The 71,724-nt window shown below is 37.0% G+C and overlaps 2 protein-coding genes across 2 annotated transcripts; one reads left to right on the top strand and one right to left on the bottom strand.

The window, feature by feature from the left end:
- Positions 1–26,516: 26,516 nt before the first annotated feature.
- Positions 26,517–27,320, bottom strand: LOC140170836 (uncharacterized). The gene has a single exon (XM_072194051.1). It carries the CDS (start codon positions 27,318–27,320, stop codon positions 26,517–26,519), a length of 804 nt encoding a protein of 267 aa, XP_072050152.1.
- Positions 27,321–28,894: 1,574 nt separating this feature from the next.
- On the top strand, positions 28,895–46,614 carry LOC140172173 (MFS-type efflux pump MSMEG_3705-like). Its single transcript, XM_072195499.1, has 9 exons — positions 28,895–29,201; positions 30,276–30,433; positions 31,874–32,074; positions 33,297–33,396; positions 34,853–35,031; positions 36,733–36,950; positions 37,646–37,823; positions 44,931–45,020; positions 46,171–46,614. The coding sequence occupies exons 1-9, from the start codon at positions 29,042–29,044 to the stop codon at positions 46,456–46,458; spliced, it is 1,572 nt and encodes a 523-aa protein (XP_072051600.1). The 5' UTR covers positions 28,895–29,041; the 3' UTR covers positions 46,459–46,614.
- Positions 46,615–71,724: the final 25,110 nt, after the last annotated feature.

Below are 71,724 nucleotides of genomic sequence, written 5' to 3'. Positions count from 1 at the left end.
ATATCATGATAATTAAGATATTGTAGTTGAAAAATGATGATAAGACATTGCCAACCCACGGATCAACCAAAACTGATGACCTCCGTGTAGCCGTCACCCCGACTTATAAAATAAGAAGAGGAAAAGAAATCAAAATGAATAAAGGGACGGCCCAAAACGACATGGGGACGCATGTACATTATTCAACTACAAAGTAGGTTGCATAGGTATGCCTGATATATGAATAAAGGGGACGGCCCAAAACGACATGGGGACGCGCCCGGGGGGACGCGATACGCACCAAACATCATGCTGACAAATTGCTAGGTAGTAGGCCTATTAGGTAATAGGCATGATTAAAATAGGAATCCTATACAATACTAGTATAGAAGTCATTTAAAATGATAGTTTTAAATAACAGGACCGGTTTCGTCCCTCGGATAAACGGGGACTCATCAGCTGTAAATTATGTGGATGTGAACCAAGATATAAGTTCAGATTAATATGCGTGCATATTATATCAACAGCATAATTATTTAGTTAATTAAATAATTAATGCCAATAATATGTAGACCTTGATATTGGCCTCCGATATAAAATATAGGCTGGAGCAAACCAATGATATCTGGTTTGAAAGGGCGAGAGAATAAATTAATATAATAAACCAATTATTCATCCATTAGTTCATATAAACATTGTAACAATGCATGATCATTTGCATTGAAATCCACCGTGCTAAGCTGGCCACTTGATAATTGTTGGTCGATGAGCGGCATGGCCTCCTGGGGTGTGTCAGGAGGCGCGGTTTGATTGATCTCAGCCGGCTCATCGAGTTGTGGTAACTTAGACTTTACTAAGGTATCTGCCAAGTTTTTGGCACGTTTAAAAGCCAGTAGAGGTGGTTTCGGAAAAAGAGCATTTAATGTTGGATTTTGCTCAATTTTATGCCAATGATTTAATAGAACTTTCTTGAGTTCTTGGGTTTTGATATATGGTGTATACGTAGTTACTAACACAAGAGGGATGTTTTTCTTGTTCATGTCAGGCCTACTCTCCTTTGATTTGAGATATGTGTCCCGGTCTTCAAATTTAACTTTGCTGGTTATTTCATTAACTGTAGGCCGATCATAACCTCTTTCCACAAGTTTATCTGTGAAGAAGTTGACCTTGTTAACAAAATTGGTCTCGGATGTATGACCGCGGCAATAGCGGATTGTTTCACCAAGAACTAAGGCTGTAAAACAGATGGGCAGTGCGCCGATTCGGCATAGCCACTGATGAGTTTCTGTCTTTTTCATGTTGATCTTGTGATCAAGTAGGCCGTGTTCTAGGAATCTATTTCCTTTGTAAATTTGAAGATCTAGATATGTGACAAGGTTGTCAGACGTCTCAAAAGTAAATTTCAGAGTAGGATGAGCACTGTTCATGCGTGCCTGTAAGTTCTGTAACTCGTTGCAATTACCCCGATAAAAGAGTAAAATGTCATCCCGATATCTACGATAGAATACTATGTTTGGGTCAGTTAAGATGAACTCTTTCTCAATAACGTACATGACCAAATCCGATATTTCGGGGGATAGAATGTTCGCTGGAGCCGCACCTACCACCTGAAGATAGAATTCATCATTAAACTCAAAACAGTTACGTTTGAGGATAAGTTCAAGAATTCTACGTACTAGATGTGGTGGTGGTTTCGGAATTTGGTAGCGTTTGTTTGATTTTTCCAAACGATCAACAACAATCTCAAGACATTGATCCTGTGGTATATTGGTATACAAACTTGTAACGTCCGCTGTTACTAATGTTATATCTTGCGGGAGTTTTAAGTTTGCTAGGATTTTGATAAGTTCAGGAGAGTCTTTGAGATATGTTTCTTGTTCTTGCACCAGTGGTAATAGAAAATAGTCTAAATATTCTGATAATAGTTTGGTCGGTGAACGACATCCCGATATAATTGGTCTGCCACAAAAATCACTATCAGTGGGTTTAGGTTTATGGGCTTTGACCAGAAGGTATAGGCTTGGTACCTTGATGTCATTGTTATCAGATAATAGATATTCTCTTGCATGTTTGTCTATGCATTTCTCAGCAAACAAATCTTCAACTATTTCGTCCGCCATTTTGGCGGTATCCGCTGTCATGTCATGATCGATTTTCTGGTATTGAAACGCCGACAATTGTCTATGCGCTTCTTTGATGTATTGATCACGAGAGACCACGGCGCATGCCTTACCCTTATCAAGGGGTTTAATGACAATAGATTTGTTGTTTTTGAGTTGATTTAATGCAGCTTTTTCAGCTTTAGACATGTTGTCACTAGGATTTCTACGTTTTAATTTCGAGAGTTCAAGTTTAGTTTCATCGAGATATTCCTCTAACGTGATATTGTCAGAGGATCGTGGGTCCCAAGTAGATGGTAATTTGAATAAAGGTCGTTTTTTAGACTTTCCACGCATGATATATTTCATTCTCATTTTACGTGCAAGTTGATGAAAATCTTGCAAGATTTGAGTGCGTGGTGGTCTTTGGCCCAGAGGTATAAATTTGAAGCCTTTAGATAGTGCAATAATTTGCATATCGGATAGTTGATAATCTGAATAATTATAGATAAACCGCTTACACATGTCAGCCTTGGCTTTGATATTCGCCTTAGCTTGGGATATATGATTTGATGCTGATGTTTTCTTGACATCAACTCTGTTTTTAAGAAAAGCAAGTCTGGAATTATTCTTTCCCCTTCTAGAATTTTTTGCCATTATTGAGATGGGTGGCTTTGGTATATTTATATAATATAGGTTACACTTAAAAGATAATAAGTGATACAATCAAAAGGTTATTAGGATGATATTTTATTTATGATATGGGTAAGTAATAACCAATTGTTGACATACAAAGCAATATCTCTTTTTGGAAGTAGTGGTGGCTCTGAAAAGAGCCGTTTGGTTTATTTAGCTAAAAGGGTTTAGCACGATGATGGTGACGGTGATGAGAAGGACGGTGGTGAGGACGGCGTTGGGTATTATTCTTCTTCTTGACAGCTGTTGCCTTCTTACGGTGTTCTTCTAGACGACGGAGTAGACCTTTGTGCTTAATGCCGAAAAGCTCGATGGCCTTTCCTCGTTCTTCTTCGTCGGTGATGGCTGAGAGAGCGTCTTCGGCTTCGTGAACCTCAAGATCTATTTCTGAAGTTAGATTGTCGATGATACGGATGTATTCGGGCAAAAGGAGATGAGCAAGTTTCGCACTGTACTCCTTGACTTTGTCGTGGTATAATGACAAAAAGTCTGAGGGAAAGTCTGTACCCTGGGGTGGCGTAGGTTCTGTTCGGATGCGCGTTACATTAGGGACAGAACCACTGTTGATTTCAGTCACAGTCGTCTCGTGTGTCTTGATGATAGACTCACGGCGCCTGATCAAGGAATCAATGTTCGATATGGCTTTAGATACAATCTTGTAATTCCCGTTTGTTAAACGGAGGTTTCTCTCTTTTGGTTGTTCAGACTCTTTAGATGTTAAGAGGCTCTCTGCTACCGATGTACCAACGCTGTCGGGGGCCAAAATGATATTGACCTTAGATAGGACTACACCGCCCGCTGTAACTTCTTTCTTGCCGTCTTTATTACTGCCGTCTTCTGAGCTGCCGTCTATTTTCTTGCTTCAGTGGTAGCACTTTTAGTTGCGGAACACGGCACGGGAGAACATGATGACCCCTCCCCAGTTTACCCCCTCGTGAAAACAAGAAACCATAGGAAATCCCACTTTTTGGGCAAAAATGCCACATCGAGACCATTAGAAATTTACTGCGCACAAAACGTGTCTTTAAACTTCTAAAAGAGCCAATTGATTTAAAACGAAACAGTGATTGGTAAATTTACGTTTACAATAGATGCCATATCTTCTGCACATTTTAAGACCTCTTTGGATCTGCTGCAACTTCAACAAGCCAAATTGCAAGCATTGGAGCATAGATCGAATTTTCAAATGACAAACTTGCCTACAAGCGAACACAATCCAATAAAGCACCTCAAGACATGGTACAGTATAACACTTCAGTCAGTCTTCATCACTGTTCATTGACTGCCCCCTGACAAAAAATGAAAGAAAAAGTGCCCCTCTGACAAAAGGGCAAAGGAAAAGAAAAAGGGCAAGGACCTTCTTTTCCATCAAAATTCACCCCGATCATGGGCAAAAATAGTGCAAAATACAAAATTGTCACATTGTCACAATAAGGCCATTTTCATCTCGATCATGGGCAACAATAATGTCAAATTCAATTTTTTTGCTCGCTACGCGCGCACATCATCCCCCCAAAAAGCCTTTTTTTGGAAGCTCGAAGACATACAGTGACTCTAAAAACAAAAATTGCATGTTGCAACTGCAAATTTTATTTTGCCCCCCCTGACCAAGAAAGCTGGCTACGCCCCTGGTAAAAAGGGTAGGCCTATAGGCCTAAAACGTTTTTAAAAACTCGCTGCAAATATTCTAAAATATTGTTATTTAATTAAGTGTTTTGCAAATATGTTTGCCAAAACATATTCAACATTTTGACAACATTTTACAATGTTGCCGTAGTGGGTTTTTTTTTCGTTTAAAAACATTTTTATGTTTACTTGGATGTCGGTAGGCCCTATATGATAGACATGATAGAAGTGAATGAGTTTGACTGTGCTTGAGTCTGCACAACTTGAACTTAGGCTTGGGAATTCCCTCACGTTATAAACCAGGCTTCATCATAGACTATTTAGTGTTGTCATGGTTGTGCGTAAGTTCCTGTATTGAGTCTGTCATTGATTGGCATGATTGGAACGGAACTAATTGACAGGGCAAAATAGTGACCAATACTGACCATTGATTCTGTCATCACAAAAACACAAAAAGCCAGCCAGAGGAAACAGCCCCCTCAAATTGCTAAGAAAAACAAAAAACAAGAGTGATCAAAGGTGAAAGTCTTCAGTGTTTGTTCGTCTGTGATGACGGTCTGTCTCTTTTATATTAAAAACGTCAGTGGCGTAACCATGGGGATAGGGGGACTTGCAAATTGGCTTTCATTATACAGATAGGGCCTATTTTTCAGGGGTAAAAGCAAAGCCCGGGGGGCACTTCAATATGAAATGGATATATAATAGCTGTAGGGCTGAAACTTTTACAGTAATGGGCATTCGGTGAGAGCAAAATGTAAAAAATATGGGGTCATTGGGTGAGAGCATGATTTTTGGCATTCGGTGAAAGCAAAATGTAAAAAAAAAACCCATGGTCATTGGGTGGACTGAGAACATGACCTTTTTTCATAGGGAGCCTTTAGGTGAGAGTCGAAACAGTGCCACAGAAACCTCGAACATTGAATTTCTAGTTCTAAATGGCTTCAAATTATTTTGTTTTTTGTTTTCTTCAAAATAAATAACAGAATCTGTGAGGAATGAAAGTTGCTGTTCAAATTGTAGAAAAAAACTTCTTTGGGTGACGAATCAAATGGAAAATTAGGGGTCTTCGGGTGACAGAGCAGTGCCGTCGTATTAAAACAAATGGGTCTTTGGGTGATAACGACTTATCACCTCCAAAGTCAATGCTTGGTGCCGCGGCTAAACTTTGAAAAGTGGGCATTAGTGTATTCGATAATTGAATATTGATCATCATGATCATAGTGCCATCATAAGTGCAGTAAGCCATGATAACCATTCATCAAGTGAACGTTTTATATCCGTGCATCAATTGCTGCACTGGCTGAAGCGATGTTTTATTTGCGCGTTAAGGGATCTAAAATGAGCGTTTATTGCGTTTCGACAGTATTTTTTGTGGGACATGAGAGCACCTCAGTCCTATCGAATTGCATTCTGAATACGAAGCATGTCTTTCTGATATCAATTATTTTTCATTTTTTGAAAATCACAATATAATACAAATTTTATGACAAATTGTAAAAATTTGATATTTTTCAAATTTTTGATATATAACAGTCCTCGATGTAAATTACATAAATCTAATGACATATTCTTAAAGTGTATGTAGCAGGGAGGAAAAGCCGACGGTCAATTGAAAATTGTGACCTTTCATATTGAAGATATGGATTTTTTTCCCCAAAAGACCTAATTTTTGTTGGTGTTTTGGGAAAAAAAAATCCATATCTTCAATACGAAAGGTCAAAATTTTCAATTGATCGTCGGCTTTTCATCCCACCTACATACACTTTAAGTATAAATCATCAGATTTGTAAAGTTTACTTCAAGTACTGTTAAATATCAAAAATATCAATTTTGATAGTTGTGGAGCACCAAGTTCATGAAGTCATAAAAGAAACCAGGAACCACTTATTCCCATTTTACATATCAACTTTATTTCCCTAATGTGTTAGCAACACATATCCAAAATTTTAACGAAATCCGTTGATAGTAAGCTTTCCAAAATGAAGTGAATTTAAATTATCAGTGATGTACCACCTTTTGGCTTCTACTTTTAAAAGCATGTGAGCTACGTTGATACCGATGCCACCAATAAAACGAGAAGATTTGCCCCTTCATTTTGCATACCACAAAAAAAAAATCAATGGGTGTAGTACCCCCTTAAAGTAATATAATTATGATAGTGAATATATAATATTATAAAGGCCTATAGGGTAGGCCTACCAGGCAAAGGCTGCAAGGAGTATTTAGTGATCCTAGCATCCTCCTTTTATGACATTTTTCAGTAGATATCCACGAGAAAAGCGTTAAACGAATTAATCTGCAAGAATTTTTTGTACATAAACATTATGTAACAAGAGGTTTCCAGTGATATAAAAATCTCAATTTTTTTAAAAAGAAAAGTGGGGGATCGATGCTGTGGATCACGAAATGCCCTTTAAATTTTTTTCTTTAAAAATCGTTTTGGCCACTGTTTTGGACACCAGTACACTTTTTGGTCAAAACAATAACCATGATAACAATAATAGTGTGAAGCGGTGCCCAAAATAGGTTTAATGACCTTTAGGGGCTGTGCAATAATTATGAGCCGGGGGGGGTAACATTTCTCGGCCCGCCAAAATTTTTTTGCCCCCCCCCCTTTAGCCTTTACACATGCCAAATTTGGGATCCCAATTTGCAAACCTTTTAACCTATTTAAAAATAGTCTAGATAGGTGTTGCGAGTGCACCGAGCAGGAAAATTTGCATATTAAAGCGTTTCCGTACTATTTTCCTAAGCCTTTTTAGAGTTTTGAGTTTTGAGTTTGGCACTGTCCAACCTGTGGTCCAACACTCCAGAGTCCAGAATGGGGACAAACGGCCAGGATGTGTGATCTGCGCTGTGGTTTTGATAATTCTTGCTAGTCTTGGTTGCTTAGACACTTGGTTACTGCAGTGAAGGTTTCTGGTTTTGTGATGCTGATTAGGTGAGGTGGAATGGAGTTCCAATAACGTATCAAGTTGTCTTTGGTACAAATGAGTTTTTGTAGCAGTCTTTATTTGCTGATATAGTTGAGTAACTTTCTGGATGATGATGCCGCGACTGGCACTGGACGGGCTGTAGAGCATTTTATTTAAAAGGCACACCATGAATATGTGCTAAAATCGCTTGCCCCCCCCCCTTCTCGGCTGGCCAAAATTGCTCCCCCCGTCGGCTGGCCAAACATTTCTTGCCCCCCCAATTTTACCCTCCCCAGGGCTCATATAAATTATTGCACAGCCCCTAAGTGTTGAAAAAAGAAGGTGAAAAAAAACCATGTTTAAATGTCCTTGCAGGTAAAACAACCAAAATGTATCCCACTGGCACCGTAATGATGCAACCGGGGAATATGGGCCTCTGCCCATATTTCCACTGAAATCCGCCATACAATTCAAAGTTGTCAAATGTGCCAACTTGCAACCTTCTTCTACCCCCCCCCCCCCATCTGACCTCGGGAACTTCCGCTACCCTGATACTACTGCAAAAAGAATCAAAACAAAACAAAACAAAAAAAGGCCAAGGGACCGCTCATTATTAATGCGGAGGGGGGGGGGAGAATGTTGAGCTTTATGGGTGAAAAATACCTAACCCCCCCTATTGCGATGAATCAATTTCACGTAACCCCCCCTATTGAATCAAACGAAATCACATACCCCCCCTTCAAGCAAACTTAATATTAATTAATTCAGTCACAGAGATTGGAATTTTGACATTGGGGTGATGGGGTGGGAAACAATTTCTTGAAGTCATAGGGAATCCAGCTCTTTTTGGCGACAAAATAAGTGTATTGTACAAATGCGTGCGAAGCGCGAGGAAATTTTTGCCATTTTGAAGCTAAATTGATGAAATATGATGCAAAAGTGGAATAAATTCGCGCGAAGCGCACTAAAATTACCAAATATAAGGTTAATTTGGTCAGAAACCCACATTGTTTAAAATTGTGATCTAAAAATATGTTTCTCAACGACTTTCAAAATGGCGGCAGTAATTGCTTAAATTCACCAGTATACAAAATGCCTTCTCGTTTCCATTAATCATGAATTCTAACTTAGTATTGTTGATCAATAACACTTGGGATGCTTGCAAAACAGAAGTATCTCAAAATCATTGAAATTCAATAGATGACATAATTATGTATTCTTTATCAGTTTATATCACCATCACGGCTCATTACTTTTATTTCTGAAGGAATTTAGCTGTTTCTGCTGCCGGGTCGTTGGCCTTTTTCTTCTTTCAATCTGAGTAACTATTTGTTTAATCACTTATTACAAATATTTGTCAGCTAGTGTTCTTCATTGCATAGTTGGCATTTAAATTTTAGCCATTATTTTTTGTTGTTCTTTGTTTGTTTTTTATGCCTGTTAAAGATGTATGTGTAAAGTGCTCAAAAACTGTAAACCAATGTCACAAGGATATATCATGTAAATTATGTAACGGTTATGTTCATAAAAAGTGTACTCTATTAAAACCAAAACAATTGAAAGTTCTAAATCCCAAGGAATGGATTTGTCAGAACTGCAGTAGGCCTTCTGATAATTGTGACAATTCAAATTCTGACATTGAGGCTGAAGTATACGATTTAAACCAGTCCCCCCACGTTAAAAATATAAAAGATGTAGACCTAGAAAAATATGATAAGATGATTTTTAATCCCCTAACACTGGATTGCAATTTTAATAATAAAAATTATAATGATATTGTAAACAGTGCAAACTGTGATATGCACGAATGCTCATATGTTACCCCTGCACAGTTCTGTTCAGATCCTGATGCAAGTCGTGGAAAATTTAATATACTAAATGCCAATATCAGAAGCGTGTCAAAAAATTTCGAAAAACTCAAAAATTGTTTAAATACATTGGACCAAAATTTCAGTGTAATTGGTATTTCCGAGACTCATTTGAAAGATAAACCTCATGATTATTTTAATATTCCTGGATACAATTTGGAATATATGAACAGGACTGGTCGGGAAAAAGGTGGTGTCTGCATGTATGTTTCTGATAAAGTAAAGTATAAACTCAGAAAAGATCTTTGTCATGCCAATTCAAATTTTGAATCTTGTTTTATTGAAATTGAATGTAAATCTAATCAGAATGTCTTAGTGGGAGTATTATATAGAGCACACACTTCAATCGATAATTTCATTACAGACATTGACCCTATTTTAAAGAAGTTAACTTTGGATAAAAAACATATTTATATTATGGGTGATTTTAACATCGATTTACTTAAAGTAGACAGTGACAGACCTACTCATGATTACCTTGAACTTCTTTACTCCTATTCATTAATACCTACTATTTATAAACCAACAAGAATCACAGAATCAACTGCTACAATTATTGATAATATCCTTACAAATAATGACAATATTATCAAATCAACAATTATGATTACTGACATAAGTGACCACTTTCCAACTACTTTATCAACCAACCTCGAAGTAGAAAATCAAAAGTGTAAAACGAAAGACGTTATATATAAAAGAAATCATAATAATAAGAATATTGATAAATTTAAAACAAAACTATCCGACGTTAAATGGGGTGAAATTCTTGATAATGTTGATGCAAATGATGACTATAATAAATTCATTGACACCTTTAATACGCTTTACGACGAATGTATTCCGTTAAAGAAATGTACTGGTAATAGAAGAAAAGAACCAATATCGCCATGGATTACGAAGGGATTGTTAAAAAGTATTAACAAAAAGAATATGTTATATAAACAATACATTCAATCTCCAAACGACAAACAATTTCAAATATTCAAAACATATAAAAATAAGTTGCAAATGCTTATTCGAAAATCAAAACGCAAATACCTTTTTACCAAGTTTGAGCATGCTAAAAATAATATGAAGCAAACATGGAAAACAATTAATAATATTATTGGACGAGGAAAGAAACAATCTGCACAGAGCAAATTTAAAGCTGAAGATGGCAGTTCTATTACCAATCCTAAAGAAATATCAAATCAGTTCAATGACTTTTTCGTAAACGTAGGCCCTAAGCTTGCATCAAATATCCAAAACACAGGAAAGCAATATTTCGCTTATCTCAATGAAAACAAGACCAGTAATATGTATATGAAGCCTATTGTTGAATCCGATATTGTAAAAATAATTGATAAATTCGACATAAACAAAGGTGGAGGCCATGACAATATTGGCAATCTAATCATTAAAAAAGTGTGTAATGAAATTGCCAAACCTCTTAATATGATATTTAATTTGTCTATATCTACTGGGATTGTTCCTGAAAAATTAAAAATAGCAAAAGTCATACCATTATACAAAAAAGATGATGCCGAGGCATTCTCAAACTATCGTCCAGTTTCTCTCCTACCGTGTTTTTCAAAAATTCTTGAAAGGTTGGTTTTTAACAGATGTACGGATTACATTGACAATAAGCAAATCCTTAACCCCAAACAACTTGGCTTTCGGTCAAAACATTCCACCTTTATGGCTATAGAGCAAATGGTAGACAAAGTTACTGCAGCAGTTGAAAGAAACGAAACAACTATTGGAATATTTCTGGACTTATCAAAAGCCTTTGATACAATCGACCATAACATAATCTTACATAAATTAGAACACTATGGCTTTCGTGGTATTGTGTTAGAATGGTTCAGAAATTATCTAAGTAACAGAAAACAATATGTTTATTATAATTCTTATGAATCAGAATCACACGATATTATATGTGGTGTTCCACAAGGATCAATCCTGGGGCCACTTCTATTTATACTCTATGTTAATGATATAACTAATGCATCTAAAGTACTCGAATTCGTCCTTTTTGCAGACGATACCACCATTTTATACTCCCATAAAAACGTAGAACGCCAGACAAACCTTGTTAATGAAGAGTTAAAGGAAGTAAGCAATTGGTTTAAAGCTAATAAATTGTCAATTAATGCTACCAAAACAAATTACATGATACTTGGCACACCCAAAATGACATCGATGAATCAAGACCTGCAAATCACACTAGATCACACGGCTTTAGAAAGAGTGCATCAAACTAAATTCCTTGGTGTACTAATAGACGAATGTCTCACTTGGAAATGTCACATAGATTGCGTATCTAGAACAATTTCAAGAAATGTCGGTGTCATGAATAAATTGAAACATTTTGTTCCAAGTCGTATTTTATTTACACTTTATTGTACGATAATATTGCCTTATTTGAATTATGTAGTACTTTTATGGGGAAATACATGTAAAACTTACTTAAATAAAATTGTAAAAATTCAAAAATGGGCTATTAGAACGGTGGCAAACGTTCACTATAGAGACCACACAGTGCCATTGTTTGCTAATTATAACATATTAAAAGTTGAAGATATGTACACACTGGAATTAGGTACATTCATGTACAGGCACTCTATAAATGAGCTGCCCTGCTCATTTGATAATTATTTTACCAACCGTTCTGACATACATAACTACAAGACACGATATGTAAATGACCTAAATCTAACCAAAAATAAGAAAGTCTTTTCTGATCATGCTATACGTACAAGAGGTCCCATTCTTTGGAATTCTTTAGATAAAAATCTGAAAGCTTCAAAATCTGTTAAACATTTCCGTAATCAATTCAAAACAAAACTGATCTCTAAATATAATTAATCTTTTTCGTGAGCACCCCCTCTCCCCTTCCCTTGTCTTTTGGTTATGTTATGTAATGTTGATTTATTTTGTTAATTTCATTTGATTTCAGGGAAAGGCTAACTTTCAGACCTTTTTGGTCTTCCAGCCTTTTCCTCCATATGTACCGTGTTTTTATATATTTTTTGTAATGTCTTTGATTTTTATGGAAATAAAATATGAATGAATGAATGAATGAATAGGCCTACATGTGATTGTATGGACCATCCCCCTGTCAAAATAGGGGTGAATTTCCCCTGTCACCCATCCCCAGGGATCTACCCCTATACCAATAAATCTATATACTTTTGATGAGAAAATTTATAAGTGTGTGCTTGGAGGTGGGGTGGTCATGTGGTGAGGAGTGAGAGGTGTGTGTAGCATATGGCAGTGGCGTAGATTTTTTTTTTTACATTGGGGGATGGAGTAAGAAAAAGAAAATATTTCTTGAACTTGGTATAGTGAATCCAGCACATTTTTGGCCCAATTGAAGCTAAAATGGTGACATATGGTGCAAAATTTTGTGCGAATAAGTCAAGTTAGACAATTATATATGTATGGTATGATTTATATTGTTACTGTATGCAAGACCTTCCAGGATTCTTGGTATGACTATTAAATTTCACATGACCCCCCCCCCCCTATCAGGAAAAATAAAATCACATATCCCCCCTGTTAGTCAAAGTAGCTCAAAGTGACAATGACATAACCCCCTACATTTTCCCCACCCCCACATTAATAATGAGCGGTCCCTAAAAAACAAACAAAAAAACCTCAATACTAGTATATGCGCCCATTTCTTTTTAAAGGGAATTTTAATTGAACTTTTATTCCGACGGGCTCTCGTGACTTATCGATTGCCAAACTTTGCTGGATGATGGAGGTGTGTGTCAACTTTGTAAACTGTAAGTTACGTAATTTACACGTAATATAACTTAATGATGACAGGTTACTTTGATCAGGTTATAATTATATATTGTCTTTGGGTGTAACTGAAAAGACATGGTAATCATGATGATTTTAGTAAGCTTATCATCATCATGAATGATCATCATCATCATGATCATGTGTGTACACGTATAAAACTATCATACTATGCATACTATGCCATGGCTATGCGTACTGACATGGTTAAGCTTAAAACATGTAAAACCTTTTGCAAGGACAGGTCCCTTTCATGCTTTTTTGTTTTGCTGATTTGTTTTGCTGATATTTTACTGACAAATTCATGAATTATTAACCGGGGCCCAAACACAATGCATATTTACATAGAAATTTGAATTTTTTTCGAGAATAGGTCGGTGAAGGAAACCTACATAAATATGTTTTCTATACCGGTACTTCACTTGACCCAAATATATGATTTTTATGGTGATAATTAAGTCGCATTTATGGAATTTTAGAGGATTTTGATAGCAGTTCCATTAAAAAAGCTGCTATCGCCATGAGACTAAGATCTAGAAACACCCCGAAATGCCGTTTTGGGAATTTTGCTAGCTTAATCTTTTTGATGAAAGTCAGTCTTTGACAAGATGTAACTTTGCTACGGAAAGTGCTATGGAAAAAAGGGTTTCAGTTTTGGCTTTGTTTACTCAAGGGCTTTAATTTGATATATAAAATGATGCAGTTTGATGGCAAATTTGAATTCACCTAGTCCTAGCACAGGGGTGGAATTTCGCGGGAGTCTGAGAGTCGACTCTCGCAGAGACTCCTGTAAAATCCTATTGCGAGAGTCCATGTGGACTCTCGCTGGAAATGATCGGATCAGCGAACTTATGTTTAAGTTCAACACGCCTTAAAACTCAAAGCCTGCAAAATATAAAGGAAAAGTCGCCAAAGATGCAATGACATAATTATATGGAAGTGAGAGTATGATGACACATATATTAAAAACTTAACTTTGTTAGTTTATTTGTTAGTTTGTTTGTTTGAATGCATTTTACGTGAGGCCTACATATAATACCTTTGGACTCCCATAAGATTGTACAACAAGAATCCATTTACGGGAATCCATGGACTCTCGCAAAACTCTCTTGCGAGAATCCACTTGGACTCCTGTGGCACTTTACGAAATTCCACCCCTGCTAGCATACCTATTGTATGGCACCCAGCCGTAAATGTGACTTGTGAGTGTAGCGCTTAACCATGTTAACCTTAAAAAGTCAAAAGATGTTAACCCTCGACCTCGGCTCGGGCCTCACGACAACAATCGTAATGATCATTTGCATAGGATCTTGTGCAAAATAATATGCTGGACGATATAATAGCAGTTTGCTTAATTTGTAAAAGGAAATGCAATTTCAAATATTTATTTTAGTTTTTGGCAAGATTCAGACTCTGTCTGCTGATTTGTTTGGGGCGCTTGTTTACAGATTTAGCGTAAACGTACAGAGGGTATGTGTGGTTTTAATGGAACAAATATGGTAAAATGTATAAAACTTTATACACATGGGTTCAGAGAAGAACGGCTCTCCCACTGTTGGTACACTTATGTTGGTGAGACAAGCAGATCTCTCGGCACCCGTTTCAAAGAACATACTAGAACCACTGCCCCCCGAACAGCAGTCGGTGATCACAAAGCTGATCATAAACATGATATTAGTATTGAAGATGTGGAAGTCATCGGTAGAGAAGACCATTTTTGGAACAGAAAGATCAGGGAAGCCATAGAGATTAAGACCCAAACAGTGTTCGATGTACCTGGATTAGCGTAGCAAAATGCTACTCACAATTTTGTAATTGCTACTCAAATCTGAAAGTGAGTAGCATTTTTTGCTACACATAAAAATATGTGCGGTTTTTAATAGCTTGTCTATTCAAAAGCGTTTTTGTCACCATGGGGTCTTCCTGTTGGTTTTGTTTTGGCTGGGTTTTTCTCGATGTTCGGGGGAGTAAGGCAGGTTGTATTAATTGCCCCAGCTCAAGCCATATCAGTAACGTCACCCTTGTGAGGTAGTAACTGCGGCGGGGCTATTCCCCTTCTTGATTGGCTGCCTTACGACCTTGCCAGGCTCGGTCCAATCAGATCTCTTGTTAGTGAGCGTCTGGTACTTCGCGGTTTTTTCCCTTTCCATCTCATTCACTTTTTCAGCTGGAGCGGTCAGGTTCGTTTGAAAATAAAATTTGTCTGAAGTGATCAAGTTCGCCTTTTATAGATGAATCAGTCGAACTTCGACTGAATTATAAACGGTCAAGTTCGTTGGACTAGCGTTGTTCTGATGGGTTGAAAGAGGAAAGTTACTGCACCGGCGAAGCAGCCGGACTCGGCGAAAAAAGAAAATTCTACAAGAAATACGGAAGATGACACATCGTGAACTCAGTGTTGGAAATTCCGGGATGGCCTCGGATAGCAGTAGCATGCATGTCTAGTGCCGGTGCGGTGCCTGCAGCAGTGCGGGGGCAGAGCCGATGCCTGATGTCAGGGTCGGTGTCGATGCTGCAAATGCTATGCTGCTGCCTCCCACCTCAGGAGCCGCACCGGTCCTCCAGTATTAGGCGGAGTTTCAACCACTAGAGGCCAATATATTCACCCGGTGAGTTTAAACAGTTTCGTAGTTCATTAAGCCCTCCTGTAGTTATTGAAATGTGAATTCAAATTTGCCATCAAACCGCATCAACTTAAACCCTTTGAGTAAAGAATGCAACTCAAACTGGGACCATTTTGTCATAGCCCTTTCCGTAGCAAAGTTACATATTGTCGGGGATCGTCTTTTATCAAAACTATTCAGTCACTATTTGATAATGTATTATTTAAAAAACAAAACAAAAACAAAAAACAGCATAGTCTTATGATAGCGCGGATTTTTTCTCTACGTGTAGGCCTAATGGCTATCACAATCCACTAAAATTCCACATGCGATTGCTCATGAAAAATATTTGGGTCCAGTGAAGTATAGGCAACATATTTATGTAGCCTTTCCTTGACATGCTTGAGCAATCTTTTCTTTTTAAATTTCTTGTAAATATCAGGCTAAGATAAATCGCCTATCCGACTCGACTCCCGGGGCAATTAAAAATACTGCCGGGCAAGCTAATTCTTCAGGCCTCTGCCGATCGAAAAATGGGGGAATGATTGTTCAAAGACGGCATTTGGACCCGCTTGCTTTACTTTTGTAACGTGGACAAGCAAACAAAATTTATTTCCGCACTAATTTCCACTGAAATGTTATGGATCGCAGGCTATTCCCAAAAGCATACATGCTAGACATGAGTGGACATCACCTGTTCAGACCGTGGGGATCCACCATATCAAAATGTTTTTAAATATTAATGAGGTCAAATCGGTTTTTCCCTTTACCCCGAAACACGTACAGAGTATATCGCAGTGTTCATTATTGTTGGTACCGTACAAGCACATGTTTACTCTTTAATTATTAATGAGGTCGATCTGATGACGCTATGCTTTTTCCTTGACCCCGAAACACGTGCACGTAGTGTATATCGTATGTAGAATACGACCGCATGTGTACCAGTGTACGGCACTTATGAATTATCCAGCGCACGTGGGTTTTTCCGGGCGGCGCAAGCTCGCCCTGGGAGATGAGTGTCACCTAATTTGCATAGAACATTATAGCAAAAATTGCCTAAAAATAGCATTTAACGGAGCTGCCCGTCGAATTTTTCCCGCGCGGCCACCGCACTCGGAGGCTGCTTACAAAATTATTCATCACAAAAAACGAGATGATAATGAAATAATAATTTAGAGATAAACAGAGAAATAAATAAACAAGAGTAAAGTTATTAACAATTACATAATGAGAAAAAATATATATATATTTATATATTAATAAATAAAGACATGAAAGAAAGTCAAGAAATTTACAAAAAATGAAAATAAACAAGGAAAAAGAAAACATCTGCATGCAATAAGAAGGGGGTGCATTCCGCCGCGCTATGACAAGAAATGAACAATCTTTATGATAGAAAAACAAATGAAAATTGAAAAATAAAATAAAATAAAAAAATAGAAAAAAAAAAAAAAAAAAAAAAAAAAAAAAAATAAAAAAAAAAAAAAAAAAAAAAAAAAAATAAATAAAAATAAAAAAAAAAAAAAAAAAAAAAAAAATTATATCAACAACAACAAAATAGTTAAATAAAGTAAATAGAATTAACACAGTACATATATACATGTATAGTTAACAATAATAAAGGACAATAGATGGGTAAACAAATAGTTAATAGACAAAAGGAAGGAAAGGAAAAAATTAAATAAACAAATATTTAAAAAATAAATAAATAAATAAAAAATAAAAAATAAATTAATAAAAAATTAAAAAAAAAATTAATAATAATAATACAAAAAAAATAAATAAATAAATAAAAAAAAAATAAAATAAAATAAAATAAAATAAAATAAAATAAAATAAAATAAATACAAAATTAAAGTTTTTATTATAACAACCAAATAAAATAATAGTTAACTAAAGCAATAGAATGAACACAGTGCATATTATATATATATAACAATAATAAAGCAACATAAATAGATTTAACTAATAGTTAATATGCACAAATAAATAGACCACAATGGGAAGGGAATATACTAAAATAAAATATACCACAATAATAGAAAAAAAATTGATTAAAATAAATCAATCAATCAATAAAAGGGGATTAAAGACTGGAACAAACCAAAACTCGGCTAGGTCTCTCAAGACATAATTAACGACAGGTACAAACCAAAACCAGTTAAGTTTAACAAAACACGACAATAAAAATTAATAAGTTCAATATTAAGAACTAAATTAACAGGAGCAAAAACTCTAACTGGTTAGTTCAATAAATGCATAATAATAAAAAGTAGTACTGAGATCAATATTAAGATTCAAGTCAAATTAAAATTAAATACAGGAACAAACCAAAATTGGTTTAGTTCTTAAATAAAGACAGGACAATAAGAAGCAATAAGTTCAATATTAAGAATTTAAGTTATCAAAGGCAGGAACAAACCTTAAATGGTTTATTTCAAGCAGGACATTAAAGACTGGGACAAACAAAAATGGGTTTCGTTCAATCGGACATTAGTCAGTTAGCTCAATCAAGGCATAATTACAGGAACAAATCAAGACTAGTATACTTCTTAAATTAATACAGAATAATAAAAAGCAATAAGTTCAATATTAATTTTATTTATTTATGACAAAAAACAAAACAAAAAAAAAAAAACACTTGGTAGCTTAATCAGGACATTATCTAAAGACAGGAACACACAAAAACTTGGTTAGTTCAATCAAGACATGCTAATAAAAAGTAATATAGTTCAATCAAGGATACTCAAGACAATATTGAAAATTCATTTAATTAATGAAAGACACAAACAATTCAAAATTGGTTTAGTTCAATCAAATCATTTGATATGGTAATAAAAAGTCAAGTCAAATATTAAAAACCAAAAATTAGTTGAGTTCAAGCACAACATATTTAAAGACAGGGAAAAACCAAAACGGGGTTAGTCAATCAACCCACGGTATTAAAAAGTGTTAAGTTCAATATTAAAAACTAATTTAGAAAGGATGAAAAAAAAAAAAAAAAAATGGTTTAGGTCAATCAAGGCAGAGTGATAGATAGGGACAAACAAGAACTGGTTTAGTTCTTAAATCAAGACAAGTTAAGAAGATGTAATAAGTTCAGCGTTAGTATTAAATTATTTAATCAAATAGAGTTGCAATCGAGACAGAATTTAAAACCATGAACAAACCATAACTGGTTTAGTTGAATCCAAACATAATAGAAAGTAATAAGTGCAAAATGAAAAGAATCAATTTAACTAGGCAATTGAAGACAGGAAGAAGCAAAATTGGGAGTTAATATAGATGTAATTAAAGACAGGAACAAAACAAAACCTGGTTTAGTTCAATCAAGACACGATAACAGAAAGTAATAAGTTCAATAGTAAGAATCACTTTAATTACCGCAAGACAGTACTGAACAAGCCAAAATTTGTTTAGTTCAATCAAGGCATAATTTATGATAGGAACAAACCTAACCGGTTTCGTTCAATCAAGATGATAATAAAAAGTAATAAGTTAACATGCAGAATTAATTAAATTATTTAATCAAATAGAGTTTCAATCAAGACAGAAATTTAAAAGCATGAACAAACCATAACTGGTTTAGTTCAATCAAAACATAATAGAAAGTAATAAGTGCAAAATGAAAAGGTTCAAATTAACTAGACAATTAAAAACAGGAACAAACAAAATTAGTTGAGGTAATATAGACGCAATTAAAGACAGGAACAAAACAAAACCTGGTTTAGTTCAATCAAGACACGATAACAGAAAGTAATAAGTTCAATAGTAAGAATCACTTTAATTACCGTAGGTAAGACAGTACGGAACAAGCCAAATTTGTTTAGTTCAATCAAGGCATAAGTTATGACAGGAACAAACCTAACCGGTTTCGTTCAATCAAGATGATGATAAAAAGCAATAAGTTAACATGCAGAATTAATTTAGTTAATTAAAAACAGGACACAGGGTCGACACCCTATACTATTAACATAAACTTAATACTCTGGCGCTGCATTTTGCGAGCGGGCAAGTGGTATTCCACCGAACGCAAGAAAGGGAGTTCGGTCTGATTGGCTAGCAGTCGATCGCTAGACCCAAAATGGAGCGATGTATTCAATTCGATTGAAATTAATATTCTATTATTGACGCAGATAAAGAATGTGGCATAGCATGTATTGCTTAGACTTGTGATTTAATTTTCTAATACACGTGTTCCCTTATAGAATTGGGATTCCCAACAGTTGTATACATTAAATTTATATTTTTGACGATCAAATTTGTTACTTATAATCGCTGTAAAATATACCCGAAGCAAACAGCAGTCCCGCTAATTATTGTCTTACATTTCCAGTTAGTGTATTTAAAATAAACCTGGGATTTACCTGACAACAATTCAAATTTTCTTGTAATAGCAATATCATACTGTTTATCAGAGTTAAGAAGGAAAATAAGAAATAAATACATACCATAGCGTAAGTTAAGTTGCATTTGCTGCTGATATTTCTCTTTTTTCTGTTCTGTGTCCCACCTTTTATTACAACAGCTAGGTCACCAGACGTGGACGGTGGGTGATAGCCGAGTATATTAGGCAGGAGAGCGCAACCCTCCACTCCCTGGCGCTGGACAGGTTCTCATGGATGGGGCTTGGCGGCACAAGAGTCAATACATTTAGGAAAGAGTTGGCAAAAAGTGAATGGAAGGCCTGCTCCTCCTACGCTATAAGACACATTGGGGAAAATGACATTTTCACACCCCAAGAAACTATGTCAGGCGGTTGACCGTCAAAGGAACTTCGGCAGATTACCCCATGTGTAGGGTCGCATGACCGGTTTATTGTCACGCTATTCTGGTTCTGCAAAGTTCGTTTGACGATCAAAAGTGGTGACAACAGGGTCATTTCACAAGGCCATCACGCATCATGTCCGTTCCGGGTGAAAGGCGGTGTCCATCCTCAAGAAGGTTTCCGCCATTGTCGCGACCAGGTGAAAGTTTTGCCAGCTCTATACAAACTCTTAGTCTAGACTGGTAGTCTAGTGGCCGTTTCATTTCATAAATAAAATTTTTACATGAGTTGCACGGTAATTAAAAGGGCAGCACTTTTCGAGCCTCAGTTTGCATTTTCTCATCCCATTGTCAGGCCTGCAATTTTTTGGGCGTGGTCAAAAGGCCCGGTTTCGGGTTTCATGTAAATGCAAAATGGGTTCACGGTAGGAAAGGCCGGGCTGTGCTTCTGATATAGTTACCGTTCAATTGGATAAAGTATATCAGTAATTGGTTATAAGTAGTTGGTTAAACGGCGTGTTGGCATGCCTCGTTCAAATTCAATTCAAATGATGTGCAAAAGCGTTGTAGCAGAAGGCCAGGTCAAACATGTCAGCATTGTTGTGGGGCATTGGCTCACTTATGGAAAACTAAAGCAAATTTTAAACCAGTCAGCAATTTCAGGGGATATCGTTCAAAAACGTTAGTCTCATTGTGGCGGTGCATTTTTCATGTTAACATCAACTTGCAGAATGGATTGAGGTTGTTTTGCCCTGTTCTTAGTCCACTTACGTTCTGGTTGGATGGCAATGAAAAGCCAAGTGAAAATGAAAGAGTGTTCGGTAAGGCATTTTCATTGAATTCAATTTTAAAAAAAAAAAAATAGGCACATACGCTCCTGTGCGTAGGGTAACTAAGAGCAAATGACGGGAATCAACCAAAAAGTGGTTTTGTGTTGCATTTCGTTGGAAAAAAATAAGAAAGGGTTTTGGGAACAAGATTCCAAAAATGGTTTCCGTTCAGAGTTAAGCTATTGCGGTGAAGATGGTAATTAAAAGCAGGTAGCTTTTTAAAAACCAACCAAAAATGGGTTTCTGTTGTTGCGGTGACATAGTTCACTAAAATGTCACTTCAACATTAATCGTTGAGTGCAAAAAATGGTTAAGCTTATTATGTTATTATTCAGTGGAAATCAAAGCGAGGTTGGATAAAGAAAGTTTGTTTTGGAAGTAACTTTTCACAAAAGATCAGCTAATACATGCTTGCGTTATTGGCATGGTCAAGCATGTTTATTGTGTTGACGGCAATTTAAAAGCCAGACAGCTTGGTCACAAAAATCATTCCAAATGGTTGTTGTTTGGGTGACTGTGTTCACTCAATAAGTAATTCAAATGCCCACCCTCCGCCCCCACATGAGTTTTACAAAAGAAAAAAAAAAAAAGGCGGGGGTTGGCAAGGGTTCAGTATGGAACCCTTGGGTGGCATGTTTTTCAGGGGGATCAGGGTCTGGACCGTGTCTTTTTTGGTAGTTTCAATGGTCGTGTCCGGAAAATATTTGGAGGTGTGTTGCCCCAAGTGGGATCCACCATCCAAATCATCAAATAATATGTCCAGAATCCGTTCCCACCTTTTTGTTCCCTATCAATGGGTAATCTCTGTAGATAGTCCTACTTGTTCGTGCATCAGTGTGGTGCTTTGACCGTTTCAGCTAATTCCGCAAAAAATAAATGTTAATTGGGTGGTATCATAAATTGGCTGTGTGATGAGTTATTTTTCTCTCTGTGCATGTAGCCTAAGACCCTCTGAGGACAAGTGCGGTTTTTAATAGCTTGTCTATTCAAAAGCGTTTTTGTCACCATGGGGTCTTCCTGTTGGTTTTGTTTTGGCTGGGTTTTTTCTCGATGTTCGGGGGGAGTAAGGCAGGTTGTATTAATTGCCCCAGCTCAAGCCATATCAGTAACGTCACCCTTGTGAGGTAGTAACTGCGGCGGGGCTATTCCCTTTCTTGATTGGCTGCCTTACGACCTTGCCAGGCTCGGTCCAATCAGATCTCTTGTTAGTGAGCGTCTGGTACTTCGCGGTTTTTTCCCTTTCCATCTCATTCACTTTTTCAGCTGGAGCGGTCAGGTTCGTTTGAAAATCCCGCCCAACCCACCCAGTTTTGTAGCTGGGGGAGGGTTTGGTGGGTCGTGTCCCAGACCTGTGGTGTTTGGGGGTAGCTGGCCAGGTCTGTGCGCAGTCCCCGTTCCGGATGTGGGGGTGGGCTGGCAAGATATCTTGCAGCCGTGTGCTCAGCCGGGTATGGCATGTTTTTCAGGGGGATCAGGGTCTGGACCGTGTCTTTTTTGGTAGTTTCAATGGTCGTGTCCGGAAAATATTTGGAGGTGTGTTGCCCCAAGTGGGATCCACCATCCAAATCATCAAATAATATGTCCAGAATCCGTTCCCACCTTTTTGTTCCCTATCAATGGGTAATCTCTGTAGATAGTCCTACTTGTTCGTGCATCAGTGTGGTGCTTTGACCGTTTCAGCTAATTCCGCAAAAAATAAATGTTAATTGGGTGGTATCATAAATTGGCTGTGTGATGAGTTATTTTTCTCTCTGTGCATGTAGCCTAAGACCCTCTGAGGACAAATGAAAATCGATCACTGGCCACTGACTTGAACTGAAAATGGAACATTCAGGATTAGCATGTTGCAAAATGCTACTCACAAACAAAACATCACTACGCTGAATGAAGACGCCGTGATGATGTCGCAAGCTACGTCGCTGCTCAATGAAGACTCTGAAAAAGGTAACTTTTTAAGCAAATATCTACTAGTCTTATTACAAGACTGCCCCACCCCAACCCTAAACCCTAACCCTAAACTCCGTAAACGAGGACTGGACTCAAGTCTAGCAAGTTGCACCCTATTCGGTAATCGTACCTCAAATACAAAGCGTGGTCACTGATAAAAAGGGTGGGTTTAGAAGTCAACAATTGCAATCTCAAAGCTTACTGTAATTTCCGATTGAATGACACTAAATGAAACACAAAAAATATTGAAATCCCATTCTGTTTGGTCATCCGAAACTTCAATATGTAATTCTCTTTGATGCAAATCTGCACCTCCTGGACCACCGTAACTACTTATCTATGATCAGCTCAGTAACCACGCTTAGAAAGGGTGGGTTTCGGAGTTTTGGTATAAAGGGTATTAAAATGAAAAGGGTGGGTTTGAAATAAAAAGGGTGGGTTTGTATCACCACTGCCAACTATGTGAGACTCCCTTGCTCAGATTAACACGAGCGACATACGCGGAGCTTACACCCATCGAATGTGTGTCATCCGCCCGGTTATCGGCCCTCGGACACACACACACAGGCATTTACTCGGTCGGACATCCGGGAACATTGTCCCCTTCGTCCCCTTTGCACAAGCCCGCGCATAGCAACCAGCTCGAGAAAGGGGAACTGCACATGCGCTGCACATGCGCACACTGGTATTGTACAAGGCTATTTCCCCTTTGTGACGTCAGCCCGACCAAGAGAATAGAGTTCTGCTGTAGCATGTTTTGTTGACATTTTTTTTAATGTTTACATTCATGACAGTTCTAATACCATCTTCTCTGCATCAACTGACAAATCAAATACAAAGGATATCAGTTGGCAATCTTAATGTTATGCAATCAAGTTTATAACATAGTCAGTCCAGGAAACTTTCCTGGTCAGTCTTACAATGAGCAGAAAGTCACTGAGTCATGCCGTTCAAGTACCAATATTGATTACCTCAAGTGGCCTACTGCAGTAACCTGATATGACCCTGTGTGTTTTCCATGATATTTTGCAATAACAAAACTATGTTTTCCTTGATTTTGGTATGAAATTGAGCAAATAAAATTCAATGTCATGTCAATTTGGAGTTATTAAGGGAAACTAAAACTGATTTGAGGTAAGTTTTATCTGTTTGGAATCTGTATTGACTATTCTGAGGGAATTACTGCAATGTAAACAAACCAACTCATGGCCCATATGAAGATGCTGTACTGGTTTTCAGTACCCTGTTTTCCATCAAGAGATCAAGAGAATGGGTCAAATTAATTCCTGACATCCGCAACACAATTTCTTGAAGATTTTGTATCTTGTTGAACTTTTCAGGATACAACTTCAAGTTTCTTATGCGTACGCAGACATACAAGGGTGGTTTGTCAGCATTTTATATTGCGCCGCAATCGCTAATTCAAAAGTATGATTGATGTGTTAATACCGTACTTAAGGTACAGTAAACCAAAGTATAAATCAAATTATCCTGTTTGACATTTATTTATACGGTCCCAAAAATCCTCATTTATTTGGAGCCAAATCATGTCTTCATCATGATGCTCCTTCTTACCTCTCATGCCAATTTATTTTTACTTCTTCAATTCATTCAAAATGTACCAGAAGTCAATCTTGTAATACACTTGTCTTGCCATCTTGGAACAACAATTCTGGGAAACGAACTTTTTCTTACAGAGGTGCCTCAGTGTGGAACGAACTGTCTTCTGATGTTTGCAGTAATCTTACATCAATGAATGTGAATATGTTAAAATCATTGATAAGCACTTAATTCACACCTTTCCACCTCTGTTAGTACTAAATTATCACTACCTGTTTGTTAAAATTCATGTCTTATAAAATATATTTTATCATCTTGATTTGTAAATATTACCTACATGTGCATGTATGTAAACATTTTTAAATTTGGATTTTCTTTTGTATTACATGTATGTAATTTATCTCTTGATATGTAAAACTTGTTAAAATCTTGTATTATGTGATTATATTATCAGGGTTTCATGGGAGACCAGTTTTTGTAAACTGAATGAAATACCCTGAATAAAGATTGTTTTTTATATATCTATCACAAGCCTCAAAATAGTTACCTTTCAGGGGCTACTTTCATTTAATTTACTTTTTGAGGGCTATTTTGGCATGGGGGGGGGGGGGCCAAATTGCCCTTTGCCTTCATCTATTTGTACAGGTGGGTGGGACATGACAACCCCCACCCCACACTCTGTGCACGCTACTGGTAAAACCTGTTAGGCAAGTAAAATATCCAGGAAAGTTCATGACTGAATTACACAACACTCAGTCAACAGATGCTGTTTCACTTGACTATGGTTATGCAAGTTGAGTGTGATCCAAGCTTATGTGATTGATGTAGCAGAATAGTTCAGTATTAATTTTGGGTGACTTTTATTGTATACTTTTGCAGTTTTACAGCTTCAAAGGAGCTACACAATGAATCCAGAATCCTATCGGTGAAAAATTATTATTTCAGTAGTCTTTAATTGTGGTTCAAAATTTAAGCTTTGCAGAAGAAAAAATGAGTAAAAGTGCCTAAATAATAGCATTGTGATTTTGGATGCCTATTTTCTTCATGTGACTAGAAATTGGTATACTTCTTCATGTGACTAGAAATTGGTATACTTACTTATTGGTATACTTACTTTGAATACCAGTGCAGTGTGTAAAAACCAAGTAATCTGTAAGTATAAACTGGTATTTTTGTTAGCCAAATCCAAATAGAAATTACTCACGAATCTGAGCTTTCGCCATCATGGCTGATGGCTTGATCACAGATGAACTGGTCCACTGCTTTTCCCTTGAGACTTGGTTGCTAAGGGCGCATCCTCGTTACCCGGAAGTGATGTTGATTTTAGCAGTGGGTCATATACATGATCTAGAAAGTGTGCACCTTCGTCACGATTGAGTGAGTTTTGCCCTCCTTCTGATTTGGATGGCCTCCTGACTCTCCTCGTGAACGCATTAGAGTCTCTGTCGAGTAATTTGGCCCCCTCCCAGTCGATGACATGGTTATCTTGCGCTATGTGGTCGGTTATTGCCGATTTGTGCTGCTCTGTGGTGGATAGCTTTCTGTTGGCTCTTGTAAAGTTCTTAGTCGCAATCTTGTCGGCGTCTTTCTGGTGTTCTTTCTTTCTTACCCCAAACGGCCTTCCAGTCTCTCCTATATAGGATTTGTTGCAACCTTTGCATGGAATGTCATACACGACTTCGCTGGTTTGGTCAATGTCCTTTTGTCCTTGGGGTGGACAAGAATACTTTTGAGCGTGTTGGTTGGTTTCATGGCGTTGTAAACCCATGTTTACTGAAAGACTCTTTGGAGTTTCTCAGATGTACCCTCCACATAGGGTATTACAACCATGCCTTTAATTGGGTTCTCGTTTGTCTTTTTCTGTGGTTTTGATGCTGTTGCTTTGACCTTCATCTGTTGTTTCACCCTGTCCACTGCCCATCGGGGGGTATTCACAGACCGCCAGCGCCTTAATGATTCTTTGCTCCTCCTCTTTTTTGTCTTCTTCCTCTGTCACAATCTTGTCTTTTCTATCCATCAACGTCCTGATTACACCCAGTTTCTGGTGAAGTGGGTGCTGAGATTTGAAACTTAAATATTGGTCGGTGTGGGTTTTTTTGCGATACACCAGCAGTTTGACCGTACCATCTTGTTTACGAATGAGCAAAGTGTCCAGGAATGGTATTTGGCCCTCTTTCTCCTCTTCGTAGGTAAACTTTATGTTTCCTGATTGATCGGTAGTGTTGAGGTGGTCAGTGAGTTTTTGTGTAGAGTCTTTATTGATAATTTCCAATATGTCATCGACATATCTTCTCCATAGCTTAGGCTTGCAGTCTAGGGGCGCTGTTGTTATAGCCTCCTGCTCCAACCATTCCATGAAGAGGTTTGCTACAATTGGACTGACGGGACTGCCCATCGCTGCCACGAAAACCTGGCGATATATAGATCCACGGAAGCTGAAGTATGTCGTAGTTAAAACAAATTGGAGAAGCTGTAAGATGTCGTCAGGGGTGAGATTTGTTCTTGAATTGAGCTGAGTGTCTTTTTCTAGCCTGTCTTTGATCACATTGAGCGACTTTTCAATGGGCGTGTTCGTAAATAATGACACCACGTCATGGGAATTGAAGATGTCATTATCTTCAATCAGTACACCTGTCATCTCTTCAGCCAGCTGCTTAGAATTAACAACATGATGCTCTGTGTTACCAACTAAGGGGCCCAGAATTTCAGCGAGAGCTTTAGATGTTTGGTAGCCCAACGACCCGTATAATCCACAATGGGCCTGATGGGATTTCCTTCCTTGTGGATTTTAGTAGTACAGTATAGTCTCGGAACACTTTCTGCAGTAGGATACAACAATCTATATTGACCCTCATCTATCTTTTTCTCATCTTTCAACCTCTTTAACATCTCAAGCAATTTCCGTTTGTACACTTGGGTCGGGTCTTTCTTAAGCTTTTCATATGTGTGCTCATCACTTAACATAGCATGCACTTTATTTTCATACTCGGTTGTTGTTTGAACTACAGTGCAACGACCTTTATCTGCTCCCATGATGAGCAAATCTTTGGACTTTTTCAATTCTTTCAATGCCGATCTCTCTTCCTTAGTGATATTTGATTTGGGAACTTTAGCGGATTTTAGCATACCTGTCACTTCTGCCCGTAGACTTTGGGCCTCTTGCCATGGAAGCTTGGCGCACGCTGTTTCACATGCCACAATATACTCCGTGTGGGGATCTTATCCACAGACACATGAAATTCAACCCATGAGCGAAGCTTCTGCTGTGGGTCTGACAATTCCTTGTCCGTGATGTTTTTCACCCATTTCTCTCTCCATTTCTTGAGTTGAGTGCCGCTGAGGTCCAAATAGGTGTTTTCTTTACTACGTGTTTTGGTTTCTTTCTTTAAAACAAGACATTCTAGCTTCTGTTTCTGTCTTTCTTTGGTCTTGACTTCCTCTTGTTTACGTTTTCTTTCGAGGAACAAATCAACATGGCGGCGCGACTCATCGTCGATTTTCAGTGTTTCTAGATTTTGAACTTTAATTTCCTGATTTTGTTTTAGCGATTTGATTTTGTTATTGACCACACGAATTCTCTCACCGATCAATACTTTTTCCGCTTTATTGATTCTGTTTCTCGCCTTTTCCGTATTTATCGGGCAGCGTATTTTTAGACTGGAAGGTGTAACTCCATTATCCTTGCATCGGTGGGTAAACGTGAGGTGTTGACGGTGGCGAACAAGTTTCCTTTCTGTACTTTCTAGATCACGTATAGACTTTACTGCGTGTTGACCGTAACGATTTCTAACTTCAGTAAAGAGATTCATTTGGTAGGATTGTTGAAATCATAAACTGGTATTTTGTTAGCCAAATCCAAATAGAAATTACTCACGAATCTGAGCTTTAGCCATCTTGGCTGATGATCACAGATGAACTGGTCCTTGACCAGTTCATCTGTGATCAAGCCATCAGCCAAGATGGCGAAAGCTCAGATTCGTGAAGGCCCAGTTCATCTGTGATCAAGCCATCAGCCAAGATGGCGAAAGCTCAGATTCGTGAGTAATTTCTATTTGGATTTGGCTAACAAAAATACCAGTTTATGATTTCAACAATCCTACCAATGAATCTCTTTACTAATCTGTAAGTAGTTTCTGAGTTCTAATACTTACATATTATGCATGGCAGTAATCAACTTTATGTTCTTCTTTGTTTCTTTTCAGATTGATACTAAAACTATGCACTTAAAAATGTGAGCTTCTGGTAGCATCATACACAACTTGATTCTACTAGCCCCTGTTTCCCTCAGTACTATCCATGTCTCACCCCAGCCCATATTTTGACTCTTCCTCAATAAAACCATGACCATTGCATTCCATTATGGGACAGTCGATGGGTAATTTTCGTAAGATGTCTAACAGCGAAGTTGGAGTAGATCCGATATCAAAATGGAGGTCTGTGATATGTCTACTGGTTTTATTTGGTGTCTATGTGCTTAATCAAGCTAATCGACAGGTGTTGCCAGTTCTGATTCCAGCAGGTGAGATTCAAATTTGTATTTAGAGAATAAACAATAGGAATTTTTGTTTTTACTATCCTCTACCGTGTGATAGACGACAGACAGGTCCAATCCAATAATTCGAGCAGTGGATGGCTTCCACTAGGATAAAACATGGTCCATCACATGGTAGAGGATAGTAAAAACAAAAATTCCTATCGTTTATTCTCATTCATAGTCAGTTAATTATTATTTTGATAAATTAAACTAGTTAAAGAACTAGTTTTTAAAAAAAAGTTACTAAACTTATGGTCATGAAAATTCCCCTTATTCCAAAATGAACGAAACCTGTTTACAAATTCAGTTGCGCATACTGTGTGGCGTATTACGCACCATGCTTACAACACGCTACTTATGTGCAGCTAGTGCGCACCTCGATAAGCGTGTTGCGTATCGATGCAGACCATATCCTCTACCGTGTGATAGACGACATGCAGGAATTAATGAAATTCAGCGCTTACAAGCTAGACTGACTAAGAATTGACTATATCTATTGGTCTGTTGCATGGTCATGTCAAAATGAGGTTCAGGTCATGTTTGTTGTGATTCAAAATTTAAGCTTTGCATGTTTTTTTTTGGGGGGGGCTCTATTAAATCATTCTGGTGCCAAAATCTCAAGTTTGGTGGGGTAAAGTGGGACAATTTCAAATTTTTGCCTAAATTCAGGCTTTTCAAAATTCAAATTTCCTCTATTTATTTTCAGCCTATTTGGGGGGACTTTTTCACACATTTGTTTATCAGTTTCAAGCTTGATATTGTGGCATCCATGGTGGGGGTATGATGAGGCTGTCATTTTTTTGTAATTTTGGTGATCTAGTTGGCAGCCTCATCCCTCTTCCCCTTCCCCCTTTACTCCATTGAAATCACCCGGTTATCAAAATCAGCATAGACAAAGTAATTTTTATTGTTTTTAAGGAGTAGAAATTTGTTAAATAAAAGGTTTTGAGATGCTCATTTTATTGCCATTTTTCTGGTGATAAACAATAACAAAATACTGACAATATCCATGCCTAAAAATATGTGATACTGTTAACATTGTTTGCTTTGTTTTGTCAGGAGTGAGATGTTATTACAATGGCACCAATGAATGTGATTTACACACTAATCCAACACTCGTCACACCAAATAAGGAAATGGTATTCCCATATAAGGCAGAAATCCAGAATGATGGAATATGTGATCCAGAGGACTGTATTGAATTCACAAATGCACAGGTTTGTACAATATCCAATTTGTAATTTTGATTTTTGCAACCAAACAACTATAATCACATTGTTGAATAAGTAAAATGGAATTTTTGCTTCACAAACCCAAATGCAAGTGACGGTTTTACTCACTACAATATTTTGTCCTTTCATTGAAATGCCAAATATTAATAATGTGAAATTGTGAGTGAATAAATGTGAAAATCATGTGAGGTAAATTAGGTAAAGGTGTTATTAAGGGAAGGGGTATGAACGTTTGGACAGTATTTATTGTGGGACATTAAGAGCACATCAGACATATCGAATTGCATTCTGAATACGAAGAATATCCTTTTAATATCAAATAATTTTGATTTTTTGAAATTCGCAATGTAATACACATTTTATGGCAAATCATTAAAAATTGATATTTTGATATTTAACAGTACTTGAAGTAAACTTAATAAATCTGATGATTTATATTTGAAGTGTATGTAGGTGGGATGAAAAGCCGACGATCAGTTGAAAATTTTGACCTTTCATATTGAAGATATGGATTTTTTTCCCCAAAACACAAACAAAAAATAGGTCTTTTGGGGACAAAAATCCATAACTTCAATATGAAAGGTCAAAATTTTCAATTGATCGTCGGCTTCCTCCTACCTGCTATACACTTTAAAATATATCATTAAATTTATAAAATTTACTTCGAGGACTGTTATATCTCAAAATGTGAAAATATCAAATTTTATTAATTTGTCATAAAATTTGTGTTATCGTAAATTTCATAAAATGAAAATTATTTGATATCAGAGAGACATTCTTCGTATTCAGAATGCAATTCGATATGTCTGATGTGCTCTCATGTCCCACAAAAATACTGTCGAAACGCTCAAAATGCTCATTCCAGTTCCCTTAAATAAATCCCTAAATCATATGTCAAAATCAAAAAGAAAGAAAAAATTAAATTTCCATGCTATTTTGTCCAAATAAGCTTATCGTATTATGTTTTCATCGGAAATTAAAAAATGTCCTCCCGAAGTTGACCCGATCACGGAGGAAGAATGAACCAGGAAGTATGTTTACACCGGAAGTCGTGATCGTAACTCATATTGGCATGATTTAAGCTTATCTATCGACTGTTTTCAGCATTTAAGATCTCATTAGGAGTAATCGACAAATGTTTATTGTCATATTTTTCCCCCAACAAAGTGTTAAATTAGAAATCATGTGGCGATAACACCTCTAAAATCAGGATTATTTCAAATGACTAAATTCTAACAGGTATAAAAGACCCATAGGGGCACTTCAAAGTAATTTTCTAAAGTCATTTTACCAAAGAACTTCAGAAATGGATGCAGTTTGTTCCCCGGGTGCCTTCTCGATTACAAAAGTCTAGTGGTTCTTATTTCAATATTGATTATTTCAGAGACAAATACTCATTTTACTCCCACTTCCATTTTATTCCAGCAAGGTGTTCTTACAGGACCAGCAGTGACAATTGTCTACACAGTAGTAGGTATCCCAATATCCCGCTTTGCTGACACCAGATCCCGTGTCATACCTTTAGTTTTTGGTCTTGCAGTATGGATTGGCATGGTTTGTTTAACAGCTTTTGCAGAGACATACTGGATGCTGCTGCTAGCACAGCTGATCATAGGTATTGGAGAGGTGAGTAGTGTGGCCAAAACTTTTTAGTGCCAAGGTGTGGCAAATTGGCTTGACAGTCCGCAGTGAATGTCTCTCAAGCAGCCCAATATGTAAGACTCCAAAAAACACAACACCCAATAGCCAATACCAGATATCTGGGCAATTTTGCCTTAATTTAGAATGTAATTCACCCAATTGGGCAGAAAAGTACTTGATTGATAAAACTTCTGGGAAATTACAGATCGATCAATACATGTTGTAATGGTCACAAAACCTATTATTGTAATTTAGAGCTTCAGAAATTTCAAAGCTTTACAATTCAGGTAAATTTAAAGAAAAAGTCATCAAATTAGTGCCTCAGCAGAAGTAGCCCAATTTCAGGCAAGTAAGTAAGTAAATCTTTATTTATTCAGGGTTACTCAGTTCAGTAATACAATACTGGTCTCCCATGAGACCCTGATTAAAATTATACAAACAAAGTATTAAAAATTTAACATATTAATTATAATTCAACATAGCAATATTAAACAACATGTATGTATAGAAATATTAAACAAAATTAAAAGATTATTACTTGATTACATTGGCTTTAAAAGTATTGACACTCATATTTGACAGGTTGCATCTAACATCAGTTGGAAGGTTATTCCAAAAAGTACTACCTCTAAAAAGAAAAGTATGTTTCCCTTGTATGTTTTGCCAGGCTGGAATTACAAGTGAATTGGATGATTGGCTACGGGTATTTTTGTATTGAGTGAAGGAAGTGAAAATAAATTTAGATGACAAATAAGATGGCGCATCATGTTTAAGACATTTAAAAAGTAGCAGCATGATTTTCTTAGTAGCGGCAACAGATCGCTACAGTAGCCCAATTCGGCACCTATGGCATGATGTTGGCATCCACCAGCGGTGAATGAAATCTGAGAAGTAAAGGGTAAAGGTCACAGGCCAGAGTTCACCACTCTGGATAAGTGGGGTTACCTTCCCAGGATATGACATTAGCCATTTATATGCCTAGGTGGAGGCAGATAGACAATAAAGGTAAAGGGCCTTGTCTGCTTGCACAACATGAGTATTACTCATATTAGCATACTCAATACTCATAGTTATCCTATGGTATCATGACAGAGATGGAATAAGCTGTTCAATCCCTCAATCAAGTCTTGGCAATAGGCTATAAATGTTATGAGTTTCAATTGTTTCACCACTAATTAATGATATGCTTCGTATTTTCATTCATCAGGCAACTTGTAACCCTGCTGCTTTTGCACTCATAGCAGACTACTTCAAAACAACTAATAGAGCTAAAGCATTGTCACTTTATTATTTTGCTGTATATTTAGGTGAGTGCAATATGACAAGCATTTAATGGGCTAGTCCAGTTGAAATCCATACACCCTATGTAAGACATGACTTTAATCTCTCACACAGGGAATGTAAATTTCAAATGGGCTTACCTGAATGGATGATTCCATTTGAAATCCATGCCCCCTGTGTAGAAGATTAAGGTCATGTCTTCCATAGGATTTCAATTGGAATAGCCCAAGAATGTGTCATAATAATTTGCCATCTTGCTATCAGGGGTTGCTTAGTATGGGCAGTGAGTTCAATACTTGGGGTCACAGGTCTTGCAGAGATGCCAACTCTCCCAGATCCTGCAGGAGACTCCCGAATGTTGCGTTCATCTCCCGCATAACCTTGAAAAATTGCTGGATTACAGATTAAATGTTATTAAAAATAAATATATGAAGAGCTTAGTTTCAAAACCCTTTACATCCACTTGCCCATTTTTGAGAACACATCAAAAAATCATCAAAAAAATCACTGATATATGGGGGTTTGCAACAAAAGCAGTTTTTGGCGGGATGCTCATCCTACCCAAGCATCCGTCAAAAACTGCTTTTGTTGCAAACTCCATATATCAGTGATTTTTTGATGATTTTGATGTGTTCTCAAAATTGGGCAAGTGGATGTAAGGGGTTTTGAAACTAAGCTTTTCGTATATGTAACTGCTTAAATTATTAAAAAGAAATAAAAAAAAACAACCTTGATATATGTACAGCATTTCACCTGTAAGAAATACCCAGTTGCCCGAATGACCAAACATGTGTTGTATGCCTTTACTCTAGTCAGAAACACAAGCATGAGTACCTGAGTTGTGGCATGGCAGTGCCCAAACTGTGTTGTGACTTCATGACTATAGGAGCTGCAGGTAAAATAACGCTTTACAGTCATGGTTGCACCATTTACCAAAAAAATGTACTGAGAGTGAATTTGATACCCCGGTAATACATATTTGATCTGAAGATATATATATTGGTCAATATTGTTGATACAATCCTATATTTGATGTTCGACATTTCACCTGTAAGATTTACCCAGTTGCCGAATGACCACACATGTGCGATATATGTCGTTACACAAGTATGTGTCTGAATGCACAAGTTGTCTCAGTAGCATTGCATAAACTGTGTTGTGACTTCATGACTAGAACGGCAGTATAAAATAACAGTCTTACATCATGGTTCTACCATTTACCAAGAAAATGTACTGGGAGTGGATACAAATTTGATTTGATTTGATTTGATTTGATTTGGTTTGAAGAAGGTGCAACTTACTGGTAAATATTGTTGATGCAATCCTATACTTGATGTACAACATTTCACCTGTAAGAAATACCCAGTTGCCCGAATGAGCATGACCACACATGTTTTGTATTGATTGATTGATATTGATTGATTGATTGATTGATTGATTGATTGATTGATTGATTGATTGATTGATTGATTTGACCAACAGGTGGATCACTAGGTTATGCCTTGGGTGCTGTTAATGTGGTGCTATGTTGGAGATGGACATTCTTAATTATAGCAATAGCTGGAGGGGTCATGTTATTTCTTGTTATAGCAGTACTAAGAGAGCCGCATTCAGATGAGACAGGAGTGCCTTATAAAAGTGATAGCTATTATACAGTAAAGGTAAGTCAAAAAGCACATCAAATAAAGTTCTATAAACATTGGGCTTATCCAGTTAAAATCCATGCACCTGTTGTGGAAGATAATATGACCTTAATCTCCCACACACAGGGGGTGTAGATCTCAAATGGAGTCACTTGGTACATGGAACCGATGGCTTTACCGATTGGTACCCGTCAGTTTTGATGGTTATTGAAAAGCCTGCTTCTTCCAAATGCAACACAGAGTCTTCTTGAAATGACCATAATTTATAGTTATAGACTGTTTATGACATTAATCAAGAAATTATCATGATTATGTTAGAGTCTGAAGTTTTCCGTTTTACGGAAAACGGAAAAAAATCACGGAATCTGAGGTACAACACGGAAAATGACATTTTTATATGATGTGACAAAATTTGTTAAAAGATCAGAGAAATAAACGTTAAAAACAATCATGAGTTGTGTGTTTCAATTTTCATGATGAAAATACTGTTTAATAATACCGAAATAAAGGTATATTACCAAGCCATGAACCCACTATATCCCTCCGAACATCGTAACAGTGGGCCTATTATCGTGAGAATATGCCAATCAGAGCATTTTGATCGCAGTATTGAAGACTTTATTGTGACATTAATAACCTTTCTCATAATTAATATCATTGTTTATACATTTTAAGTTTTATTCATGAAAACGGATTTACAAATTTTACAACACGGATTACAACAGGGAAAATGGATTTTAGAAAACGGGAAACTTCGGACTCTAGATTATGTGGATCCTATGCTGCATTTTGATGTGGCAGTCATGTCCATATCACTTGAAATGGATGGGTACCAATCATGTTGATACATGCAGCCTGTACTTCCCCTCTGAAGGACAGATACATGTAGTACTCATGGTCCACATACTCACCATTGCGCATTAAATTCAGACTTTTTTCCGGCCAATACCATTGTCATTTCTAAGGCTATCAGTGCTATGTGCTAAGTTTCTAAGGCTAAGTTCTAAGGCTAAGTTTCTATGTGCTGCAGCTATCAGTGTTGCCACTCAGTTAAGGAACATCATGAGATAGAAGCAGAACTGATATCTAGGCTGTCTAGTGCACCTTTCCAATTTGTTTTAAGTACAGTTTCAAGATGAAGAATTGGATATAGCTGAAGTGGTCAACACCCAGGATAGGTTGTGTCACACAAACCCTCAAAGACTCCAAACAGGCCCGAGCACTCTGTCGTTAAGCCATTTTTGCCTGTCTCTGACACCAATATAAACCACTTTATTTGTGTTGCTAGGCTATATTCGGCAGAGACTGAATAAAGGGCACCACAAAATTTGAATAATCGTGATGCCACATTTTTGTATCATTGATAGAATTTAGCCTGTGCTGCAGCTATTAATCACCATGCACAATTGGATCTTCTCCTAACAGTCATCTTATAATTTGTGCTATAAGGTGATGAAAAAGATATCTAACACTAACATATCATAAATAAAATTGCAAATTTTTAAGAATTCATGTTACAGGATAAGCAGTAGAATATTATTTTGACATTTGTGGCAATTTGTTTTTGCTTTATTATTTTACCATTATGGGATCACTAAATGACAGGGCTTTGTGATCGGAGTGTCATCTCTTGTATTCAGTACTTTTAGCTTCACCAAAGGAAATTTTTACCTTCATAAGTTTAACACACATTGTTAACTGTGTACTTTTTTCATCTAGGAAACTATACAAGAACTTGTCTCATGCAAACCTTATGTAATACTGTGTGTGGCAGCATCAATACGCAATATATCTGGCTATGCATTAGGAGCATGGCTGGCCACATTTTATGCTAAACATTTTGACCAATCATCGCAGGAATACGGGCTTAGAATAGCACTGATTGTACTGACTGGTGGAGGTTTGAGCTGTGTGATTGGTGGTTTCTGTGCTGACAGGTAAGGAAAGGTTAACATTATCTTTGGTAATGATATAGGAATATGGATTGAAAATGTGGATATTTGGGTCCCTTTATCTATGTTTGTGACTTGACATTAAATGAATTCTCAATTGTATAAAAATCAGAAGGATTTTTTCAATGGCAATACTTACAATCATTTTACACTGTCAATCTTGAGTACCCTGATTAAACACTTAAAAAAGATTTGTGGCACGGTGCATAATCCCTAAGGGGGGGGGGTATGGATTTCAACTAGAATAACCCTTTACAGGCTATAAGTCCTTTTGCAATTCCAGAATTATGATGCATCCTGGGTAATATTTGCTGACAGAATTGGAGATAAACAAGGTGGCAGTGCGTTTGCAATGGTGGCGAACTTTGCACTTACTTCAAAAACACATTTTTGTAAAACATTTTTAGTTCATTCCTACATATGTTAATATTTCCTGTGATACAGATATTGTGAAGGAATGAAGACCAAACTGTCAGCGAAATTCCAGTACAAAACGTTTTTATGCAAATATCAAAGTTCACCCCATTGAAAATGTACAGCAGCCTTATCGTGTCCATCTCCAAATATTACCCACAATTCAACATGATCTGGAATTGCAAAAGGGTTTATATGCTTGTAGACAAGGTTTTACGGTATTGTCAAATACTGCCATGTCAAAGTTTCGTGTTCTTTCTTTATAGATTTTCTGTCGATAGAAGAGCAGCCAAAGCATTAATCATCTCTATTAGTCAGTTCTTAGCAGCACCCTGTATAATAGCCACATTATTAGTGCCTACTACCCAAGTATCGTATGGTTTACTCTTTGTTGCATATCTTACTGCTGAGACTTGGCTTGGTCCAGCAGCTGCTATTATACAGGTGAGTTATACAATATCACATTGTCAATGCACATGCTCTAGTCATCTTAACCCTAACGCTGGCCATGGTTTTTTGCTATCGGGAGTTAGCTACCCCTCACATGCCAAGCACACAATCACCGACCAGTATCAATGGGAGTTCTGCTGGCCCTGCGATTCCGTGCATATATAGGACTTAGGTTGATTGCACCATGGCATCACATGGGATGCATGCATGCACAGTGGTTATCCTTGTGGTATTTTGTGGCATTTACTGGTGTTAGGGTTAACATAAGATGTACTTAAGGGCTGGGGTATGGACATTTGGACAGTATTTTTTGTGAGACGTGAGAGCACATTGGACATATCGAATTGCATTCTGAATGCGAAGAATGTCCTGACGATATCAAATAATTTAGATTTTTTGAAATTTGCGATATAAGACACATTTGATGGAAAATGGTTAAAAATTGATATTTTTGATATTTAACAGTCCTCGGAGTAAACTTTCTAAATCTAATGATATTTTCTTTAAGTGTGTGTAGCTGGGATGTAAAGCCGATGATCAATTGAAAATTTTGACCTTTCGTATTGGAGATATGGATTTTTCCTCCAAAGACCTTTTTTTTGTGATTTTTTGGGAAAAATCCATAGCTTCAAAGGTCAAAATTTTCGATTGATTGTCGGCTTTTTATCCCAGCTACATACACTTTAAGAACATATCATTAGATTAAAAAAGTTTACTTCAAGGACTGTTAAATATCAAAAATTTTAAAACTATAAAATTTCAATAATTTTTCATAAAATTTGTATTATGTCGTGAAGTTCAAAAAAGTATTTGATATCAGAAGGACATTCATTGTATTCTGAATTCAATTTGATATGTCTGATGTGCTGTCAAATTTGGTGGAATATCGGAGAGCAATTACCAACCTGTTGATGGTTGTATCAGTGACATGGACAGTAAAAAAATGAAGTCTGCACATATGGAGGTTAAATGGATGTGGAGTGCTTTCTTAAATTTCTCTGGTTTTTCATGATGTTAGGTGGCAATTTTGTAACTTAGATGGTTTGAGGAACGAATGAAAAGTTGTCTGTCTGGACCTGTGCTGTGATGAACATGTCTGGTCTTAGTGTAAGTCCTAAAGCAGCTTAACAAGCTCCCAATCCAGCATAATGCAGTGACTTTGTGTATTTCTTGCGAATGAAATACAAAAAAGCAAGGCGTAGTCAGATCTCCAAGTTCATTGTTGAGCAGCCACTGTTGGTCTCTGCATCAATGTCTACCAGGCCCTGGGCTCCATGTGGCGGGAGATAAAGCAGACACTCAGAGGTGACGTGGTTGGCTGTCTGCTACTCTGCTCTGCATGCACAGGCTGGGCTATGACAGAACCCCCATCCCCACATGTTGGCATAACAACAATTCCATTGTCCAGTCTGTTTTAAAAAGCTTCACCCATGCTTGTCAGAGAGGTTAGACCCTGGACAGCTTGTATCTGGTATTGAGAGGCACCTGTATATTATGAACATATCAAAAAAAGTAACTAACCCCCCTTAAATAATGGCCATTATTCAAAAAGGGAGTATTGTATTACAAATCTGTCAAATGCGTTGGAAGCAGAATTTATTTCTGCGCATCTTGACACCTCATTTGATATGATAGCCCTGAAAACAATAAAACACCGGTCAATTTAATGTAGTGAGGTCGCGATTTGAAAGTTGCACTTACATACAAATTTATACAATACAAAAACACCCAGATATCATAACACAGAATTCCTTCCATTATACTGAATACAAAATCAATACAATTTACTGCAACTTTCAAATCGTGGGTTACATTGATTTAAATGTACACTGTGACGTCAATATTTAGTTAATTGCTGCAAATGAGGTGTCAAAATGTGCAGAAATAAATCTGCTTCCAGCGCATTTTACAGATTTGTAATACAATCACCCGTTTTTGTCTCGCCTGAACTTTGTTCAGGATGGGACTTAGTAATCACTATTTCTGTCTGTCCGTCCGTGTGTGTGGAGGTGTGTGGGGGTGTGTGTGTTCACCAAGTCATTCAAAGCGAGGACAAGAGTGAGTTTCACACATTCAAAGTGAGGACATTTTGGCATAGCGAGGACAAAATCCCAGTCCTCACTTTGTGAACAGGTGCACAGGATGACACTCTTTCTGTAGGGGGTATAGGGGGGGTATGGGTGAATTCCTCTCTTTGAATGCTGGGACAGACACACTTTTATACCTATACACACGCTTTTACACACACGTCCTCTCTTTGAATGCCCGCGTACGTAGGGGTGTGTGTGTGGATGTATGTGTGTCCGTCCGGAGCTGTATCTGGGGAACCGTAAGACTTACGGCGACGCTACGTGGTGGGAGGAAGGGTATCCAAGTTTGCTCCGTAACCGTATGTTTTCGGTGAAAATATGCAAATTAACATAGCTAATTTGCATAATTTATCGAAAATCAGCGCAAATTAATAGCGGAGTTTGTGGACAGACTATCTCAAGATCGGTCGGGCGCATGGTAGCGAAACCTGGTGACAGGAATGATACACACCTGCTGATCACCTGATTAGTTTTTCGGCGAAAAGTATGCGCATTTAGTTGTTAATTTGCATAATTTATGCGGAATGATTCTACAAATATGGTTGGAAATCTGAAGAAATCCGCCTTATGGAGCTGTATCTGGGGATCCGTAAGATCCATAAGCCCTATGATGATGAAACGTGGTAGGAGGTAGTATAACCAGAAGATCTCAACCCGATTTGATTTTCAGCGCAAAATATGGTAATTAAGTACCTAATTTGCATAATTTATGCATAAAATGCAAAAACCTATTTTCTCGGAGACTAGGGGTCGTACGTTCTTCAAACTTGGTGGGTGGGTGCATCTTCACCCCAGACAGAACAAGTTTGTATTGGTTACTGCGTCAAGGTCACCCGAGGTCATCCAGGGTCATCTGAGGTCAAATGACTAAAAACTTCGTATGGGCACGAAACTTGGTGGGTACGGTCAACATAACGTGGTAGAGGTAGTATGACCAGAGGATCTCAACCCGATTTGATTTTCAGCGCAAAATATGGTAATTAAGTACCTAAGTTGCATAATTTATGCGTATTTGATGCGTATCAAGCAAAAACCCTTGTGAACAGCTTATCTGGAGATCCGTATGGGGTACAGTGGCGTAACTTGGTGAGGAGTAGTGGGGCCAGAGGTTCTTGACCTGATTAGATTTTGAGCGTAAAATATGGTAATTAAGTACCTAATTTGCATAATATATGCGTAATAAGCAAAATACCTTATGAACAGATTATCTGGAGATCCGTTATGGGGTACAGTGGCGTAACTTGGTGGGGAGTTGCGTGGCCAGTGGTACTCGACCTGATTAGATTTTCAGCGCAACATACTTTATCCAATTTCGTGAGGTCAAAGGTCACATACAAGGTCAAAGGTCAACTGAGGTCACCAAATCTTTTAATAACTAATTTTCAACTGTGCATCACATATCCAACTAACAGCTTGATCGATCATGTAATTAAGGAAATATGACGGCTCATTCTCCGATAAAGCGTCCAAGTTTGGTCTCGGTAATTGCAAAATTCCAACCACGAAGAATTCATGAAAATCATTCAGAATCGTAAACTTTAATAGTTTCAGAGCACAAAACAATGCATGGGTGATTTTTCAACAATACTTCATTTTTGAGCAATATTACTTATGCGCATTGGTGGTAACGTATCAGTGGTAACGTATCTGTGAAGCCCTTTCACACTTTTGTCTTAATCGTGCAAGTGTAAAAACTTACCGACTTAATACTCATACTTGATCAGTCATCACCCAATGTACTAAAGTCTGGTATGGTATTTGGCTTCATTTATCACAGCGTTTTTTCTGAGGAAGTAGAATTTAGGTAGCGATATCTGTGGCGACATGAACGTAACGTCAGGATTTTTTGCCATTAATAGACCTGATTTGTTTTACTTTGAAACCATTGTGTTATGTACCACATATCTATACTAATAAAATCGTGAGCTCTGTCTGTCCGTCTGTCCGGCTATGCGTTTCGCCGCACAAAATCGTGAGCTCTGTCTGTCCGTCTGTCCGGCTATGCGTTTCGCCGCACTTCGACGCATCGTTCCAATATTTCGGATATAGATAGGTATCGGGCATTCCACGTTTATGGGGTAGTTTGAAAGGTCATCGGAGGTCAAGGTCAAAGGTCAAAATTTCAAACTTTGTCCGATCGGGCCCAAACTTGGTGGGTGGGATCCTTGATACGAGGCGAATATATGCCCGAAATAAAATTGAGGTCAACCGAGGTCAAAGGTCATTACGGAGGGGTCAAATTTCAAACTTTGTCCGATCGGGCTCAAATTTGGTGGGTGGAATCCTTGATACGAGGGAATATATGCCCAAAATAAAATTGAGGTCAACCAAGGTCAAAGGTCATTACGGAGGGGTCAAATTTCAAATTTTGTCTGATCGGGCTCAAACTTGGTAAGTGGAATCCTTGATACGTGGGGAATATATGCCCGAAATAAAATCGAGGTCAACCGAGGTCAAAGGTCATTACGGAGGGGTCAAATTGTAAACTTTGTCCGATCGGGCTCAAACTTGGTGGGTGGAATCCTTGCTACGAGGGGAATATATCATAAAATACCATTGAGGTCAACCAAGGTCAAAGGTCATTACGGAGGGGGTCAAATTTCAAACTTTGTCCGATCGGGCACAGACTTGGTGGGTGGAATCCTTCGTATGAGGGGAGCATGAAAAACACTATATGGAGGTCACCCGAGGTCAAAGGTCAAACTTGGTGGGTGGAATCCTTGATACGAGGGGAATATATTCGCAAAACAAAATTGAGGTCAAAGGTCATGTAGGGGCTAAATTAAAACTTTGCCCTATTGGGCTTAAACTTGATAGGTGGAATCCTTCGTATGAGGGGAGCATGAAAAAAATTACACAGAGGTCTTAGGTCATCAAACAGTATCGCTATCATGCCAGTGCTCTCACAGCATCAGGGCTCTCACAGCTGCAGGTGCACTAGTATAATATAACTATGGAGCCTGCTTGATCCATCACATATGAAAACATTCATATAGCTAGTTATTTTGACAGATTGCTATCCATTAGAAATATGGTAACGTATCTGTGAACAATATTGGCGACATAGTCTCAAAGCCCTGTTGGAAAAATTTAATAACCTGTGTTGTGATGTTTTATACTTTATAATTAGGGCATGATACCAGCTAATGAAAAGTACCTATAATCCATTATTATGCTTGCGCATGTATAGCGAACAGGGACACATTATACGGGCGCACCTTGGCTGGCGACATGGAGGAAAACAATGGATATGTATAATCAGCTTTATTGTTTTATACTTTCTAGGCATGTTACAACCTCTAGCCCCACACACTTTAGAAAGCAACTCCTTTTAAAGTATCAGTTATATTAATAAAAGTCATTTCTTTCTGACGAAACAAGTCTGAATACGACTTGTAACTATGGGCGACACAGATTTGGCTTTTTGGACACTTTATCGGAGAATGTGCCTGACGACTTTAAGATAGTCGCTTTCCATGTAAAGTATAGCAAAGTAGCACTTTCAATGAGTGATAACTCGTAAAGGAAGCATCTTTCTGTTTTGATTTATTTGATGAAATAGTTCTTTGGTATTGCCAAATTTGATTTTTCAGAGCAACATACTTTATCCAATTTCGTGAGGTCAAAGGTCACATACAAGGTCAAAGGTCAACTGAGGTCACCAAATCTTTTAATAATTAGTTTTCAACTGTGTATCACATATCCAAATAACAGCTTGATCGGTCATGTAATTAACGAAATATGACGACTTTAAGATAGTCGCTTTGCATGTAAACTATAGCAAAGTAGCACTTTCAATGAGTGATAACTCGTAAAGGAAGCATCTTTCTGTTTTGATTTATTACTTTGATAAAATAGTTGTTTGGTTTTGCCAAATTTTTGGAAGGTCATGACGGGGTCATCCGAGGTCACTCAGGGGTCATCTGAGGTCAAGTTATTAAAAACTGTCGTATGGGCATGAAACTTGATGGGTACAGTCAACATTTCAAGCCAAATTTTTGGAAGTTCATTTTGGGGTCACCAGGGGTCATCTGAGGTCAAATTAGTAAAAACTGTCGTATGGGCATGAAACTTGGTGGGTACAGTCAACATTTAAAGCCAAATTTTGGAAGGTCATTTTGGGGTCACCAGGGTCATCTGAGATCAAATTAGTGAAAACTGTTGTATGGGCATGAAACTTGGTGGGTACAGTCAACATTTAAAGCCAAATTTTTGGAAGGTCATTTTGAGGTGACTAGGGGTCATCTGAGGTCAAATTAGTAAAAGCTGTCGGATGGGCATTAAACTTAGTGGGTACACAGTCAACATTTAAAGTCACATTTTGGAAGGTCATTTTGGGGTCACCAGGGGTCATCTGAGGTCAAATTAGTAAAACTGTCGTATGGGCATGAAACTTGGTGGGTACAGTCAATATTTAAAACCAAATATTTGGAAGGTAATTTCGGGGTCACCAGGGGTCAACTGAGGTCAAATTAGTAAAAACTGTCGTATGGGCATGAAACTTGATGGGTACAGTCAACATTTATAGCCAAATTTTTGGAAGGTCATTTGGAGACCACCAGGGGTCATCTGAGGTCAAATTAGTAAAAACTCGTATGGGCATGAAACTTAGCACAAGGGGTACAGTCAACATTTAGAGCCAAAATTTTAGGTCATTTCAGGGCCACCTGGGGTCATCTGAGGTCATATTAGTAAAAACTGTTGCATGGGCATGAAACTTGGTGGGTACAGTACAGTTACAAATGTACCATCAGCCAGATAATCGTGCCCAGCCGATAACCGCCAAATTCATTTACCTCTCTACCAACAGTTATCGCAAAAGCAGGCGGTCACAAAAGCAGGCGGTCACAAAAGCAGGCGAGACTCGTGGTTCGAGAACCGCCTTGTTGAATAATGTAATATATAGATGAAGAATTTTCTTGTGGATTGTTTTGCGTAATGGTCTGAGCAAACAGGCAGCACTTGAGCTAATCAAAGTACCATCTGTTTTTGTTTTTTTTTTCCATATTAGGATTTGTTTTCACCGAATCTGAGAGCCCAAGCATCTGCAGTATATATAGCCCTTATGACTCTTTTAGGCGGTGGTCTAGGGCCTATTCTGGTAGGTTAATTATTTACTTTATTTCTTTATTAGATTTCATATTGGAACACATCGAGCATACAATTAAAGTATTGTAATCACTTCTGCCCTCATGTGGTTGGGGCAAATCTTTTACCAATGTTCAGGCGTGTATGTGATGAACAGTGAGCTGTGCCAAAATAAGAGGGATGCAAATAGGAAATATTAGGGCGTCTTCTAATCTCAGATCACCTTTTTGTACCTATTGAAAAGAACGGAGTTCCATCCACAGAGCCTAATATGGGCATGTTGTGGCCCTACGTCACATAGCTCAGTACAGAATATCACATTTTGTCTATGCATTTCAAGCCTGGTAGTCATGTGACACTGCCCTCAGCTTTGTGATTGAAGTTTCGCCTCTCATATTTAGTACTCTCAGCTCTATTTTAATACTAATCCTTTTGATTTAATTCCTCCTCGTTATTAAAGGCGCATTCAGTGATTTGCTCATCCGGACGATCGTAAAAATCATCAAAATTCAGATTTTGGTACCTTTGTAATTGGCATAGATGTGCTAACATAGCCTGCTAGTGGTTCGGTCGAAAGCCGTGTATTTTAGACAAAATAAAGCATTTGCATGATTCTGGACTTTTGATACTGACAGTACAAAAGTCCGACTCGAGATCGAAAGAAGCTCATTCTCCACCGCACCATGCGGCGTTGCGTATTGTTTCTACTACTTATTACATCAGTAGCTACTATTTTAAACAAAATACACAATTTTAACTGTTTTTCATATTTGAATTGACCGTTAGTTTGCCTCGGTGACCTTTAATTGCTTATTTTGTTTTCTACTACAAAAATTAAGCGTCTGTTTTAAATCAATTTAGACTCTACTTCCCCGTGTTAGAAACACTGGACTAGGAAGTTTTTCCAGTCGATTGGTGGCGACTGTACTGAAAATCTCGATTTTCTCGAGTCGATCTGAGTTGAAGTAGAAAACCTTTCTAAAGCTTCTGTTTTTGACTAATTTGTCGATGCATTCAGGGGAAAAGTGGTTTAATGAAATTCTGTAGACTTATTCTTTATTTCTAAGCAACTCTGACAAATTTCCATTTTTTTATGTTCCTGTGAAATCACTGAAAGGGCCTTTAACTAATCCTCTAGATTTAATTCTTCCTATTACTTTCAGGTTCCTGGCATACTGGAACTCAAACCAGAATGGGGGGAGTGTGACAAAGGTGTCGGCTATGCCCTAGCTATTATAGTACCTACATGCTATTTCATCGCAGCAGTCCTCTTCCTCATCGTTGGTTACCTGATGAAGGATGTACCAGTGGTCCTCTCAGATGAGACCATCTATTTGACCTATGACACCAGCGAGAGGGAGGGAGATACGGCATCAGAAAAGAGCTGGTATGGATCACGTAGGGTATCTGAGGATCATACAACTGATGGGCATATATCAGAGGCATTGTAATGTCAGGTTGAGTTGATGTATGATGTTCTGAGTATGCTCTGTTTATCTTTAGAGTATGGTAGAATTTACCCTTTGCATGGATCCGCCATCTTGCTACCAAAACAATGTCCTCCTGACTGCAAACGCATGTGCAAAAAGTGCATTTTTGTTTCTTCCTCTTTTTTTTTGCAAAGCGTGCATGGCAATTACAGCACACGTTTGACAGGCGTACGCTTTGAGGGTAGAATCTCGTTTTGAGATGATTGTGTGATCGGTGAATACTATACTGCGCCAATAAAGTATCCTTACACTTGGAAAAATAATTACAATTTCAACACTGAACAATATTTGGGTAAATTTGTTTTTTAATAGATGCACTAGATGATCTAATTCTGCACATTATGACACCACATTGAATCCAATGTGACCTCAAGAAGTAAAGTTACAAGCAAGTGAATAGACGAAGGTCCAGTTTTAAAAGTGACAAACTGGCCTATACAAGGCGCAAAAAGATTCCGACAAGCGCAGTAAAGAGACTACGCAGTTTCTTCAATGAAGCATTATTTAAAGCAGTTTTTATTTCAGTTTTTACTTTTTATAACTTTCACTTTATTTGTCAGTTCTTTTGTTTCAGTTTTCTTTTGTTCCTTTTGTTTTAAATTAAAGCCAAATGCATAAGTTAGTCATTCACCACTCTCAAACCAGATTTGTGGTTTGTGGAGTTTTGAATAGGCCAGTGTGTCACTTTTGAAACCGGACCTTCGTCTAATCAAATGCTTGTAACTTTACTTCTTGAAGTCACATTGGATTCAATGTGGTGTCATAATGTGCAGGATTAGACAGTGCATCTATTAAAAAAACAATTTTACTCCAATATTGTTCAGTTTGGAAATTGTGATTATTTTTCCAAATGTAAGGATACTTTATTGGCGCAGTATATAATTGTTCAATGTATAACTGTTTTGTTGCTTTAAGCTTTTAGGCATGAGAATTTCCTTTTTTAAATGGAATTCCATTTTTATTTTTTTTTTTATTTTTAGCCCGCTTTGAGCATTTGCAATATTTTACGCACTTTTTCCTTTTTTTAAAAAGAATTTTCCTTTTTTTTTCATTGACATATATTCTCATGCCTGAGCTTTGGAAATGGCACAATAGTACCCAGCAAACACAAAATGTTCTGCAGAAAATGTTTACGAAAACATGATGTAAACATTTTAACATAATGTTCTTTTAAAAGTGTTGACAAAATATTTTTCAAAAATGTTTGCCAACAGACATTTTGCAGTAACATATTGAAAACATTTTAAAAATGTTGTTGTAGTGTTTTTTCATATAAAACATTAAAAAAATGTTTCAATGACCTTGTTTCCATGACCATGTGTGTTTGCTGGGTAGTATGGTAGAGGCTTGAACACACACATTCTTAAACACTTCATGCAATTGCATTGGTTCCCAGCTATGTTGTATGAGACAATATAACACAGCCTCAATATGCATGTTGATGTTATGCTTCAAACAATCCCATTTTACACATTGACAACAGGACTGATTGATTCAAACTCCAGGTAATTCATTCCATGGATGAAATATAGAATTTGCTTTTTTTTATCTTGGTATTAATATGACCTCTTATTGTAAGTGGTAAAGAATGAGACTAAAGGCATTGTTTTTGACCATTTGTTATGTATCTATATATCATCTTATTTAACACATGAAACCAATTTTTGTGTCCCCTGAATGAATGGTCGTGGGGACACTGAATGGATGTATGTTCAAGTTTTGTCAAGGTTTGGGCTCTTACTTCCAAATTATATGGTCTCTGTTCATACAACCTTTTACATGACAAGAGATGTATAGGAAAGCTGTTTTACGTCAAAGGTCACAGGTCATTGACCATTTGTTGAGGTCATTTTCCAAAACAATTTGTCAAAAGGTGATGGATTTTGATGCTATTTCAGTGGAGTGATCTTTGTGCAAGGGTTTCTTGAAGGACTTTGGGGTCAAAGATCATCTAGGCGTCATTTGGTGTCATTGTTGGTTAATTTTTGGTTCTTGACAAATATTAGGTCAAACACAATATGAAACAGGTATAACAGCCAAAATAGAGAAAGCAATAATAGTTGGCACATCTGTGGATTGACGTGTCTAAAAATATGTCAGTAACACAAAAAGTGACCCTTGTTTTATGCGTAATTCCATTTTAAATCCATGTAATAAACCCCTCCCCCGAAGACATGAGGTGTAGATTTCAAATGGAGTCGCCCATTTAAGTAACCCCATTCAAAATCTACACTTCCTGTGTGAGAGATTAATGTGATGTCTTCCATAGGGCCCGTCATTTGGGGTGTATGGATATCAGCTGGAATAGCCCAATGATGCACACTGACAACGGACCCCTAAATAAAACGTGGAAGTTTTCTTCATTCATTTGAATTAATTTATATACCTCATTTGGCAACGATGACTAATTGACTCTTGAGAGAAAAAACAAGAGATGGAGGTCAAGATAACCGACCTTGATACGCCTCTGCAAGCATGATAATTTTCTGATAAGGCATACTTCATTTGGCAATGACCAATTCACTGTTAATGTTGAGGGAATTGCTGGAAGAAAGAAAAATAAAATAAAAAATAATGGGAGTTCAAGATAAACTTAACTCTCTCCACGCAGGTGTCAACTGCAGACGGCAAGTTTCATTTTTTTTTCAAAAATTAAAAAAAATTCAGAATTGTAAATGTTCATGACCATATTTCGAATTGGCATGAAATATGCATCAAAATGAGTACAAACAAGCCTAGTATTGGCTTAGTGGTTCTTAGATAGCTCTTGATATTTTGAGAAAATATTTCAAAAGTTTGACTTTTTATGTTGAAGCCTATATGGCTAGCACATGAAGCATTAATGGATAGTGGCTGTTTGCACAACAAATGATCTGATATTAAGTTGTTTTGTCAAGTGTGTGATAAGGCTTCTCTTGAGAGTGATGTAATAGAGGCCGTCAGCCTTCCGCCATCTTGTGGGTACAAATGATACGTGTGTTCATGCGTCGGACACTACGCGCAGGGCGCAGCTTGCCACGCAGCTGTCATCACGCATCGACACAGTGATTTTGCTCCTCACGCATGGAGATCGAACGACCATCGCAGCGTGTACCCACAAGATGGCGGCATATGACGTCACGCTGACGGCCTCTATTCTAATCATATCTACCCACTCAGAGTACAGACAGGTTTCAAATTGTGTACAATCTTGTTGTGTATCAGTGAACACTGATTATTGTATATGTAGAAACGTGCAGGAATATCTTTTGTTGACTGCATGAGCATATCTTCTGCATATTATCATTGGGCTATCACTCTCATCTGCATCCCTGTACTTGTGAGGTTCCTCTACTAAATCTTCACCTCTGAACTGATGACATATGTACATGTATCTTTTTATAAACTAGTATTTTGTGTACTTTGATACTGTTGCATTATTTTAAACATTGAAGAGTTGATACAGGAAAACTATCTGCTTTCAATATGAGTGGCTGTTTAAATGCATCTATGTGTTTATTGAATACGAACGTCTCTGATCATACCAGCACCATCACTGTTATTTGGTATGTTGTCGTTGGTCTCACCGGGATACCCGGGAATATCTTGATACTTATGACATTATACTCCTCCACAGCTAAGATGAAACCAACTCAGATTGTTATATTTTGGCTCGCAATAGCGGATCTCCTTGGTTGTATTCAGTTGCCTCATAGATACATGGTAGTGCATCAACGCAGCTACATGAATGAACCTATGTCCACCATGTATTGTGCATTGGCAAAAGTGGTATCTCTATATACTACATATTGGGAATTGTTCCTACTTACTTTGGCAGCATTTGAGAGGTATCAGTCAGTGAAAACATTTGATCGACAGGAGCTTGTTGGCAGACAAAGAGCATGTAGACGAGTTTGTTTGTGTACCTTTACCGCCACAATTCTTACTTTTAATTATGCTGTCATGAGTGTAATACAGAGTGATGATGATATAGTAGTTTGTGTTCTCATTTCGGATGAAACAGTGGGGAGGAAAGTAATTGCTACTATTCCTTGTGCAGTACTTACTGTGTTCTTATTAAGTCTATATGCCAAAATCGCAGTTATGTTACGCAAGAGAATAACACCTGATCTCAATCAATTCACACAACAAGACCAGAATTCAAATCAGTCTTCAAAGGACGAGGTCTTATGTGTGCAGGAGAGTGCATCAAATGAGCAGAACCAAGAAATGAGTGTTACCTCGAAGATGAAAGAACAAGTATTACCTTGTAAGCAGAGAGAAATGGCTAGCAATTCTGCCATTCAGCTTCATTTCACAGACCTCAATGATGTCGTAAACAGAGATACTGATAAAAATGGTAACAGTCCGAGTGATGTGCAATTATCAACTTGTCATGGTGAACAATACGTTTTGAACTTGCACAATCAAATTCCTGGTGTAGTTTCAGATATCCCTGATGATAAATGCTCATCTATTAAGCCATGTAATCCAATGTCGTCTTCATGGCCCCAAACTGATGATGATAGGGCGACTCCACAAGTTGCTGAGCTGGTTGCAGAACCAGAGAATGAACTCAAATACTGCGTATTAGGCAAAGTTTCATTGATGCTGTGCATAGCAAGTGTAGAATTCCTTATCACTTTTGGAATGATGTTTTTATCAACATTTCTTAGTCAAAAGTATTTTGAATTTTTTTGTGACCTGTTTATCATCAATTACGCTGTGAACCCTTTTATATATAGCATTGTGAACGAAGGATTTAGGAAAGATTGTTTTGCTTTTCTACAAAAATTTGGATCTTGTAAAAAGTCAGAGGAAGCTTAAAGGCTAGAATTAGACTAGGTCAGTGACTGCAGATCAGTGATGTTGATGGTATTGTGAAAAATCTGAACATTTTGCTTTATGAACTGAGAAATATGTGCCTCTCAGGATATTCTGAGATCACAGGCAAAATGTTTATGCTGGGGCTAATAATAAAAAAAAACCCATGTATCATCAATGAAGTAAAAAGTCATCAAAGGGTCTTTTGGTGTCATTATTCAAAATATAACTAGGTCAAACATACCGGTATTCAAACGGGTATAAAATAGAGGACCTAAACAACAAGTGACACCTGTGATCCGCGGATAGTCTTGTTTTGTTTTGGCTTAGTTGTTCTATTGGAAATACTGGTACAAGAAATGCCTGACAGAGGCATAAAACAATACCTTTATTCTCTAAACCCCAATATAATTTGTTGCAAAGTTACTTTTATTCGTTAACCATCGTGTATACGTGCACGACATGAAGCATGTGAAAACAACCTTGTGGAAAATTGTCTTATGTATTTTATTGTTTATGCTCTCAAATTTTTGCATGCATGTTAATTTCATAATGCTTTGGCTTGTATATCAGATAGCATCACTTATTTTGAATGAACTTGAAAGATTAATGTACAATTGTGTAACAGTGACATTTATTTTTGTATATAGAGAAAACCAAAATGAAGCTGACCAAAGTTAAGACTAAAAAAACCAACATGAAATTGCATATTTTTGTTTTTTAAATATATTTAGAGTCGAGATTTATGGTAAAATATGTTTCACATAACAAATAGTTAATGCCAATCAATGCAGAGTAGGTTAGATACCTATATTGGTTTTTCATAGCATTACGCCCACAGAATAAAATATGCCAGACAAAAAATCTTATGAAACATTTTGTCATACATTTCTTTGCTGGACAATATATTTTTTTTCTGGATTTCTTATTTCACAAACCTATGGGAAACATGCTTCTTTTTTTAGCCTTAAGTGTATTTTTAATTGTTTACTATTCTGACAAGCCATTGGTGCCTTGAAATAGAAGAAATATTTGATAAGAAATGAAGAAACTATCTATATTATTGTTCAATGGCTTTTATTTGTTGATTAGTAGTACATTAACCTTTTCTGTGTTAAAAGAGCATGTTCCCTCTTTCAGTTCCTACTTCCTAAATCATGCACATGTACAAGTTACTTTAGTTGTGACTAATTTGTTTTGATCTGTACGGAAAGTGATTTTAAATGTGTATAAACATGTTTTCAACAACTCTTCTATACTTTTGTACAGGAGCAAAGCATTGTTATGATGAATCCACAGTTTTACAGTAGTGTATATGCCTTAACGGAGCGCGCATACATGTTATGCAGTTATGCGTGATCACATATAATTTGTCATGCCTGGAACTTGTGTGCGCTTACATGTTTAATTAATTATTTTGGTAGAAGTGGCTAAACATTGCCATTTTCTTTTATAGTTTTAATGCTGATATCAACAGAGAAATCATTGATTTTCTTATTATGTTGAGTGGCAACGACTAACTTACATTTTTATTTTATTTTATTTTTTTACATTCCTCATAAAATAATCACGTAAGTAAACAATCTTTAGCTTGGTTTTGTTGTTGAAAGGGATTCAATCATGTTTCACCGTTGTTTAATCACTGTTTAACAACTCGCGTCCAGCACATCTGCATGGTTTACTTTCGCTCAGCCTAAGGCAGCTGCCCTAAAGCTGCCCTTGCGAAGTAAATCACACGGATGACACAGACGCATCGTTGTTAACTGTTGTTGAAACCTGATGGATTGGTCAAGTCTTTGCCATTCTAAATATTTATACTTTTATATACTTTGGACCAACAATTTAGCAGTTATGAGGTCCAACAGTTTTCATAATTCAAGGGTTAGTAATGGGATATATGGCGGTGCCATATATTTTTGGGTACAGAGATCTGAAAATTTGCTTCAGATTTGGCGATTTTTTCCCCCAAATGGTTTAATATTTTGTGATTTTTGTTTGGCCTGGCTGGGAGATACTGGAGGGCATGGCCCAAGTAATACCAATTGCTGACAAGTTGGGACAATGATATTTTAAATTTCATTCTATTAGCATTCTATTAAAGTAAATGTTGGTAACATATCTGTGTTGCAAATGACATTAAATTGCTAAGACATAGTTATACACGTATATTATTAAGATATAGCTTTATTTATACTATTGTATCCAACTTGTGTGTTTGATATGCATATTGTAAAGAAATTATTTATGAAGCTTGTAAAAAATCTTTCTACAATAAAACAGTATTATGTAATTTGTACCTGATTGTTCCTAATAGAACTCCACCTAATAGATATTCATCCTATTTTGGAATAGAAAATGGTACTGAATGTAATAGTGCCAAGGTAAATCCATTGAAATTATAATGTTTTTTTAAATGACTATATGTACATCTTAACACCATCTGTTGACAAATGTAAGACAGGGAGGTCTGTATTAGGAACATTACGGTATTTAAGTAATAAGGACCGTCGATCTATCGATAATAATCAAAAAATCGACTATCCAATAATATCAATATCGGCGATATCACTTTCTGAACAAAATCGATATATCAGAGTTGCCGATATATTGATAAAAGAGTAGATATAACGGCCAGTACTACATGTCAAGCCTTCATAATTTGTCCCCTGTCATAACATTACCGTGAAAAGTCTCGCCGTATTATAACTTTCCTGGCGACTTTCCCCTACCTGCTTCATATTTTATATAAGAAGTGATATATTTTTCTAAAAACGTTCTTCATTCAAAAAAATAAGGAGCAAAACTATGAAAAACGATAGGATTATCAAACATTTTTCTCTCATCATTGAAATTCTGTGTGTACGCCGCCATTTTTGTCTTACCATAATCCACACATTTTCTGTTTTCCCACAATCCATTTGTTTTCGAAAGTCATTTTTATATAGTTTAAGCCCCATCAAATTCAATATTTTACGTGCATAAAGGCATTTATTAAATGTCTATAATGTTTTTAAGCGACTTAAAATGGTTTTAATTATTTTTGGAACAAACAATAATAATAATATACCTCAATTCTCGACACCCCTGTCAGCGGCCATTTTGTTTCTCACACGTATTCAAATTCCCAGAATGCACTTGTTTTCAAAATTATTCATTTTTCTAAAGTTACAACTCCATCAAAATTGATATTTTACACACATAAAAGCATATAAATGTCTTCAACATTTGCAAGCAGTTTTTAACGATCCCGTGCATTTCCTGAAGAATAAGATCTGGTCACATGATCATTATCTACTTCCTGTGATTGCGTAATTAACATGGCCGGCGATGTGCTTCTTGCATCGATTTCTAAGGAAATTTTCCCGGAAATTTTACAAAGTTCAGGATAAAAGAAGTAAAGTTTATGGTGTTGCAAATGAAATATAATAGTTTGCAGATCTTTGAAAGGGAAAACAAATATGAAAAGTGGTATTTTATAAGCTTAAAACATGCCTGTGGGACAAGTTTGACAAAGCAAAAATGATGAGTATAAGGTTGCCAAATTCGGAACCATTGGCGTAAAATACATTCATAGCTATTCATTGAAGTTTGACAAATCGATTTAGCGATTTATATCGATATTGAATGACCAATAAATCGATATTAATTATTACCAACATCGACGGTCCTTATAATAAGTAATCTTAATAATTGGTGTATTTAATTTGTACCTGATTGTTCCTAATAGAAAGCCCACTGTAGAATGTACTGAATGCAATAGTGCCAAACCGAATCCATGGAATTCTTTTTCAATGACTATATTAACACCATCTGTTGAAAAATGTATGACAGTGAGGTCTGTATTAGGAACATCTTATTATCTTATTAATTGGGATATTGACACTGTAATTTGTACCTTATTGTTCCTAATATAAACCCCACCTAATAATAGAATTTCATCCTGTTTAGGATGTAAAATGTAATGAATGTAATAGTGCCAAGCCAATCCGTTGAAAAATGTATGACAGGGAGGTCTGTATTAGGAACATTATGGTATTTACGTTATCTTATTAATTGGGGTATTTACACTATAATTTGTACCTTATTGTTCCTAATATAAACCCCACCTAATAATAGAATTTTATGCTGTTTAGGATGTAAAATGTAATGAATGTAATAGTGCCAAGCCAATCCGTTGAAAAATGTATGACAGGGAGGTCTGTATTAGGAACATTATGGTATGTATGTAATCTTAGTGGTGTATTTAATATGTGTGTGCAATCAGTGCAAATCTAAATTTATAGTTAAATGAACCATCTCAATTAGATTCAAAATGGTAATCAACTCCTATCTCAGATGTTATATATGTTTGGTTTCAGTGAATGTTTGTTGAACGTTTTTCGTATATTTGAACAATTTGTTGAACCTGTTTATATTGGTTGATGCTCTACAACCTGAAAATAAATACCTGTTGTTTACTGCAGTGTTGTAGGTCTCGAGACCAGGTCTCGGTCTCGAGACCATCTCGAGACCTTTTTGTAGTGTCTCGGTCTCGGATGTCAAGGTCTCGGTCTCGAACTCAAAAGTCTCGGTCTCGGGACCTCAAAGTCTCGGTCTCGAACGTTTTTTGTTCGAGACCTGTCGAGACCTGAAGAAAAAGATATGATTTTCTGTTTTTGTTCATTATTTATTCCTTACCCTAAATTTCAATGAATGTTGAAGAAATTGTTAAGAATAAAGATACAGAAATCATTTTATAAGGTTATAAAAAGATATAAATGAATCATAAGTGAGCTTGTTCGGATGTGAGCTTCCAATTTCAGTTCATGATTAAACATAGGTGGGCAGGTGGTGGAAGTGAGGATCCCACTTAACTTTTGCAAGGGGAACATTCTCCACAAAAGCAAAATAGATGAACAAATAGTTGCCCTGTGCAGTGTGCATCTTCTTTTCAGCACGAAAAACAAGTGTGTTTTTGGCCCAAATATGGTAAAATTGCTCAACTTTGCGCGCTTCGCGCACTGTTGTTTCCAACCCTTCACACACTAGCCTAATTTTGCCTCCACTATCGCCAACATTTTTGAAATTTTCCCAAAATTTGGAGAAAAAATTGCAAAAATTAAGACAAAAGTGTTAACTGCAGGTCGTCCAAATTTCTTGAACAGTTGGTACAATGATGGGTTCCCTTTTAAATTCTCAGCGGCACACCCCTACCCAAACCAAACTTGAGTATCCCAGGGGATTAAACCAAGGTCTCGGTCTCGGTCTTGGTCTCGGAACTTAGAGGTCTCGGTCTCGGAAGGGGTGGTCTTGGTCTCGGAAGGTTTGGTCTCGGTCTCGATCTCGGAGGGCAGGTCTTTGTCTCGGTCTCGGTCTCGGACATAGAGGTCTTGACTACAACACTGTTGTTTAGACCACCTGTCATGCTGGTTGGTTCACAAAGAGAAAATTAATGATACATGTAACAAATGTAACAAATGATTGCCCAGATGTTTTCTGATCAAAAAGGCAGAAGTTGGTTTCCGTTTTGAAACTTGTATTGTGATAATGTACATTGAAAATGCTTGAATATTATACTTTTGCAGCTATGAGAGATGATGCAGTCTTTGTTATCTAGCTATTTGTACTCATATTTTGTTACCCATGCAGATTGTGTAAGAGATTAGCATACATGTACATCAAATCAATGGTTTTTTTTTCACTTTGATTTGTTACTTTGCGACCAATCAATATTTGCACTATATGGGGTTTGAGGGGGAATACAATCTTTTTCCAGGAAAATTTGGAACAAATTTTAAAAAGGAGGAACACAGTTTTAATGAAGAAACTTGAGAAATGGGATAAATGCAAGGGGACTGCAAAATTTTGTTAGATCCACAAAATTGTGAGTATCCCATCCCCTTGACAGTAAATAACAATAATAATGTGCAATAAGAAGCTTAGAACAATTTTGATTATATGCTTTGCCACATCCGTTTGAAAACTCTTGTCTCTCTTAGGACTACCCATCTTAATACTAGTAAAATACATAAAATTTACTGCCTTTCAAATTGTGAATGTATAAGAAAGTTGAAGTCTGTCTCCACTCAAGTTGAGAGTAACGCCATAATGGATTTCGCAGTGGCAGATTCGAATTGCATGCTAACCTAATCCCGCAGGACATATCTGCCACTGCGAAATCCAACATGGCGTTGCTCTCAACTTGAGACGAGACACACTATATGCCTTGAGACATGTTAATATATTTTACCAATCATATGGCTATATCATCGCGGCTGCTAGTCAATTCATGATAGATATATAATAGACCAGACATTCCAGACAAATATAAAAAGTTGCTTCTTATTTCAAACAAAATGATTGCCCAGAAAAACATACTTTTTGTTTGTTACCTGCATGTATTAACCTACACAACTACATTTATTTCTCTCCGAGTTTTAATTCAAGTTAAGTAGAATGTGAAGCACTTGCAATAGGTCGCAAAAACACTTTAAGAGAATTTTTTATGTTTATTTTGTATATCCGTTCAACTAATTTTGTAACACAACTTTTGTACAATTTTACTACCAAAGGTTATTTATATACTAACAAGGATCATTTGTGAATAGTCTTAACAAGGACTAATAACGGTACGCTTTTGTTAATATCCAAAGAGAAAAATAAATATATTTAAATACCTGCATATGTATCAATTGTCTTTACCGTAATTGTTTTTATGGAAAAAATTAAAACGTGAAGATCGATATCACGTAATGAAAATTAGGGCAAAAGGTATGTGTTTATGAAATCATGTGTTACCATGTTTGCCCTCATTTTCATTACATGATATTGATGTTAACCACACCAACGGCAGGAAATGTCAATTATAGGAATGGTCTATATTGGTACCTGCATTGGTATGGTACTATAATATTCAGCAAGATCCAGAGTATCCATCTACACTTCCTGATTATTGTTTAAAAAGTCATGTAATGCTACGCAGCTTGATCAGTGACTGAGGTGCCGATGTGATGATGACATGATTCAATTGGCCAATTAGAACCCTACTTATGTGTTCACGTTGTAAACAGTGCCAAGTCGGCAGCACGCTGAAGAACTTAGCAGAAGATTTAAATGGCATTTTGTCAAAAATAAATCGCACTGGAAAAAATTCAAGATGTTGAAGATTGTTGGGGACAGAGAATATCAAAATCCATTTAATATTCTAGTATAACCCAACCGATATCCGCGATGCACTGAATAAATTTCTAAAGAATGCATTTTATGTGTACATGGATAATGATGCAGAAAAGTTGCAGATGTAGTTGCAGGTGTAGATTTACTCCTTCTACAATAAATGTATGGATCTGTTCTAACAGACCTGTCTGTCACGGCCCTGTAAATTTCCCCGCAATACTATGATTTTAACAAGAAAAGCAGGAGGCAATTTTTGGCCCTTTTTGCACTTTGTTGCAGCTGTGCGTAACTTTGGGCGTCCCACTTTTTGTCACCTAACTACATTATACACCTGAGGGAAAGTACATCAAAATGCAGACTCGTGGCTTGTCACCCGGGCTTTCCATTTGCAGTATTCTCAAGGAAGGGGGCTCTTGTATTGGGCTATTCCAGTTGAAATCCATTCACTACCTATTGGAAGGTGAAAACATTTGATCGTCAGGAGCTTGTTGGCAGACAGAGATCATGTAGACTAGTTTGCTTGTGTACCTTAACCACCATTATTCTTACTTTTACGCTTACTGTCATGAGTGTAATACAAAGTGATGATGATATAATAGTTTGTATATTCAGTCCTGATGGAAAATATTTAACAGTGGGGACGAAAGTAATGATGCACACTGACAACTGACCTCTGATAAAGTATACCCTTGCATATGTGGAAGTTTTTTCATTCATTTGAATCAATTTATGTACCTTATATGTCAATTTGACTAATTGACTGAATGGCTGAAATTAAAAGAAGATAAGAACAAGAGATGCAGTTTAGGATAACCAATCCCTGATACGCTCCTGCAAACGTGATAGTTCTCTAAGAAGGCATGCAGTTATTTCATACTTCATTGGGCAATGACCAATTGACTGTTAATGTTCAAGGAATTGCTGGAAGAAAGACAAGATAAAAAGTGATGGAGTTCAAGATAAAAATTAATCTAATCATATCTACCCACTTACAGACAGGTTTCGAATTGTATACAGTCTTGTTCTGCATCAAGTTTTATGAACACTGATCATATGTAAAGGAAGATTTTTGTTGACTCTATGAGTATATCTTTGCTTCTGCATATCGTGGGCTATCACTCTCATCTGCATCCCTGTACTTGTGAGGTTCATGTACCAAACTCATCACCATTGAACTGAATACATGTACAAGTATCTTTTTATAAACCAGTATTTGTGTACTTTGATACTTTATTTGCTGACTGATTATTTTAAACAGTTGATACAGGAAAACAATCTGCTTTCAATATGAGTGCCTGTTTAAATGCATCTGTGTGTTTATTGAATACGAACAACTCTGATCATACCAACATCATTACTACTATTTGGTATGTTGTCGTTGGTTTCACCGGAATACCCGGGAATATCTTGATACTTCTCACTTTATACTCCACAGCTAAGATGAAACCAACTCAGATTGTTATATTTTGGCTTGCAATAGCGGATCTCCTTGGTTGTATCCAGTTGCCTCATAGATACATGGTAGTGCATCAACGCAGCTACATGAATGAACCTATGTCCACCATGTATTGTGCATTAGCAAAAGCGATATCGCTTTATACACATATTGAGAATTGTTCCTACTTACTTTGGCAGCATTTGAGAGGTATCAGTCAGTGAAAACATTTGATCGACAGGAGCTTGTTGGCAGACAGAGAGCATGTAGACTAGTTTGTTTGTGTACCTTTACCACTGTTATTCTTACTTTTACTCTTGCTGTCATGAGCGTAATACAAAGTGATGATGATATAATAATGTGTATTGTCAGTCCTGATGTAATAGATTTAACAGTGGGGAAGAAAGTAGTTACTCCTATTCCTTGTGCAGTACTTACTGTGTTCTTAGTAAGTCTGTATGCAAAAATCGCACTTATGATACGGAAGAGAGTAGCACCTAATCTCAATCAATTTTCACGACAAGACCAGAATTCAAATCAGTCTCCAAAGGATGAGGTCTTACGTGTACAGGAGAGTGCAGCTAACGCTGCATCGAATGAGCAGAACCAAGAAATGAGTGGTACCTCGAAGATGCAAGAACAAGTATTACCTTGTAAACAGAGAGAAATGGCTAGCGATTCTGAAATTCAGCTTGATTTCACAGACCTCAATGATGTTGTAAACAGAGATAAAAATGTTAACAGTCTGAGTGATGTGCAATTAACAAGTTGTCATGGTGAATGATACCTTTTCAACTTGCACAATCAAATTCCTGGTGTAGTTTCAGGTATCCCTGATGAGAGGGAAGTCAACTATAAATGCACATCTAATAAGCCTTGCAATCCAATGCCGTCTTCATCGCCCCAAGCTAATGATGATAGGGCAACTTCACAAATTGCTGAGCTGGTTGCAGAAGCACAGATTCAGAATGATCCAAAATACTGCCTATTAGGCAAAGTTTCATTGATGCTGTTCGTAGCAAGCGTAGAATTTCTTATCACTTTTGGAATGATGTTTTTATCACTATTTCTTGGTCAAAAGTACTTTCAATTTTTTTGTGACCTGTTTATCATCAATTATGCTGTGAACCCTTTTATATATAGCATTGTGAATGAAGGATTTAGGAAAGATTGTGTTGCTTTTCTACAACAGTTTGGATCATCTTGTAAAAAGTCAGAGGAAGCTTAAGTCAAGTCAAGTCAAGTTAAACTTTATTAATCCATTTCTGGAAATTACATGCACATGAGATCATAATAAAATACATTAGAGATCAAGCATAATACAAAAACAGGTATTATATAAAGCACAATGAAATTCAAAGGCACTCCCTAGAAATGGAATGAAAACATAAAATAACGACGGTACTTGGAGTTATGATACAAAATAGCTTGAGGGACAAATGAATTCAGGTATATGTCTGTATTTGCACGCGACAGTTGCATACGACCAGTTATTGAGTTACGATGATATGACAAGCGATGGTGGAGTGGATGTTGGGGATCCTCAATCACATCGGTGAGCTTCTTCAACAAAATATCAGTGTACACTGTCTGGAAATCCTGTCGTGGTGAGCCTATGATTCTACTAGTTTCTTTAATTACCCTTTCCACCCTCTGTCTGCCCCCTATGGTAATGTTCCCTCCCTAACAAAGTAAATAATAACGCCAGACACTTGCCACAACTGAATCATAAAACAAAGCGAGGATACGAGAATTGACATGAAAAAATATCAGTTTCCTGAAACAATACATGCGAGAGTTGAGTTTTTTTTAACCATGTGATCAACATGTTAATGCCAGTTCAGCTTGTCATCTATTATAATGCCAAGGTACTTGTATGATGACACATGCTCTACGTTACCTCCCTTTAAGACAACGGGACCTGGAGAACGACGTTTAGAGGTTCTAAAATCAATAACCATTTCCTTTGTTTTGGAGACATTTAGCTCTAAGTAGTTGGCATCACAGTAGTTGACAAACCGAACAAGCTGTTGTTGGTAAACTATATCATCATCATCGGCAATTAGCCCAATCATGGCACTATCGTCCGCAAATTTAATAACAGGACATGCCGCGTCATTCGATCTGAAATCGGACGTGTAAATAGTGAATAAGAATGGTGCTAAAACTGTACCCTGGGGGAAACCAGTATTAGATGTAAGCATCTGAGACAATGAACTGTTGGACGTATAAAGTCTGACATATTGAGAGCGATTGGCTAGTAATTTAAAATCCAGGCCATGAAAGAATTAGGCACGCCACTACTGTCCATTAATTTTTGAATCAGCAAGTGCGGTTGAATGGTGTTAAAAGCGGACGAAAAGTCAAAAAACATTGTTCTGACTGTGTTGCCAAACCTAGCAGGGGGCAGTACCTTCGCAATGGTGATATATTTTCTCCAACAAGAACAAAATAGCATCAGAACAACTACGATTACTTCTGTAGGCAAACTGCAGAGGATCAATGTGGTCTTGAACATAGCCGAACAATGTTTTTTTGAATAATCTTTCACACACTTTCATCGGAATTGATGTTAACGCGACAGGCCTAAGATCATTCATACAGGAGATGACAGATTTCTTTGGAATGGGGATTATGCAGGAATGCTTCCAGATGTCAGGAACTAACTGCGATCTGAAAGGCTAGAATTAGTCTAGGTTAGTGACTGCAGATCAGTGGCTTTTATAGTATTGTGAAAAATCTGAACCTTTTGCTTTATGAACTGAGAAATATGTTCCTCTCAGGATTTTCTGAGATCCTAAGCAAAATGTTTACGCTATAGGGCTAATAATGAAAAAAAACACCGTTTATCACCATTGAACTAAAAAGTCATCAAAGGGTCATTTGGTGTCATTATTCAAAATATAACTAGGTCAAACCTGAGACTAGTATACCTAAGTATACTAGTCTCAGGTCAAACATACCGGTATTCAAATGGGTATAAAATAGAGGACCTGAACACAAGTGACACCTGTGATCCGCGGATTGTCTTGTTGTGTTTTGGCTTAGGCCGTTGTTCTATTGGAAATGCTGGAACAATAGATACATGTCAGAAGCCATGATTTCTCCGTGATACGGAAAAACGGACACTGAAACGTTTAGGCAGTTTTGTCTCATAAACTAATAAGCCTCATCATAGAATACAGTGCAAAGTTCTATGTACACATTTCACAGGGTCACTTCACTTGAGATAATGGCCTAATCAATAATGCATGATCACACACGGGACTTTTAATTTTGGCCACTCCATTGTTGTGCATGGGTAAACTAGGAGATGAAAACTTGAAATAAACACAATCAATATTCATAAAATATGTGGTGATATTGCTTTAATGTTTGTGTCAAACTTTTATTACAAAATATCAACACTTTCCCTGCCGAAAACAGTATTATAAGCATAAACTTGTCAGCATTCTATGAACCGGATCTATGAACCACCCCTACATCGCGAGTGTATAGCACTCAAGTAGTATTATTACGAAGAAGAAGAGTAACAAAGATTCAGTCAGTTGGGAGAATTTATATAAACACGGAGTAAATAAAATGAGTTTTCGTTGATTCTCCAATATACTGAGCCTGCAAATGACTTCCAGTGTAATATAAATTAAATAAAACTGGCCTTTGAATGCAAGGAAATGTCAAAATAAAACGCAATAATACGAAGTACCTCTTTTCGATCAGCTAATCGCCCAAGCAACACTTCCGGGATATCGCCAATGACGTCATGTTAATGGGTTCTTGGCTGACCTTTATAACACGCATACCCATTGGATTTCATTTTACATATTCAATGGTCCGGGAAAAATATTTAACCAATCAGAATTGTTTTTCATATACTTCTAAAGCATCTACGATATTTCGCAATGCTTTTTGGGAAAAATTTGTATCTTATCATCAGCGACTGTAAGAAGAGTTTGAATTTCGGATTCTGTAGGATTTACGCTAATTTTTGTCCCTTATCCCTGTAAAAAAATGTGATTTTGCAATATTTACACGACCTGTCCGGAGAAAGGAAAGCTTCAAAACACATTTTAAGAACGGATTTTGTAAGAAGAATATATATAAATTCAAAACCGGAGTGGGGTTTTAATTGTATATTTTCAATTCATTCAGCAGAAGCTCATTTTGTGAAAATCGGCCTGATATCTTTATGTAAGCAATGGCATTTTCATGATTCGAGAGCAAATGAGACAACGTTCGCATATTCACGGAATTCGGGGTTTGCTCACGGAAATTTGAAAATACCACAAAATAGTAAAAAAACTGTAAAATGTCTAACTTTTGTGTTGATTTGCAAAATAAAACAAAGAAAAATGATTATTGAGCAGTAATCAACCATTAAACAATCCATTATAGCATTAATTATAGGCGTACGATGCAAGAGTCTGGCCATACTACAGTAAAAGGTAAGCCAAATGTTTGTTTTAACTTTTCAGCACATGCATTATAGTGGAAAGCGGAAAATCACGGAAATCTTCCAATTTGTATAACACAGATTTTACATTTTGTAACATGGAGAAATCATGGATTTACATAAAACAATACCTTTATTCTCTAAACCCTGATATAATTTGTTGCAAGGTTCTTTTTATCTGCAGTGGCGTAACTAGGGTTGGTAACGCCCGGGGCAAGAAAAAATGGCGCCCCTACCCCCCTCGAGAATATTTAGACGCGGGGATTTTCTACAGTCCATGGTGGGAATGGCATCGGTTCAATATTTTTTAAGTGAGGCCGATTTGGCGTCTCCTAGTGGTAGCGCCCGGGGTACGTAGTCCGACGCCGAGTAGGACCTTTTTTAAAGTTACCAGACTATACTCATTTCACACTATGATCACTATCTCACATGGCGCAAGAAAGACGAATCGCGAAAGACCAGTGACCGCGCCGCTTGTGGTTAATTTTTCTTGAGCGATCAGAGTCAGAGTATAGTTGGTAACTAAGAAAAAAACAGGTCCTACTCGTCGGACTAGGGGTACTTTGCCCCCTCGCCCCCTACTTATGTGTTAACCATTGTATGCGTGACGTCATGCCATGTGCATAGATTGCTGTGCATGTTGATGATTGGTGCATCAAATCAATGTGTTGTTTTTTCACTTTGGCTTGTCACTTAGCGACCAATCAATATTTGCACTATATGGGGGGTTGAGAAATTTTAGGGGGAATGCAATCTTTTTCCAGGAAAATTTGGAATAAATTTTACAATGGAGGAACACAGTTTTAATGAAGAAACTTGAGAAATGGGGTAAATGCAAGGGGACTTTGAGGAAGTTTTATGGTCTACTTAGCTCAGCAATGATTTGCTGTCTTCGGTAATGGTTCATGTACGCCAGAGCGTTCGATAGGAACAAGCAAACAGTATACGAGTTTGCTGATATCTATCGGAGCATTCAACAGAGCAGCAGGATTATAAACACGGTCGATGGTAAAACCATAATCAATTTCCTTAAGGGGTCATTAAATAAGCATGTCTGGGGTCGTGTCTGCGGTCAGGTAGGGTTGCACAACTCAAGTTCAGCTTTCTAGTAATATAACTGGGGCTACACAAGGCCCCACCTTTGGCAACCACATTTTGGCGTTTAAATAATCTTAATCGGACATTTCATTCCAGAGATATGGCCTTTTGAGTGTCATGGTTTTATAAGGCTGCTAGAACATTTAAAAAGTTTAAGTCCAAAAAAGAATACTAGCAGAAAGTGCAATTTTAAGGCGCTTTTTGTTAATGTATTTATTAACTAGCGTTATCTGGAACACTATATTTACTTATAACAACATGAAATAAGAGCATCCTGAAAATTTAAGCGATTTTGTTTACATAAAACAAAACATATAAGACCTCAAAACCCATGGTTTGTTTCGTAGAACCTCAAGTATGATCATAAATGGCTGCCATGGAAAATATCTCCATAGAGGAGCTGAAAAATAAGTGCATTATTTCAAATGAAAAGCGGAAGTCTTAAACATTGTTCAATCTTCAAAACTGATTATATTTCATCATGACATAAGTTTGGTAACATTAATCATAACCAATTTTGAGAAATTTGCTCCAACTCAAAGGTTATCTTTACCATTTACTACATTGAGCAATATACTGTGTGTGCATGGAAGCCATGATGTGTAGTATATCTAAAATGGACATGGTTGTCAGAAGTGCATAATTTGAGATGGGTTTTGGAAGGCTTGAACATTATTTAATTTCTTAACATCCTCACTGCACTGCACTATAGTTAAATTTTATGAGTATGAAAGTTTGCTTGTCTGAATCAATCCAAATTAGGAGATAATTGCGTTTCAACACCTGATGCACAGAATGGTGTCACTTCAACCTGTTTTAGTTCTCATCTCATTAAATTTTTCTTTAAAAATTTTTTGATCCCTTGATAAAGGAAGGTCCCCTCTATTTACTGACCAATCAAATCAGGAAAGAGTTTGGTTAATGTTTTCTGGTGGAATCGGGAATTTCTTGAATCAACCTGTTTTAGGTCTATTTGATCAAGTCTGGGACTTGCATTGAGCTGTGTTTAGACAATACATGGGTGAATGTACACACATAGTAAATGGGAAACCGTTCTAGCAGCAAATGTATTGACAGTGGACATCCCTACTACTTGCTTTGGCAGCATTTGAAATGTATCAGTCAGTATCTAGGGAGCCAATCCATTTGAAGCGACATGGCGTGTTATAAAAGTTGGTCTATATAACTGTTTTCTATGGGTCAAAGACTTCTGGGTGGCCAAATAAATCAATGCTCTACAGGGGTTCCCAGCATGGGGTCAAAGGTTTTGGAGTCAAATTTCTAAATTGGTCAAATCTTGTTTTAAACCCACCACAGTATTCCTCTAATCATAAGGATTCAGAAAAAGTATAGTTTGACCTACCTGTGACGTACATTTCTTGAGTTATAAGCAAAAAGGGTCAAAGGTCAAGAGAAGAAGTATAGAATTTCTTATAACAGTTGGAATGATTTTTTAACGCCATTGCTTGATCAGAAATATTTTTGTGTGACCTGTTTATCATCAATTATGCTGTGAACCCTTTTATAAGAAAAATTATATAGCATTGTGAAAGAAGGATTTAGGAAAGATTGTGTTGGTTTTCTGAACAATTTGGATCATCTTGTAACGTAAGAGGCAGCTTAAAGGCTAGGTTATTAATTGAGGAGCAGTGGCTGTGATAGTATTGTGAAAACTTTGCTTTTAGAACTGAGAAATATGCGCCTCCCCGAATATTCTGAGATCCCAAGCAAATGTTTAGATTTTTCACAATTCCGTGTTTTTAAGTTCTTTACACTTTTTTAAGGTCCACATATTGGAAAGAAGTCCACTTTTCACAAAATTGCCCCCCCCCCTGGAAAAAAGCCACTTTTGAAAATCAGCACGCCCTAAAAAATCCTGCATACGGACTTGACAACTGAAAACCTATAATAAAGTACGCCCTCGCGAATGAGAATGTGGCAGTTGCCTATTCATTTGAATTGCTTTATATACCTTATTTGGCAATGATGACTAATTGACTTTTGAGAGAAATGGCTGAAATTTAAAAGAAGAAAAGAACAAGAGATGGAGCTCAAGATAACTAATCCCTGATACGCCTCTGCAAAGTTATAATTCTCTTATAGGGCATGGAGTTATGTCATACCTCATTGGGCAATGGCCAATTCACTGTTAATGTTGAGGGGATTACTGGAAGAATTTGAAATAAATTGAAAGTGATGGAGTGCAAGATTAAACTTAACTCTCTCCACGAGGGTTTCGACTGAAGATGACAAGTTTTATTTGTTTTTGATTCAAAAATTTCAGAATTGTACATTTTCATGACCATATATCGAATTGGCATGGAATATGCATTAAAATGAATCCAAACAAGCCTTGTATTGGTTTAGTGAATCTTAAGATAGCTGTTGATATTTTGAGAAAATATTTCAAAAGTTTGACTTTTTATGTTGAAGCCTGTATAGCAAGCACACAGTGCATTAATGGATACTAAAGTAGCTGTTTACGCAACGAATGATCTGATATTAAGTTGTTTTTCAAGTTTGTGATAAAGACTTCTCTTGAGTGAGACGCAATTCTAATCATAACTACCTACTTAGTGTACTGACAGGTTTTAAATTGCGTACACCCTTGATCTGCATCAAGTTTTATGAACACTGATCATTGTAGAAATGTGCAGGAAGATCTTTTGTTGACTCGTTGGGCTACCAATCTCATCTGCATCCATGTACTTGTGTGGTTCCTGTACCAAACTCATCACCAGTGAACTGACTACATATGTACATATCCTTTTATAAACCAGTAGTTGTGTACTTTGATACTGTTGCATTATTTTAAACATTGAAGAGTTGATACAGGAAAACAATCTGCTTTCAATATGAGTGGCTGTTTAAATGCATCTGTGTGTTTATTGAATACAAACAACTCTGATCATACCAGTACCATTACTGTTATTTGGTATGTTGTCGTTGGTCTCACTGGAATACCCGGAAACATCTTGATACTTATGACTTTATACTGCTCCACAGCTAAGATGAAACCAACCCAGATTGTCATATTTTGGCTCGCAATAGTGGATCTGCTTGGTTGTATCCAGTTGCCTCATCGATACATGGTAGTGCATCGAAGCAGCTACATGAATGAACCTATGTCCCCCATGCATTGTGCATTAGCAAAAGCGATATCGCTTTATACCACATATTGGGAATTGTTCCTACTTACTTTGGCAGCATTTGAGAGGTATCAGTCAGTGAAAACATTTGATCGACAGGAGATTGTTGGCAGACAGAGAGCATGTAGAAGAGTTTGTTTGTGTACCTTTACCACCACAATTGTTACTTTTACTTATACTGTCATGAGTGTAATACAAAGTGATGATGATATAATAGTTTGCATTCTCAGTTCGGATGGAGAACATTTAACATTGGGGAGGAAAGTAGTTGCTACTATTCCTGGTGCAGTATTTACTATGTTCTTAGTAAGTCTGTATGCCAAAATCGCAGTTATGTTACGCAAGAGAATAACACCTGATCTCAATCAATCGTCACAACAAAACCAGAATTCAAATCAGTCTCCAAAGGATGAGGTCTTACATGTGCAGGAGTGTGCAGAAAACGCTGCATCAAATGAGCAGAACCAAGAAATGAGTGGTACCTCGAAGATGAAAGAGCATGTATTACCTTGTAAACAGAGAGAAATGGCTAGCAATTCTGAAATTCAGCTTCATTTCACAGACCTCAATGATGTCGTAAACAGAGATACGGATAAAAATGTTAGCAGTTCAAGTGATGTGCAGTTAAGAAGTTGTCATGGTGAACGATACATTTTCAACTTGCACAATCAAATTCCTGGTGTAGTTTCAGATACCCCTGATGATAGTGGAGTTAACTATAAATGCACATCTAAACCTTCATCTACATGGCCCCAAACTGATGATGATAGGGCAACTCCACAAATTGCTGAATTGGTTGCAGAGCCACAGAATGAGCCCAAATACTGCCTATTAGGCAAAGTTTCATTGATGCTGTTCATAGCAAGTGTAGAATTTCTTATCACTTTTGGAATGATGTTTTTATCACCATTTCTTGGACAAAAGTATTTTGAATTTTTTTGTGACCTGTTTATCATCAATTATGCTGTGAACCCTTTTATATATAGCATTGTGAACGAAGGATTTAGGAAAGATTGTGTGGCTTTTCTGCAAAAATTTGGACCATCTTGTAAAAAGTCAGAGGAAGCTTAAAGGCTAGAATTAGTCTAGGTTAGTGACTGCGGATCAGTGGAGTTGACGGTTTTATGAAAAATTTAAACAAAACACTTTTGGAACTGAGGAATATGCGCCTCAGGATATTCTGAGATCCCAAGCAAAATATTTAGATTTTTCAGTATATCCGACAAATAATACAAAGTCATTAACCTCATTCTAACCACCACTTTTCAATTTGATTGTTTCTATCTGTGTGATAATATCATATTTAAAAAAAACCTAGCTGGGTTTACCCCATGCTTCGATCTTGTTGAAAGATATATCTTACTCGTCTGATGATAAGGATTAAAATATGTATAGTTTGTACTACGACCTATCGTTATTGAGTTATTCAACAAAAACCTCATTTTTAGGCTAAATGACACGTGTTTGGTTGTACATGGATCAAAATCTTAACTTACTCCGATTTGGGCAAAAATGGTCAGCAAATATTATTGTTTGTGTAGCTGAATAGATTCAGAAAAAGTATAGTTATAGATTGAGTGCAAATAAGGTCAAACGGTGGCCACAGGCCACTGTTCTGACTTTTTTTGCACATAACACAAGTAAAGTAAACAGTTTTGAAGGTAAGTTCTATACCATTTCTTGATTCTTATATCAAGATGAGCAATTTGCCACCATTTTTGCCCAAATCGGAGTAAATTGAAATTTTGACTCTTGTATAACCAAAAACATGTAATTTTGCCTAAAAATGAGGTTTTTGTAAAATAACTCAATAACGATAGGTCGTAGATACTATACAAATATTAACTGTCTGTGAGTATGATGGTCGAAATATGACCACGAGGTGAAAGATGGATTGTTCCATTCCACGAGCCGGACCATTACGCGAATTTAAGACAGTTAATATTTGTTTTATATCACTCATACATAAATTCTGTTGCTCAAAAATAAACATCTCAAAAAAGTAACTAACCCCCTTGATTAATGGCCATTATTCAAGAGGGGGCTCTTGTATTGCAAATCTGTAAAATGCGTTGGAAGCAGAATTTATTTCTGCACATTTTGACACCTCATTTGATACGATAGCACAGAAAACAATAAAACGCCGGTTAATATAATGTAGCAAGGTCCAGATTTGAAAGTTGCACTTACATACAAATTTTTTAATACAAAAACACTCAGATATCATTATACAGATTTCCTTCCATTACACTGAATGCAAAATCAATAGAATTTACTGCAACTTTCAAATCTTGGGTTACATTGATTTAAATGTACGCTGTGACGTCAATATTTAGTCAGTTGCTACAAATGAGGTGTCAAAATGTGCAGAAATAAATTCTGCTTCCAACGCATTTTACAGATTTGTAATACAATAGCCCGTTTTTGAATAATGGTCATTATTTAAGGGGGTCCGTTACTTTTTTGAGATGTTTACTATTTAAAATAGGGAATACATTTTTCCATCAACATAATACCATGTTTTGCCGTGACATACATAACATTTTGGTGTCCATCCCATAACTAAATCGGCGAGTCTAAGAGTCAGCGCAAAAAATAATAACACACTGGTAACAAAAGTTATGTATATTATTGGGGCAAGGAATCCAATTCCTACACTGAAATTTCAGTGACTCGAGACAAGCGGTTCGTTATTTATGATAAGAAATGAGGTACATCCTATCGGTACCTTATTTCTAGTCATAAATAACGAACCGCTTGTCTTGGGTCACTGAAATTCCAGTGTAGTAATTGGATTCCTTGCCCCAATAATATACATAAATTTTGTTACCACTGTGTTATTAGTTTTGAGAAATATGCAAAATAGACACAAATTTATCGAGGGGTGTAGTACCTCTTAAGGGATGTCTCCGGCAATCACAACATTATGCCTTAGGCCTATATGTTAGAAAATTAATTATCAAGCACGAATTATGTGGTTGTATTATAAACAAGCTCATATTGACCATAAAAACGAATTAAAACAGCCGTCTCTCAACACGCGATATTCAACATTCCTGGGCACCGAGATTGTCGAGTGCAATGACATCCGAGTAATACAATGAAGGCTGACAACAATTGAGCACAAATAACCA

This window comes from Amphiura filiformis, chromosome 15, assembly GCF_039555335.1.
Source record: "Amphiura filiformis chromosome 15, Afil_fr2py, whole genome shotgun sequence".
Taxonomy (NCBI): Eukaryota; Metazoa; Echinodermata; class Ophiuroidea; order Amphilepidida; family Amphiuridae; genus Amphiura; species Amphiura filiformis.
The sequence above is the reverse complement of the archived record's forward strand: the minus strand, read 5'-3'. Positions and strand labels throughout refer to the sequence as shown.

Coding starts and splice junctions, on each gene's coding strand:
- LOC140170836 (XM_072194051.1), bottom strand. CDS start 27,320: ATGACAGGTGTACTGATTGAAGATAATGACATCTTCAATTCCCATGAC.
- LOC140172173 (XM_072195499.1), top strand. CDS start 29,042: ATGGGACAGTCGATGGGTAATTTTCGTAAGATGTCTAACAGCGAAGTT. Junction 29,202..30,275: donor GCCAGTTCTGATTCCAGCAG/GTGAGATTCAAA, acceptor TTGTTTTGTCAG/GAGTGAGATGTTATTACAAT. Junction 37,824..44,930: donor CAGCAGCTGCTATTATACAG/GTGAGTTATACA, acceptor TTTCCATATTAG/GATTTGTTTTCACCGAATCT.